The following is a 66,720-nucleotide window of genomic DNA, read 5'->3' on the forward strand; positions in this document are numbered from 1 at the left end:
AGCCACAGCAGCCTCTGCTGGCAGCTCAGGGTATCACCGGGAAGTACCTGGGATCTGGTGGAAGGAAAGACAGGCAGCTTTCACATAACTGAGCTTCAACACACAGCAGGAACCACCTCCCTCTCTACCTGGTCAGCTTAGTTCTTGCCACCACGAAGAGAAAAGAAGCAGTTCAACTAGCAAGTCCACACACCACAGGCCGGCCAGAGTGTCTGTGAAGATGGGTGTCTGAATGCTCATGTGTGACCACCATGTCCCTTATGTCCCTTAGTCACCAGAGTACGGCACCAGGGTCTGCAGCTTTAGAAAGAGGTCAAAGTACCTGTATTTTTAATAATTTCTTGACATGGTAAAAGAATTTTACATTACAATCCAAGGAAGGCGGGGCAGAGGAACAATCAAACAAAAAGGAGAACTGAAACACATGGTGGGAGGGAAGGGGTTCAGCTGGAAGGGATCTAGGGTGGGTAGGTGTACTGCCCAACAAAAATGCGATTGGTTTGTTACTGAGCACGACTCATGGGAAGAGCACACCCCGACTCCTTTTCTATAGAACGCTAGGAGTGAAAGGGATGCATCGAGGTGGAAATAGGATTGGGAATTGGAAGACAGAGAGGAATGAAAGTCAAACAGACACTGAGAGTCATTGGTAGGCTAACTGCAGAGACCAACTCTCACTTAAAAAGCTGGGGGCTGGTGGGGCTAATACAAATGCTGTAACAAGTGAAATCTCTGGAAGATTCAAGAGAGGAGGCAACTCTTCTATGGGTTTGACCTTCGCAGCATATTTATACACACACGAACACACACACATGTGCACGCGTGTATGTGCACACACATATACACATGAATTACTGCTTTCCCTGGAAGCACAATACTATAAATACGAGAAATATTTCCCAAAGGGAAAGCATAGCGAGGAGCAGCAGCCTCTGGACCTGACAGCTGACCACTCCCTAGCCAGCGCACATGCTAGCCTAGGAGAACGGCAAGTGGGGGCCAGAGGACCAGCTTTTGCATAACACCAAAAAGAACCTGAGTCGCAGAGGGAAGGCTTTCATGAGCCCTCTGCTGCTCGGCTCTTGGTTCTCCTTCAACTTACCCTGGCACCAACGGCTACATTATCAGAAGAGGGTGGGCCTGGGACTTCTGCCTGGGCAGATGGACTAAAACAACTATCACCTGCTGAGGTGTTGGATGTGACAGGGGCTTGCGGGGTGGTGGTGCAGGAAATAAGGTATGTTCTATAATGGAGCAGGAAGCATGTATACATGTCCCTATGCGTGTGTACATACGTACACATGTGTATGTGAAAACCCCAGTTATAAAAACATCCAAAGAAGCTGTAGGGATGCAGCTGAAGGCTAAGGTATCCCTCGTCATGGTCAGGCTCAGGGTGGGATGGATGTAGGTGGAAAGCCCTAAGGCGTCACCAGGGCAGGCAGGGAGGACCCAAAGTCCCACAGAACAAGGGACAAGAAGAGATGTCCCTTCCACTCCACTCTCCCTGTTTCTAAAAGATACCTAACACTTTCCCTATAGTTCCTCCAGCTTTTAACCAATTAATCATCAAAAGGAAAAAAAAAACACAAAACCTCAAACAGGGAAAGAGAAAGAGAAGGGAAGAAAAAACAAAAACCCACAATTATTCTTTGTGCCAGTATGTTGCACAAACCTGGAGTTCTCCAGAAATGAGGACAGGCTTGGGGGAGGGGAGGAGGGGTTGGGGGAAGAAGACAGAAGAGTTCCTGAGGCCTGAAAAAAGAGGTAAACACGTCACAGAACTAGATGAGAGTTTCATTAGACTCTAACTAAAACAGAGAGGTGTGATTACTATTTCCAGCCAGTTTCCCCATCACGATAGTCATGTAACAAACCAAGGCAATGTCGGTCTTGAGCCAGACTCACAAAGTCCCCTGGCCCTGGCCCTGGCCTCAGTACAGTGTCTCTGCATTGCTGCTCCGGGGCCGTTTGATCTTCTCAATGTTTTTCAGGATCATGTCGTGGAGAGTCACCTAGGACAGGAAGGATCAGATCACTCATCTGTTCAACCTCTACCTCACCAAGAGAACGAGATGCTCCAAGCAATCACTCACCTTATCCCACTCTCATCACTTGACCCAGCTAGTGGGGAGGGATGCAACACCACCTCCTCTACTCCTAAGCTGGCTCTAAGCATTGACCACACCGAGAAGTACAAGAAGTCCTTTAATATACTGCCTCGCTGATAAAAGTCTGTTTTTTTACTCGGTACTCAAACTCTCCTATTTTAGAAAAAAGCTGAAGTCTGAGCTTAAAACATGATCAAGATCACAGTTTCCAAACCGAAGAGCTGGCTCAACAGCCAGAAGCAAGAGTTCTTACTGCAGAAGAGCACAACTGAGTTCCTAGCACTCATGTCAGACAGCGCTCAACTGTCACTAACTCCAGCTCCAGGAAGTCTGATGTCCTCATCTGTTGATCACAGGTGCCTGCACTCTCAAATGTGCACATACTGACACACACAGACATAATTAAAAACAAAAAATAATTAAACTGGTTATGGTGGCACACGTCTTTTGTCCCGGCACTTGAGAGACAAAGTCAGTAGAACCGTAAGTCTGTCACCAACATAGTGAGCTGCATGCCAGCCAGGGATACATAGCAAGACCTTGTCTAAGAACAACTAGATGAATCAAACAAACAAATCACCCATTGCCTTTGGGTTTTTGTTTTGTTTTGTTTTGTTTTTTTTCTTTGAGACAGGGTTTCTCTGTGTAGCCCTGGCTGTCCTGGACTCACTCTGTAGACCAGGCTGGCCTCAAACTCAGAAATCCACCTGCCTCTGCCTCCCAAGCGCTGGGATTAAAGGTGTGCGCCACCACTGCCCGGCCAAATCACCCATTGCACAAGCACTTTAGTTACAAAGCCATCTCTCTGATTCAAGGCCTATGCTTAAGCATGTGTGGTGTATCACCCCCACCTAGCTAGAACACACACCCAACTAGACTCCCTCAGTGACTCCATGTTCCCTACTCCCAGTTGATGAACAGCTATTTCTGTACCCTGGGCCAGACTCAAATTCTGGATCCTACTGCTTAACCTCCTGAGAAGATGGTATTATAGGCAGACACCACCGAAGTCATTGGATTCATTTTATTCTGATCCCCAGTTCTGTAGAAATTACACAGATCTATGGGAAGCATGGTAACCCTGGGCAGGGACTGACTTTACTCACATACTGATTCCTCAGCTCTGAGATGATGAGCCGGAGGCTGATGTACTCTTTCTCATCAATCTCTGTGACAGTGCGGCGATAGTCCTCCTGTATGGAAAGTAGAGGCTAGTCTTCCAGGGCCCAAATACCCACAGACAGCTCATTCCTAGTATCTTCTCTATTTTGCCACCCCATCTCAGACAACAAAACTCTACTTACCACATGGGGATATTTAGCTATTTTAGAAACCAATTTGGCTCTTGTAATATAATATCTGGAAGGGAAAAAAAGCAGCTGAAGGGGACCCTGAACATGCCTCCCACTTCACCAACCCAAGTTCCTGGGTCCGGCCCAAGCTGCCCTACCTAGAAATCTGGTCCAGATAAGATGCAGCTTCACTCTCGACAGTTCTTAGCTCTGCAACTGTTTCCTCCTGGGGGGATACACAGGTGAGGCAGGTTACTTCCCTATGGCCCTATAGCAGCAACACAGACAGAAGGAAGCAGACAAAGCAGGGAGGAGCTCCCAGTTTGCAGTGTGGGCACACTACCTGAATTGACACCCCGAAGTTGTTCCCATCTTCTATTCTGGGGATCAAGAGCTGAACCCACATTTTGACCTAGAGTATGAGAAGACAAAATATATGTAGAAGGACCTTGGTCTTCCTTAAGCTTTGTAGTACATGATTCTTGCTGGTGGGGACTGATGCCAGGACAAAGGAATCAAGGGCCTTGGCCTGCGAACCCCTCCCATCACTCCATAGTTCTAGAGGCGCTCCTTGGGTCCTGAAGCCCTGCCTCACCGTGTTACATTTCTCGATCAGCAGCCGAATCTCAGGTTTTACTTTCTCAATAATGTCCACAAGTTGCTGGTTGCTCTTCAACATCCCATTGGGCATCACAAACACCTTGGTTCCTGGAAGAGATGTCAGGGTCCCATGTTTAGGGCACTGGGAAAATGCGAGCATCCTTCATCTTATCCCTCTTCCCTAGACCTGGATGTAATAGCCTCCTGTCTGTCGCAATCCTAAGGAAATCTGCCACCCCTGATGTATCAGGTAGAAACTATTATTACAGGGGGAACTGGGGCACAGAATATGGGCCTCTGTGACATATAACTTCTGCCTCTAAGCATCCTCCCTGGTATCCACACAACCAGACCCTCCTGGCATTTCAAGAGAGTAAATAATGACTGGGTCAGGAGGATTTGTTAAGTGTTGACCTGAGAAATTAAATCAGACCTCACTTCCTGCGCTGGTGAAAACCAGATCCATGCTACTTCTCAGGGCTGCTAGTCAGCAGGTGAAGTGAGCTGATTACACAGCAGCCCGTACCTTGGAAGGCCTCTTCACATTCATCCAACCGACGCTTCTTGCAAGTGGGCTAAAGGTATGAAGAAGCAAGAATTAGTCTGCATTCAACACCCACATCCATTACAAGACTCTAGACAACAAGTTTAATTCCTTCCTGGACCCCACAGATCATCATGAATTTCTGCACATATATGCACATACACATAAAGCCTTTAAAAGAGGTTCTTGTCAAAAAGAAACTTACATTCTAGTTGGGAAGGCCAAATTTATGACAAACAGAAGACATTTAAAAAGCAGCCGAAGGGGCCAGCAGGATGGCTCAGCAGGTAGGCTCAGCAGGTAGGGGGCCAACAGCATAGCTCAGCAGGGAGAAGCACCTGCTGCCAAGCCTATTGACCCAAGGTTGATCCTTGGGTCCAATATGGCAGAAGGAAAGAGCTCCCTACCCACACACTAAATAAAGAAGTACTTTTTGAAGTAGTGGAGAAGCAGGGAAAATTCCATTTAAAAAGTAAGAAGAAAGCAATCAAGGCAGATAGGGGATGACTGAGGGAGTGTGTGCAAATCTTTTGGTTCTAAGATAAAGAAATCCATCATTCAGCTAACTCAGAATAGTACCTTCTATATGCTAGAAGTAACATTGGGAGCTAAGGATACAGACTATTGAAGTGTCTCCTGACTTAACTGCAGGTTTATTTTGTTTTAAAGAAACTATCCATGTATGTATCCCATCTAGCCTTCAATATACTATCTACCCGAGGCTGGTCTTGAACACACAAATCTCCTTCTCAGGCAAGTTGAATGCTGAACCACCATACCCAGCTTAATTAATTATAATTAAGAAAGTTCTAAAAGCTAGGAAGATAAATCAGTGGTGCAGCATTTATATAGCAAGCACAAGACCCTAGGCTTGACTTCTAGGACAGAAAAAAACAAAGAACAAACAACAACAAACTACCAAGCCACAGGAATCTAGATGAAACTATAACATCACTGGTGTTATAACACAATGCAGACATGCAACTAATACAGTATCAGTGCTAGCTGGCACGGTGGCTTGTACCTTCTATCCTAGCATTTAGGAGGTAGGGGCAGGCAGATCTTGATGAGTTTGAGGCCAACCTGGTCTAGTCAGCATAAGCAGTTCCAGGCTAGCCAGGGCTACATAGTCAGACGCTGTCTCAAAAACAAAGCAAAGTGCAAGTGCAGTATAGCACCGTTCAGCACAGCAAGTGCAATAAAGACAGAGACTGCAGCTGTGCAGCAAGAACAGCTGCTCTTCCCGTCCGTAAGAACAGCACGCTGAATAGAAAAGTCTCATCCCCAAACATGCAGAAAGCCAGGTAGCTAAAGAAAGCCTGTGGCTAGTTTACAACTAATTAAAACCTGGGCTAACATTGAGAGCAGCACTAACATACTCACCTTATCAAAAATGAAACTAATGGTCCAAAAAGTAGTAGACTGCAGTCACACCTAAAACAGAACCCCGGGTCCCACAGGCAAACCCCACATCCTCCGCACATCCCCAAGCTTACCAAAAAATAAAATACTAAGAACACAAACATAAATGCAAGACACTCACACCATCCAGTCCATCGTGGCTATTGGTGAGGAGAATGGGGTCAGGGACTGGGAGATTCATGTCTGAGTGGATCTGAGTTAGGTCATGGATATTTAGGATTGGTTCCTGAAAGAGAGGCATTCATCCCAAAACAGTATTAGTGTAAGTTTAAAAAAAAAAAAAAAAAACAAAAAAACAAACAAACAAAAAAAAAAAAAAAACAAGGAGAAAGAGAGAAAGAGGATTTCTTGTGAAAACAAAGAAAAAAAGAATGCTTTACAGTACCCAGGAGAACAAAATCAACACACAATCTGCCCTGTCTGTCACAAAGACAAGGACCAAAGAAGTAATTTAAAGAAATAAAAGTGTTCTCTCACCTTCAAAAAACTATCAAGTTCTAGTAACTTCTTTGGGAAAAAATTTGCCACCAAGTCTTCTGCCTAGACAGAGAAAACACACCTGAATAAACGTAGGACAGTCCCCCTCCATGGATATCTTTTGGGGGAAACCCCCAGCTATTAATCAACACCCCCTTTCTCCTTTACAATACTCACCTCACTTGTGATCCGCTCCCTGAAAGAATCAACCTAGAATTAACAAAGAGAGCACCTCAATACCTAGTGATACAAGGGCATGGATGGGGAACCCCAAATCAGCTGCCTCACCCTCACCTTGAAATTATAATTAGAAGGTGAGAGGCCCCCAGACTGCAAATACTTCATTTTTTTAAGGATCCATTTCTCCATCTCGGGAGAGGATGTTGGGGTTGCAGGCCAGCACCTGTCAGTTCTCCCCCTTCCCTCCCTTTCTACCCACCCCACACCTCCCTTTGTCCCTCCCTCCGGTTGTCTGAAACCCTCTCAATTTATAAGCAGACAAAAGCTAGACTGGAAGAAGTGAGCTCATAAACGTGCCAACTCCCACTCAGACCTGGTCTATTATACGCAGTAGGCCAGGCTCCAAGGGCAGGGTCAGTGGCAGCGTCCGGGGACCGGGACGTTGCTGGGTTGGGGGACTTCCACCTGTCACTAGCCTAAAGCATTGAGTCTAACACGTGTCCGCGGAGGAGTCCCTGGTGCGCTCCATCACCAGAAGCAGGACAGAAAGCCACCCTATACCGTCCTCTCCAATGCCGTCTCCAGGCGTGGGGGGCTGGGTTGAGCCAGGCGGAAGCTCAGAGCTGGTGTCCCCAGGGAGACAAAGACGACATGGGGAGTGGGGAGCAGATCCGACTGCTGGGGGTTCGAAGGGAGGGATGAGGAGGCCGGAGCTGTGCCGCTACCTTGAGCTTCACTTCCTGATCCACCTTCAGCAACGAGGCCATGGCCGGGCCGGGCCGTGTCCGCTCCGCTGGGTGCCGGAGGTGCTGTGGGCTCCGGGGAGGGCACCGGAGGGGCCTGAGGAATCTCCGCTGCCCTCGGGACCCGGGCGCCCTCGCTGGCTTGCTCACCGCTTGCTCGCTCCCTCCCTCCGTGCCGGCCGGCCACCCGCCCGCCTGCTGCCTGCTAGCTATCTCGCTCGCCCTCCCGGCTTTCGCCGCTCACGCCGGAAGTTACGTCACAGCCAATCGCCCGGACTCCGGGGAGGATGAGCACGTGCCCTGCGCAGCCGCTCTGGTGCTCAACATTACAGATTCCTGGAAGGGCTATTGGAGCTCCGGGCCTTGTGCCCTGTGGTGGCAAACCTAGGATAGGGTTGCTGAGACCCAAACCTCCCGGGGACTCAAGAGTGATGTGTCTTATTGTCCTGGAACTCGACTTCACCATGGGACCTTATGTGCCGCTGCTTCTGGAAGAGTAGGCGTCGCGCCCTAGTGACGTCGGCTGGAGAAGCCCGCGGCCCGGGTCCTTAGTTTAAGGTTCCGGGCTGTGCTACTGACTCCCGCCTTCCAATACCTTACTCCCTCCTACTAGTATCAAACCGAAGACAAATTTTATTGCACCGGGCTTTCCTGGTACAGTTATAAATGTGTGGACCTCAGATATCAAGTACCTGAGGGACAAATTCACGCCCAAAAAAGGATAGAGGCTTATCTAAGACACAACACATTGTTTCCAATGACCTCACTAGAATGAAATCTTCCCAGTTCTACGGGAAAACGGTTACCATTTTCCTAATGGAAATCCGAGACAGCATCTCTGCTCTCAACAAGTTATTCAGTGTATCTTTTAGTATGAGTTATTCCATGCAATAAAATGGAGTAAGGGTATGTGCTAGGTCCCAGAACAGTGTTCTGGAGAGACTAGAAATGTGTGCATCATGTATGTAGGGTAAAGTCTTCTAGCAGACGCATTTTAAAAAATAAATAACTTTAGCCACTTTTAATCCAATTTCTATTACAATGTAGTCAGCCCTTGTGTCTGGATTTCCAATTCACCAGGTCAACCAACTAAATCGAAAATACTCAGGAAACTTGAGCTATAAGGACCTAAAAGATGGATGACATGGTGGGTATTAAGGCACCACCTCTAAGCCTAACGACTTAAATTCAATCTTTAGACACATACAGAGTGAGAATGAACCCCTGCAAGTTGTCCTTTGAGCTCTGTGCACACATTAGAAAGTAAGTAAGCACACACAGTAAATAATGGTTTTAAATGCCTGAGCTTCAGAGTAAGGCCATATATAAAAAGTAACAAAACAACCAACAACAGAAAGTGGAATACACTGAAGTACTCAGTAGCCATGTACAGCCAGTGACTCCTCTATAGAATGTGACAGCTCTGGGATATAGACAATGAACAATCTGTTTAAAGTTTCTGGTTTTCATTGGTGCTTCATATTGAGGAAAACACCAGAATATAAAGTGACCATAATGCAAATGAGAGCAAAGAAATGGCTGCAGACAATAGCAGGAATCTAAGATAGTCCTCATTTATTCAAATGCAAATACCCCCTCCCACCCACCTTGTCCACTCACTATTACCAGTTCACCTTTCACACTACTTCCTGTTTACAGGAGTCTGTGGGAACTTTCTGTATTATGGGATGCTTAATATCAAAATTCTCTCCCAAGCTAACTTCCTTCTATTGTAAGTGTGCCACTACTCTGTGTGTCTTTCAGAATTCTAGCTTTGAAACTAGTGTTTGTTCTTATTGAAATAATGGCTTCATTCTCCAAAAATTGCTTTGTCTTCAGATACACTGTAAGAAGACAGATATACTTTCCTCCTCCTTTCCCTAATGTTGTATATAGTGATCCATCAACTTACTGAGAAAACAATTATAAATGCCACTCATTCTTTTGTGCTCCAGGATGACTGGCCTTACTTGCAATTCATGTCCATAAATCTCAATCGAATGTATGTTAACTCATGAGCTCTTTCTCTGTGTTCTTGACAAGTTTTCTCATATGCCAAATGACTATCATGCTTTCTCTTTCCCTAAGACCTGCACAATTCCTTCCCTTTAAACTCCAGTTTATGATCTTGGATCATAGTTATTGAAAAGACAGAAATGGGGCTGGGGAGATGGCTCTGTGGTTAAGACCACGGTCTGCTCTTCCAGAGGTCCTGAGTTCAATTCCCAGCAACCACATGATGGCTCACAACCATCTGTAATAAGATCTGATGCCCTCTTCTGGTATGTCTGAAGAGAGCCATGGTGTACTCATATACATAAAGTAAATAAATCTTAAAAAAAAAAATAAATAAAGACTTCCTTGGGGTTGGCTGATGTCCTCTTCTGGTGTGCATGAAGATAGCTACAGTATACTCATATACATAAAATAAATACTTCTTTTTAAAAAAAGTAAGTCAACACAAAGGTAGACTAAGCATAGAGGTGCACACCTTTAGTTCCAGCACTTGGGAGGCAGAGGCAGGCAGATTTCTATGGGTCTGAGGCCAGCTTACTCTACTCTACAGGACAGCCAAGGCTACATAATGAGACCCAGTATCAGAAAAACAAAAATTAAGAAAACCAATCAAGGGCTGGAGAGATGGCTTAGTGGTTAAGAACACTGACTGCCCTTCTAGAGGTCCTGAGTTCAACCAGCAACCACATGGTGGCTCACATCCATCTGTAATGGGATCTGAAGTCCTCTTCTGGGTGTGTCTGAAGGGAGTGACAGTGTACTCATAAATAAAATAAATCTTTATTTTTTTCGAGACTGGATTTCTCTGTATAGAATGGCTGTCCTGGAACTCACTCTGTAGACCAGGCTGGACTTGAACTCAGAAATCCACCTGCCTCTACCTCCCAAGTGCTGGGATTAAAGGCGTGTGCCACCACTGCCTGGCAAAATAAATCTTTAAAAAAAGAAAGGAAGAAAAAATCAAGCAAGCAACAACAAGTAAACCCTGTTTTGATTGGCTAATTTGTGAAGATTTCTCCACTTCCTTCATTAGCTCTGGACACCTCACCCCTCTTCACTTCTTGGTGGCCTGCACTCTGGCTAACACCCCTGACTCCACACTCCTTTATTGTTTTCCCCTAGAAGGTCCTACCCACATTCATAGCTTCAGGTATCTCAGAATCAACATAGCCAAAACAGGATTCTGATTGTCAGTTTCCTGTTGTCCATCTCGATAACTACATACGTCTTTGCTCAAACCAAAAAACCTAATAGGCACCTACCTGATTCTTGTCTTTCTTCATCGTCCTGCATGCCACCTGTCCGTGGGTCCTGTGAGAACTTGCATATCTGTATGATGCCATTCTGTGCTTCCCACTCTATGCTACCATCATCCTTTCCTGTGATATATTTCCTATCTGGCCTCTTGGTTTCCACTGTCATCCTCTACTTTTCTATTTTCTGCTCAGTCTACAAAATTGTGTTTTTGTGGTTGATGTTGTTTTGAGGCAGGGTCTCCTATGCCGTGCAGAGTGGCCTCGCACTTGCTGTGTAACTGAGAATGACCTTGCTTGTCTGATCCTCCTGACGCCACCTCCCAAATGCCAAGATTATAAATTTGTAGCAGCACACCTGTGCTGCATGCTTTGAGGTCAACTAGACACAAGCTAAAGTCATCGGCGAGGAGGGAGCCTCAATTGAGAAAATGCCTCCATAAAATCAGGCTGTAGAGAAGCCTGTATTGCATTTTCTTAACTAATCATTGAATGGGCAAGGTTCTGCCCACTGTTGTTGGGGTCATCCCTAGGCTGGTGGTCCTGAGCTCTATAAGAAAGCAGGCTAAGCAAGCCGTGATGAGCAAGCTAGTAAGCAGCACCCCTCCATGGGCTCTGTATCAGCTCCAGGCCTCCAGTTTCCTGGCCTGGTTGAGTTCTGCCTTCCCTGCTTTTGATTCTGAACTGTTATACAGAACTGTGAGTGAAATAAATTCTTTCCTCCCCAGGTTGCTTTTGATCATGGCATTTCATCATATCAATAGTAACCTTAACTAAGAGAACATCTATATATAAAGTAATCTCTTAATACAATTACCACAGATGTAATTTAAGTGATAAAACTTGGGAGAGGCTGAGACGGGGTGTTGAGGGGGGAGTAAATTCAAGGTCACTCTGAGATACTTAGCAAGTTCCAGGCTATTCTTGGATGTGGCTGTATCTATTCAAGCTAAATATATTATCTGAGGCCCAGAAATCTCTTCTCTAGGAACACTCCCCCCCCCCAAAAATATGCTTACCCAAAGACATAAACAAGAATGTTCATAGCCATGCTATTCACAATAGCCCTAACTGGAAGCTACCAAATGCCCTGCAACATAGGATGGATAAACACATTTGGTGAGGAGAGGAGAAGGTCTTGGTGTAGCTCAGGCTAGCTAGCCTATACCTCATGATCCTCCTGCATTCTCCTCCCAAGTCCCTCTTCGTAGTCTGTCTTTGAGTAAATAGTATTTGTTGTGTTTTTGTTTCTGAGACAAGTCTCATCAGATAGCGCTGGGAAACCTGGAACTTGCCATGTAGCCCAGGCTGGCCTAAAACTTAGAGCACTCCTTCTGCCTTTGCCTCCCAACTGCTGGGATTCTAAGCATGTGCCACTAGGCTCTGCTTGTTTTTTTGTTTGTTTGTTTGTTTGTTTTTGTTTTTGTTTTAAATAAAGACCAGCCAGTCCTATCTCTTTCCTTTGTGTTACTTGGATGGTCTCCCATACAACAGAGCCCTCTTGACTCTGTGGACACAGTTTCATTTGCCCCTGGATTCACTTACTCCCCTTGCCTCATCTTTGATATATGTGGTACCCAGATGGCCTAGAAAGAGAGAAATGTATTATCTTTCTTTTTTTTTTGTTTTTTTTTTTTTTGTTTTTTGTTTTTCAAGACAGGGTTTCTCTGTGTAGCCCTAGTTGGCCTCGAACTCAGAAATCTACCTGCCTCTGCTTCCCAAGTGCTGGGATTAAAGGCGTGCGCCACCACTGCCCGTATCTCACATTTTCGAGGGCCATTAATTTCAAAATGAGGGTCTCAGTGGAATGCATGCTCCCTCTGAAGGTTGAAGGGAAGCATCTATTTGAGACAGTTGCTTAGCTTTGGAGAACTTCTGGTGCTCCTGGGCTTGGAGATGACATTGTGTTTCTCCACATCATCTCCCCTCTGAGTGTATCTGTCTCTGTCATCAGTTTGCCCCCTTTTAATAAGGACACCAGTCATATTGCATTAGGGATTATATTAGTCAGTGATCTATTACTCAGAAGAGACATCATGACCATCATGCCTTGCCTCAGCACATAAATTCAGTTGCCTGAGTCCTTGGAAGAGGCAAGAAACTGCAGCACACCACCAGAAATTTTTTGGTACATTTCTCTCTATTGCATCTAGATAAATGCAGCTCAACTGTGCATTGTAAGGCAGACCAATATACACATGTTGTTAGCAAGAAATCTTTTATCACGTGTCCTTTCATGTGCTTGTTTTAGCAGAACATCTTCTTTCCTGTGTCTACTTCAGTGAAACGTTCCTTCATGCATTAGCCCCAGCCAAACACCATTCAACCAACTTTCCAAAGAACCCTTAAGTTTCAACTTCAGAGAATTATATAATATTTTATTCCACAAGTGAAATTTCAAAACAAGGCCAGAACAGCTAAATGACTTGTTTTAGGTCCCAGGGTTATACAGCAACAAGAGATTTTGAAGCCCTATGTTAGTGCAATTTTAAAAGTAAAATGTTTTTCTATAACCTTGTTAGCTCCTAAATAATTGAGACAGAGACTATTAGACTTTTTTAAAACAAGCTTTAAGTCACAATAACTGAGCAGTTAGCAACCTATTCTAATCCTCTGATCTAATCTGGCTACTTCACAGCTAACATTCCTGAGATACTTGTGTTCTAGTATTGATCTGGCTCTCTCTGCTCCATGTGAGTTCCTATGGTGGCTCCTGATCCCTCACCTCGTGGTGAAAACTCTCTTTCTCCCTCTACCCCTCCCTTGGTTGGCATTGAAATCCAGCCCTATCATCTCCTCTGCTCAGTCATTGGTGATCGATTAGATTTTTATTCACTGATCATTGATAATTGGGGAGCAGCACAGTTTACACAACATTGAAACAGGAGATTCTTAGAACAAGCATTACAATTCCAGGTCTAGATGCAACCAGACTGGGGGGGGGGCACAGAAACCAGCATTTGAATAATTCAAGAATAATCTTTACACAGTGCAGGATAACACTATCCCAAAAGCCCTATGGTGATGCTGAGTCACTTGAGCCCTCACCTGTCTGGAAGCAGTTAATTTTCTAAGCCTTTCTGATGGCAGCCAAGCAGAACGAAAGACACAACCAGCCACACTAGCTCAAATGATTCTGTCTCCTCTAAAAGGGGTGGGTGCCTTCTGCTGAAAGATCCAAGAAAGAAAGAGTTGTATGAAGACTTCCTAGTTAGCTGGAAAAAAGTAAAGGAATTCGACTTATACAGCACTATCACAGGAAGATATACTGAATGTGATGGTGTGCCCCTTTAATTTCCATGCTTAGGAGGCAGAGGCAAGGGTATCTTATCTCAAGTCTACGTAGAGAATTCCAGGCCATTCAGGAGTATACATACTGAGACCTTCCCTCAATCAATTCAGTCAATTAATAGATATATTTGACTTCATAAAAAATTAAAATCTTTTAAACCTGGATGTGGTAGAACACATTTGTAATCTCCAGAACCAGTAACATGACAACTTATAAAAACTTTTTTTCAGATGCTGGAGAGATGGCTCAGTAAGAAAGAGCACTGGCTGCTCCCCCAGAGGATTGATTCTCAGCTCCCATAAGCTGGCTAACAATCTTCTGTGACTCCGGTTCCATAGGACCTGACTTTTCTGACCTCTGTGGACACCAGGCACGCCTGTTGTGTGCATACATGCAAGCAAAACATAAATATAGATAAAGCTACAACTAAATTAGGGCTGGAAAGATGTCTCTGTGGTTAATGCTGCTCTTCCAGAGGTCCTGAGTTCAATTCCCAGCAACCACATAGCAGATCACAAACTTCTGCTATAGGATCTGATGCCCTCTTCTGGCATCTAGGTGTATATGCAGGTAAAGCACTCACATAAAATACAGGAATAAAAATTAAAAACAAAACAAAACATTTTTTCCACTGGGGTGAGGGGGTGTGTGGCACAGCAGTTGGAAGGCAGAGGCAGACCCATCTCTGGAAGTTTGAGGCCAGCCTGATCTACAGAGTATCAGGACATTCAGGCTCCACAGTGAAATCCTGTCTCAAAAAACAAAAACAAAACAAAATTCTATTGTTATGTTAGTTATTTTATTTTTTTGTGTGGCTATTTTGCCTTCATGGATGTATGTGCACCACCTGTGTGCCAAGTGTCCAGAAAAGGTCACCAAATCCCCTGGAACTGGAATTATAGATGGTGGTGGGAATTAAACCTGGGCCCTCTCTCTACAAGAGCAACCATCTTATTATGCTCTTAACTGCTGAGACATCTCTCTAGCCCCAGAGGGCAATTTTGAGAATAGCCTGAGGTACACAAGATCTTGTCTCATAGAACAAATCAAACATGAAAATTTTCTGCACATTTAGAAAATATCTTAGGGGCTGTGGCTGTATCTCGGTTGAGTGTATGAAAGTCTGGGTCATGTAATTGTTAATCCAGCACTCAGAAGGTAGAGAGAGGCAGGAGGATCAGAAGTTCAAGGTCATTCTCAGCTGCCTACTGAGCGTGAAATCATCCTTGGGATCCATGAGACCCCCTTTTTTAAAAAAAAAAAGTATGGGAGGAAGGAAGGAAGGAAAGAAGGAAGGAATGAAGGAAGGAAGGAAGGAAGGAAGATTAGCTAGCTAGACCATTCATGAGAATTTATTTACTCTGTGTGTGTGTGCATGTGTATATGTATGTCTTTGTATGTCTCTCTGTGTGTATCTATGTGTTTGTATGTCTGTATGTCTGTGTGTTTGTGTATGTGTATACATATATGTCTGCATGTCTGTGTGTGTGTCTGTATGTCTGTGGGTGTCTGTGTGACAAAGACTTACCATGCAATCCTCACTGGCCTGGAGCTCACTGTAAGGACTAGGCTGGCCACTGTGAAGATCAGCCTGACATTGTGCAGAGGTTAAAGGCGTGCACCACCACATCTGGCCATAAGAATTTATTTTAAAACCCGAGAAAGACATTTAGGATCCAATAAATAAATACAAATATGTGAACATAATTTGTAAGAAGTACAATGGACACCCACATGCAAACTCTTCAACCTTATCAGTAATCAGTGATATCAATGAAAAGAATGGAGAGCTGCTATTCTCTGATGTTGTTCCTCAAGTATATCTTACCCAATACTGGGCAAGACATCATAAAACAGGCCCTTTAATGGACTACTAGAGGCTGAATACAATAGGAGCGATTGTTTTGAAAACAACTTCCAATGTTAATAAACAGAAGGTTCCAAAGTCTTCAGTGCTTCCAAAGATAAGGCTCTGTCCTAGGAGGAAGTCAAATCTTCATTGTGAAATTATTGTATCCACACAAATTGGAAGCAATGAAAATTGCCATTAATAAAGAAATACACTGTAATCTGTGTAGTTCTGCTGTAATATCTTGCAGCAATGGGAATATTAATTACCAAACCTGGAGCAACATGGAAAATGTTCAATTGGTTTTATTATACTTAGTGGTGGTGGAGGGCTTTCCATACCCTGGAATACTTTTGGAGGTCAAATTTGTAGAATTGATTGTCTCCTCTCACTGCGGTCCTTAGGAATTGACCTTAGGGTCTCGGGTTTGGTGGCACACACTGTTGCAGGTTGAGCCATCTGGACAGCTCACATATGCTAAACTTATTATAAAGCAAGGCTGAACATACAGGTCATTAGTGGAGTACCTGCTTAGTACATGAGAGGCCTTGGATATGATTCCAAATACTACCCACATACTCACAGGATCTCTCTCTCTCTCTCTCTCTCTCTCTCTCTCATGCACACACACACATGCACACACTTCCTGGATATCTGAGCTGGTGCAGGCCACGGCACTTCCTCGGTGTGCTCGCCTCACGTGGGTGAAGCTCTACTTCATTTCACATTAATGTCAAGAAAGAAAGAACCTATCTCTATGTAGTTCATTATTTTATACTTATATACTTTGGATTGGAGAGTTAGTTAGGAGTTAGAAGCACTTGTTGCTCTCCCAGAGGAACCAGATTTTGTTTCCAGCACCCACGTGGTAGCTCACAACCATATGTAATTTCAGTTCCAAGGGATCGTCTGGCCTCCAAAGGCACCATATAGGAATATGGTGTGCATGCATACACTCAAACCAAACACTCATGGAATAAAAATAAATTAAATTAAAAGTTAAAATGCTTAGCCTCTATTTCCTGTATTTAATGTCCTTCTTCCCCACTAGGATAAAACCCTGATGGTGTTGATAGTTGTCTTTTTGTTGCTGCTAAATCTCCAATGCCTACAATATTTCTTGGAACATGACAAGCCCTCGACAACTTTGTTGAATGGATAAATAATATTTCGCACCTAGGTGTTTATTCCATTATCTTTAATAGTTATAGTTTATATTGAATAAGCGATTCTACAATTTAGCTAAACAATCCCATAATTTTTAAATACTTTTTAAAAAGAAATGGAGCTGAGAGTTGGTTCAGTGGCTAAGAGTGCATACTGGTTTCCTAAAGGATCTGAGTTCAGATTCCCAACGCTGGGCAGCTCACAATACCTGCAAGCCCAGCTGAGGGGATCCAGCCTCCTCTCCCAGCCTCCCCAGGCACCTGCACTCACATACACATATCCACACTACTGTTTTGAAATACTAATTTTATTGCATACTAAATCTACCTGTATCCTGTTTTGTGTACTTTAAGTCTGCTCTGGTTTATTACTCATCCCTTCCTGCACTAACATACAAATGAGTGTGAGTGTATCCATTCCTGTAGGTGGTGGGAGGATGGGGATTGAACATGAACCACATCTCGGTTACCTCTAAATTATTTAGCTTTATAATTGTATAAGACTAAGTCTTGACCATTTTCTAGTTAACAATTGAATGTTTAAATAAAATTCACCTAATCTCCAGAAACAGGATGATCAATCACTCATTGGTTTTTTGCCTGCATGTCTATCTGTATGGATGTCAATCCGGGTCGGCGGGAAGGGCAGTCAGTGCTTTTACCACTGAGCCATCTCTCCAGCCCCTACTTTTGTTTATTTACATTTTATTATATTCATAACATACACACACACACACACACACACACACACACACATATATATATATACAGACATACATATAGCGATAAAATTTACCATCCCCCGAATGCACCCTTCAGAAGAAGGGTTTAGACAATTTGAGTCTCCCAAAAATACACTTTATAAACTGACACCTGCCAGAAGGTGATGGTGCACGCCTTAAATCACAGTACTTGGGAGGCTGAGGCAAGTAGATCTCTGTGAATTTGATGCCAGTTTGGTCTACGGGGCGAGTTCCAGGACAGCCAGGGCTACACAGAGAAACCCTGTCTCAAAAAAACCACCAAACAAACGAACATACAACACCCTGACACCTAAGGAATAAAGAAGTGGCTCCACTTGGAAGTAACAAATCTTGAGCGAACCCTCTAAATCAGAACAGAGCGTGGACAGCTTCGGCCCACCTGCCGGCGCATGCTGCGCTTCCCCGCTCAGCCTCTGGATGGCGCCCCGAGCCGAGTAAGCAGGGATCTGGACCAGGGGTCCTTGCGTCAGCTCCCGTCAAATAGTCACTTCCGGTCCCTGGCGGAAGTCTTCTGCTAGCCGACCGGGAAGTAGCTGAAGACCCGGCGATGGCAACTCTGGAGGTGTCGCTCCGGGGTGGACCCGAGGCCACCGTGCCCCCGCGGTAGAAGAGCCTGGGTGGCGGGCTCCGGGGTCCTGAGGTGAAGAGCGTCGGGGCCTGAAGTGAGACCTTAGAAAGAAGCCTAGACTCCCCGGCGGCCACTTCGGTGACCCCTTTCCCCGCCCGGGAGTCCAGACTGACTTAGCAGGGCTCTGCCCCGGAAGCGGGTCCACTTCGTGTCATACCACTCCTAGAGGGAACGGCACGGACCGGGATTTTTCTCGTCACCTCCACCACCAAGGCAGCAGGTAGCCTCGGGCCCAAGGTTCAAAGGAGCCGATTCTTAACATCGTCTTTTCTCCGCTGTCACAGGCATGGAGGGGTCTAAGGCGTCCAGCAGCACCATGCAGGTGAGCTTCGTGTGCCAGCGCTGTAGCCAGCCTCTGAAACTAGACACGAGCTTCAAGATCCTGGACCGGGTCACCATCCAGGAACTCACAGGTCAGCAGGATCCGAGGGAAGAGGGTGGTCAAGAAGGTGGGAAATGGGCAACTTTAGAAACATTGTGGTGGCGATCTCTGGCTTTCGGTTTCCTCATCAGAAATAGAGTTCTGACATTGTCCCCAGAGTGGAGGAGTATCCACATATAACAGAATTTCTTGAGGACTTAACAGTGTACCAGGTATCCAGTAACAGTCCCTGTGGAAACCAGGCTTGGTGGTTCACGTCTATAATTGCAGCACTCAGGAGGCTTCAGAACTGCTTCAGCTTCTAATCCAGCCTGGGCTACAGAACGAGACCCTGTTTCCAAAAACGAGAAGAACAAGGGAAGTGCCATGTTGCACCCTCTTACAAGTGAAGAATTGAGGTTTAGAGAGGTCAGTGAATATACTTACCTGAAGTCCAGTTAAGTGTAGGAGAAGTGAGAGGTAACTAGTGAGTTTAAACAAGTACACAGGCCTGGCATTAGCATGTACACTTCGGCTTTGTTGTTATATCTCCTTAGTCCTTGATTTTATTTTTATTCATTATTAGTATTAATTATGTATATGAGTGTTTTGCTTACATATATGTCCACCACATGAATGCCTGGATACCCAAAGAGGCCAGAAGAGGGAGTCAGATCCCCTGAATTGGAGTGAACAGGTGGTTGTGAGCCACCATGTGAGGGCTGGGAATCGAACCTAGGTCCTTTGCAGGAGTGCTCTAAACTGCTGAATGGTCTGTCCAGTTCTTATTTTTCTTCTTTTTAAAAACATTTATTTTAATTTATTATTCTTGCTATTTGTTTAGACAGAGTCTCACGCTAGCCCTTGGCTGGCCTCAAACTCATGGATTGTCCTGCCTCTGCCTTCAGAGTTCTGGGATTAAAGGTGTGTGCCACCACACCTGGCTTGTTTTCACATTTTAAAAGGTTATTTGTGCGTTGAAAGCACAAAAATGGTAATGACAGGACCCATCCTTCATCTCCCAAGTGTTGGAATAAAGGAGGGGTGTATGCTACCAGGCCCAGCCTTATACATTTTTAAACTTATTTTCATACATTTTAAAAATCTCAGGCATTGCAGGCAGTGGTGGCGCACGCCTTTAATCCCAGCACTTGGGAGGCAGAGGCAGGCAGATTTCTGAGTTCGAGGCCAGCCTGGTCTACAGAGTGAGTTCCAGGACAGCCAGCGCTACACAGAGAAACTCTGTCTCGAAAAACCAAAAAAAAAAAAAAAAAAAAAAAAAAATCCCAGCACTTGGGAGGCAGAGGCAGGTGGATTTCTGAGTTCGAGACCAGCTTGGTCTGCAGAGTGAGTTCCAGGACAGCCAGCTACACAGAGAAACCCTGTCTCGGAAAACAAAAAAAACAAGCAAACAAACAAACAAAATCTTAGGCATTTATAGGGTACCACTTGATGTTTGAATACACATATAACAATGTTCAAATCAGGGTTGGCACATTTGTCTCTTACCCATGGTTACACTGTACATTAGAACACCAGAACTTTTTTCTCCTGTCGTCTGGTGAATATAACCATCATTTTGCTCTCGGTTTAAATGAGATGCACTACATATGAATGAGACCATTCAGGGCTTGCTTTTCTGGGCCTGGATAATTTCACTTAATGTATGTCCTTCAGTCTTAAATGACAGAAGTTCACGCTTTAAAAAAAAATCTGAATAGAGTGTCATTGTATGTATATTAGCTGTGTCTTTGTTAGTGATGTTTTGTTTTTGAGGTAGAGTCTTATTATATAACAGAGGCTAGCTTTAAACACATGATTGAATTTCCTCAGACTCCGAAGTGCTAGGAGTACTACTGTGCCTGGCTCTCCTCTGCCCTCTCCCAATGCCAGGGTTTGAGATGAGGACCTCGCTCAGGCTAGCCAAGCATTCTGTCAGCCACATCTCCAACCCTACATCCTTGATACACGGGTACAGTCAGAGTACAGCTTCCCAGAAAATTCTTTTATTCTTTCCCAGTTATTCTAGGGAAAAGGGATGCTAACTTTTGTGATGGAAAAACTTAAAATATAGGGCTGAAGAGAGGGTCCACTGGTTAAGAGCATTTAGTGCTCTTCCAGAGTAACCAAGTTTAGCTTCCAGTGGGCACATCGGGTCATTCACAACTGCCTGTAACTCCAGCTCCAGGTAATCTGACGCCTTCTTCCTATCCACATGTGAACAGCCCACACCCAGAAATACCACATATACACATACTTTAAAAAAAAAAAAAAGTTCTAAAAAATTTTTAAAAGGTTTTATGTATAAAATGAATCCCTGCATGCCCATCACCTAGTTTCAACAATTACCAACACATGTTCAATCACGCCTGGTCCGGAGACCCATTCCTTGCTCTCTATTCTGAAATACCTTGAAGTAACTGCCTAGGGCATGAAAACTCTTTCTGTATGACTCTTGAAGTCATGGTACCCATTGTACTTTTAGGATTTCAGCATTCTAGTAACAAGAAGAAAACAGATTTTTATTTATGTAAAGAATTTACAAAGGGGGATGGGGCAGGAGTGGTGGCACAAATTGTTAATCCCAGCACTCAGGAGACAGACAGGTGTATATCTGGGAGTTCAAGGCCCATCTGGTCTATCTATTGACTTCCAAGCTAGCCAGGGCTACACAGTGAGACCCTGGAGGTAGAGGTAGATAGACAGACAGACAAGAATTGTGGTAGGGTTGGGGCTGGTAATGAGGCAATTTCTGATTCTTCCCCATGCTTTGCTAAGCCATCCTGCTTTGATGAGACTGTTTCTGACTCAGGATTTTCCTTGCCCTTAGCTCCATTACTTACCACAGCCCAGGCGAAACCAGGAGAGACCCAGGAGGAAGAGGCTAACTCAGGAGAGGTAAAAGAAGTGCCCTCTCCCCATCCTCCTCATAATACCTAAACGGGAGGCTTGATATGAAAACACCAGAATACAGACTGGATCTCTGCAATGTTGGATGCCTCCAGACTTGGGGTTAATAATAAAGAGTGGTTTATAAGAGATATTCTAGCCAGACGCGGTGTTGCCCATCTGTAATCCTAGCCATAGGAGGCAAAAGCCCCGAAGATCACAGATTTGAGGCCAGCCTGGGCTACATGGTGAGTTCTAGACCAGCCTAAGATAAACATATGAAGAAGAAAACAAAAGCAGGGCTAGGGTTGTGGCTCAGTTAGTGCAGTGTTTACTTTTTGATCCCTAGCATCATGTTAAACTGGGCTTGGAGGCTTGGAGGCTTGGAGGCAGGAGGATCAGAAGTTCAAGATCATCTGTACATATGTAGCAGGTTTGATGTTAACCTGTAATACATCAGACTTGACCTCTAAAGACAGACAGCAAACAGGAAGATACTAAGTTGAGGGCTGGGGTTGTAGCTCAGGGTTGGTGCTTGCCCAGCAGGTGCAAGCTCCTAGATTCAATCCCCAGCACCCCAGAAAAAGAAAGAAGAAAGTTGTTTACAGAGTCCACTCAGATCATTGGAGGTACCAAAGTGTACCCCAAGGCACAGAATTGCTGAGTAAAGCATCAAGGAAAGGATGGATGATGAGGCCATTGAGATGGCTCAGTGGGTAAGGTGCTTGCCACGCGTTCTAACCACACACCTATACATAGATAATAGTTTAGAAATGTGTTTAAAGATGTGATTTCAGGCCAGCACAGTGGCTCAGGCCTGGAATTCTAGGTACTTGGAAGGCTGAAAGCAGAAAGATTGTTGTAAGTTTCTCACCAGCCTGGGCTTAAGAGTGTAAGGATCTGAGTTCAAACCCTGGAACTCACACAATGGAAAGACAATGGACTCCTACAGGTTGTCCTTTGCACTTTGGCATGTGCTTGCACACACACATAAATAAATGAATGTAACTTAATAAATGACTAAGGTCAGAGATGAGGTGATCTATGTGTTCAGGTTACTCTGGGCATTCTTGGTTATATCTTTTATTCTCTAGAATACTGCCTCCATTCACAAACATCTTGTTTGGACAGTGGGTTGAATACTTACCACAGACATGAAAGATTAGCAGTGTTAGAATTTGTCATTTTTAAATTCTAGTGCTGTCAGTGATGAGACTGGGGGTGAAGTTCAGAAGTGGGCAAGGCCCTGGGTTCAGTCTCTGTTTGATGCTGCTGCTGCTGCTGCTGCTGCTGCTGCTGATGATGATGATGATGATGATGATAGTAATAGAGATGTTTTCATTACCAAAGATAGATGTTGTAACTTGTTTTTCCTTTGTGGGGAGCAGGTCATTGTTAAGTAGAAGTGACTGATTTTGGGAGAGGACCCCAGGGGACTCTAGTACAAAATAGAGAAGACAGATGGATGGAAAGCAAAGGAAGCCTAGGAGGGAGACAAGGTCATACACCAGTGGAGCGTCGTCCTGTGGAGGGCGCTGGTTTCACTCCTGAGATTTATCTTGCCTGTGTAATAAGGGAGTATTTATCCACCTGGCTGCTGTCATTGGGGAAAGCAAACCTTAAGTGGTTTGGGGCTGCTAATTCTGGCCTTGTGCTCTTCAGACAATCTAGGGTGCAAGGCCAGAGAAAACCTGCAAAGAAGCAAAAGAGGTAGGCAGCTGAAGCCAGTGATGTTACAAAATGTTGAACATAAAAGAAATGTTCTAGAACTATTGATAATAGACATGCAGTTCTGTTACTGACAGGCCCACCGATTTCTTTAAAGAGCATCAAAGAAACATCTTTTTTTTTTTTTTTTTTTTTTACTAAAAATACGTAAGTGGTCTCTTTTGTGCTATGGGCAAGTTTCACTGTGGTCTGTTCTGCCGTTTTCCTTGTCCCACGATTGATTTTAGGGTGTTTGCTTCACTAACTGGTAAGTGTTGAGAAAATGCAAATTGACCCACAGATAAAGTCTGATATCCTTAGGCAATGCTGTTCCCCATCAAAGAAAGCAATCATCAGATGGTTCTAGGGCGTTGTCTGTGCTGTGAGCCCTTTCTTAGGTCATGTGTACAAAGACTGTCTAGGTTGCCGCCTTATGTTTTGAGACAGTCTCTAACTTGGATCTGATCCTGGAGCTTGCAGAGTAGGCTGGCTACTTAAGCTGAGAGGCTCAAAGTCCTCCCAGTTCCATCATGAAAGGTGCACACCCTGATCACCTTTTGTTTTTTGTTTAGTTTATTTTTATTTTATGGGGAGTTTGTTGTTGTTTGGTTTGTTTTGTTGTTGAGACAGGGTTTCTCTCTATAATCCTGGTTCTTATGCTATGTTGACCAGACTGGTGAAAACAAAACAAAACAAAACAAAAAAACCCTCAGAGATATACCTGTCTCTGCCTCCCAGAGTGCTGGGATCAAAGCCATGTCCCACCATGACCCATTTGTTTGTTAAACCATGGGCATCTGAATTCAGGTCCTGTTCCTTGACTAGAAAGAACGTTATCTACTTAGCCATCTCCCAACCCAGAAAACTACCCACTTAAGTTGCTCTGGTTTATCAAGTTTTGTGGTTATCAGTCTAGGCTAAAGCCAAATTGTTCTCAGGCTTTTGGTGAAATTGGCTCTACTCTAAGTTGCCAGAATTCTAACACTCTTTATTTCTTTCTCAGGAGCCATTTATTGAAACTCGCCAGGATGGTGTCTCTCGAAGATTCATCCCCGCAGCCAGGTGCTTACTATCCCTCCGTCCCCCGTTTCTTGCCAGAGGAATTTTAGTTAAACCTAGGAGATAGGACATGGGACCAGGTGATGAATTATCATCTAGCCTTTGGCTCTTTTTAGGAAAACTGTGTTCCTTCTACCTGACTCTTCACCTTTCAGCATTCATTTTTTTCTCTGCAGTCCTTTACACAGTGAGAAGAGCTAAATGCTGAAGAAGTGAGGGCTGCTGAGGGAGGGATTGAGATGGCGTCTTGAGAAGATTTCAGTAGCACTTGTTAGACGTTTAGGTTCTTAGTTCTCATTGATATAGCAGGTAAAAGGTGCTGTCGAGGAGTATAACATTAAAAAATGGCCTTTCTTGATTGTAATTCCTTTTTTGCTGAGATAAACATATCCATTTTTGATGCCCCCTCTCCCTCCTTAGTTCATCCGGGCTAACCTGGTGCTGAATAGTACCCCTGTGAAGACCAGCATGGCCTTCCTTTGGGAGAGAGGGACCCCTGGGAGGTTCACTTGGGATAGGAGTGGGTGTGCACCTTGAGGCCCCTCAGCTGGTGCTTGAGAGTCTCTGCCACTGGTAGCACAGTAGGTGGAGGAGGCCTCTCTGCTCCCTCATGTGGCCCATGGGCGGGGGGCTATCTGCAGGATGATGTCTACAGAAAGTGCTAATAGCTTCACTCTGATCGGGGAGGCATCTGATGGTGGCACCATGGAGAACCTCAGCCGGAGACTCAAGGCAAGTTGGCTTTATTTCACTGTCAAGAATTGCGTGTCGTTGTTACAGGGGTGGCTCGGCAGGTAGCCCAGGAGAGGCCCTATCCTGACTGTCTCATACTTCCAGGTCACTGGAGACCTTTTTGACATCATGTCGGGCCAGACAGATGTAGATCACCCACTGTGTGAGGAATGCACAGATACTCTCTTAGACCAGCTGGACACTCAGCTCAATGTCACTGAAAATGAATGTCAGAACTACAAGTGAGTACCTCCAGGGTCTGGGCCTGGGAGACTGCTTGGCCCTGGGTACTTATGAGCTCTACCTCCCCTCAGGCACGTGGAACAACAGGTGCCCTCTAGTCAGTAGACTGTGTCTGTGCCCTTGGCAGACGCTGTTTGGAGATCCTGGAGCAAATGAATGAGGATGACAGTGAGCAGCTCCAGAGGGAGCTGAAGGAGTTGGCCTTAGAGGAGGAGAGGCTGATCCAGGAGCTGGAAGATGTGGAAAAAAACCGCAAGGTGGTGGCAGAAAACCTGGAGAAGGTCCAGGCTGAGGCGGAGAGACTGGACCAGGAGGAAGCTCAGTGAGTGCTTGCCCTGCGCCTCTGCCTTCTGCCTTTAGCATGGGGAGGAGGAGTGGGTTCCAGCTAAATGTGTCTGATTAGATGGGCTGTCAGTCAGCACAGTGTCTGCTCCAAGTGTGGCTGGTTGTTTCTGGGCCTGTTTCCGAAAGCCTGTTGGGAGGGCTATGGAGGAAGGCTTGCCATGAGAAGTGGAGCAAGGATGTTAGTTGGGTGGTGATGGCACCAGGGCTCTGAAAACTCGCTTGCAGAAAATTTTTTGTCATAGTTCACAAGAGTCCTTTCTTCTATATTTTAAAATTTGGGCATCTGGAATTTGAGACATTTTTTATACTTTGTACTCAAAACATTCTTCTGAGAGGAATCAGTGCCAAAAGTAGAGAGTTTGTGTAATTGATGTGACTACATCACTAGAGTAACTCCTTCAGAAGGCGAGCAGAGACGAGCTGCGGCCTCTACCATCAGCCTTTTCTGGTCCCCTTGACTACTCACAGGTACCAGCGGGAATACAGTGAATTTAAACGGCAGCAGCTGGAGCTGGACGACGAGCTCAAGAGTGTAGAGAACCAGATGCGGTATGCCCAGGTGCAGCTGGACAAGCTCAAGAAAACCAATGTCTTCAATGCGACCTTCCATATCTGGTAATGAGGGTGTCTGTGAAGCACTTCATATCTGGACCTGAGCTGTTAGCAGCACACCAGGGTGGCCACCTCCGCATAGCAGAGGCACTGTAGGTCCTCTTCCCCTATGCCAGGTTTACGACAGGTTCCTCCCATTCTTAATAGGATAGGTATAATGTGGGATGTGTGTGTGCATGAGAGTATGCATGCACACACAAGTGTTTAGTGTTTGCATCTGCCCACCAAATCTTGGTGCCTGATGCTGCGTTTAAATTATTTTATTAGCCAGGCCAAATTGTCCTGAACCCCTCTCCTTTTCTTCCAATCCATATACCTAAGCTCTCCTTGGCATTTTGAATGAATCCCCCAAACCTCCCAAGGCATCATCCTTGCCACCTGCTTCAGTGCCAAAGTGGAAATCTGAGAGTCACTGAGTTCTCTCCTGCTCCTGACAAACAAACAAACATCAAAGTCCCCAAGCCCCACTGAGTCTGCCTCCTGCTACTCTCTTTTAGACTCATGTACGTGAGTGTTGGCCTTCATGTATGAATGTGCACCAACACATACCTACCAGATCTCCTGGAACTGTCGTTATGGATGGTTGTGAGCAACCATGTGCTAAAAATTTGAACAAATCCTTCACAAGAGCAATGAGCACTCTTAACCATGACTGAGCCATCTCTCTAGCACCTTTCTACTTGTCTTAAATCTGTCTACTTCTGCCAGGCAAGTGCTGCACACCTTTAATCCCAGCACTTGGGAGGCAGATCTCTGTGAGTTTCAGGCCAGCCTGATCTACACAGTGAGTTCCAGGTCACCCAAAGTGGTTATACTTAGGAATCTTGTCTCAAAAAAAAAAAAAAAAAAAAAAAAAAAAAAAAAAAAAAACCTCCATCTACTTCCCTGATCTCCAGACTGCTATTCGTTTTCAGTTTGGAGTCCCAGCAGCACACCTCCTTTCCAGAGCATTTCTCACGTGTAAGTAAATCTACCATTCACAAATGCAAATGAACTCATGTCACCTCCCTGTGTAAAATGCTTCAATCATTCCCTCTGCCTGGGATCAATCCCAAATGCCTTAAGAATGGTAACTCTCCAGTTTCATATCCAGCCACTTGCCCCTTACACTCCATTTCTGTCACAATAAGGTCCTTTCAGTTCTTACATCCACCACTCCCTTGCTCCTGTTTCTGTGCACACGATGTTCTCTGCCAGGAACAACTCCTTCTCTGTGGACATCTACTTCACCTCTCAGACACATCAGCCTTCTGTGGGGAATTTTCCATGCATCTCCCCAAACTGGGAAAGAACTCTCCCCTGTTCTCACCCTGGGCCTCTCATTATCACACTGTAACACACCTGCCTATTATGTATGCATTCCTTCTAGATCATAAATAACTAGCAGACTGACTCTGGACTGTTTTCTTGACCCTCCTGGTGGTTAGCATAGTGCCTTCCACACAGCAACACTCAATAGTTACTAGTTCAATAAATACACCAATGAGCCTGGGGTCAATAACTCAGCACCAGGCTGGAGAGGTGGCTCAGCTGTTAGCTCACCAGCTGCTCTTCCAAGGGACCCAAAGTTGATTCCCAAACCCACACTGCAGCTCACACCATTTTCTCTTTCTTTTTTATTTTAAGATTTATTTATTTTTTATTTATATGAGTACACTGCAGCTGTCTTCAGACACATACTAGAAGAGGGCATCAGATCCCATTGCAGATGGTTGTGAACCACCATGTGGTTGCTGGGAATTGAACTCAGGACCTCTGGCAGAGCAGTCAGTACTCTTAACTGCTGAGCCATCTCACCAGCCCCTAGCTGACAACTTTCCATTACTGCAATCCCAAGGGGTCTGACTTCCTCATCTGACCTCTGTGGGCACTAGGCATGCATGTAGTGCACATTCATACATGAAGGCCAACACTCACGCACATGAGTCTAAAAGAGTAGCAGGAGGCAGACTCAGTGGGGCTTGGGGACTTTGATGTTTGTTTGTTTGTTTGTTTGTTTGTCAGGAGCAGGAGAGAACTCAGTGACTCTCAGATTTCCACTTTGGCACTGAAGCAGGTGGCAAAGATGATGCCTTGGGAGGTTTGGGGGATTCATTCAAAATGCCAAGGAGAGCTTAGGTATATGGATTGGTAGAAAAGGAGAGGGGTTCAGGGTAGGCATGGGTGAAAGTGGGAAATCTCGAGTTTTATAATGTTTTTCTCTCCCCTGACCTTTTCTGCCTTTTCCTCTGTAGGCACAGTGGACAATTTGGCACAATCAATAACTTCAGACTGGGTCGCCTGCCCAGTGTTCCTGTGGAATGGAATGAAATCAATGCTGCCTGGGGCCAGACAGTGCTGCTGCTCCATGCTTTGGCCAATAAGATGGGTCTGAAATTTCAGAGGTGAGAAAGTGCAGCTCTTCCATAGCATCCTGGGTGAGGTGTGTCTGTGACTTAGTCCGTCTGTACAGCTGGGACTGCTCCACTGTGGCAAGAAGCCTTGCCGCCAGGAGACAGGCTTTCCTGTGGGGGAAGGGCCTGTGGTTTCCCTTCATCACAGGGCTCTTGCCTGTGATACCATGCAGTAGTCATCAACCGGTATGACTCTAGCAGTGGTTTCCAACAGTCCCCAGAACCCAATTTTTCCCTAAAAAAGTTTCAGGTTTTGTTCTTAAAACTCTACTCTCCAACCTTTTGATATTGTGGTCTACAAATGTGTTCAGCCTCATTCACAGCTATCCTGGGACAAAGGCATCCTACAGGCCAAAAGTTATATTCACCTTCTAAACCAAAAATACCAGGCATGGCATCAAATGGAGAAGCTAAGACAGGAGGATCAAAAGTTCAAAGTCAGCTGGCCTACATAGGGAGACTGTCGTTTGAAAAATAAAGCAAAAGTAAGCTACAACATACATTAATTGAGGAACTCCTCCCCTGCTGTTGTATAATAGATGGAATCATTTAAGACTTTAAACATGGATTCTATAGGAGTTGGGAGTGAATAGTAAAGTCTTTGGGTAAGATGTATATGTAGATTGAAAATTAATGGGTTGCAGCCAAGTGGTGGTTGCTCACATCTTTATCCCAGCACTTGGGAGGCAGAAGGCAGGTGGATCTGAGTTCAAGGCCAGCCTGGTCTACAGAACAAGTTCCAGAACAGCCAGGGCTACACAGAGAAACCTTGTCTTAAAAAAAGACTGGGTTGCAACTTTGCAATGATAGCTGTAGGAAGAGTCTTGTATCCATCTCTCTGCATCCCCACTTTAGGTACCGACTTGTTCCCTATGGAAATCATTCGTACCTGGAGTCTCTGACAGACAAATCTAAGGTATTCTGGGAGGTCTTAATTGCACTGGCTTAGAGAGTTCATGCTTATCCTAACAAGATGGGTTCACTGGCGCCTAGGGATGAGGCTTGGAGATAAGAGTGCTTGCCTAAAATACAAAGGGCCTTGTGACTTTAAAAAGGCATAATTTTTATATCTTCTGACACTTTCATTGTCTTTCTCAGACTATAGCCAACATCTTGTTCAGACTTAGCTCTTTGGGGGTTACAGAAAAAAATTTGTCTTTTATATCCTGTTGAAAGAGAGTCTGTCAGATCAGAGGAAATCATGGACTCAAGGGTGGGGAATATACAGAAGTTCAGTACATTTCCATTGGTACGGAAGCTGCCAAGAGCTGGTGTTTGCCTGTTGCTTTTGGAGTTGTTGAGGGCTGTTGAAGTCATTGGTCAACTATAATACATGTTCTGGTGGGCGCAGACAAAGCTTGGGTGCTTGGAGGCCAGGGGACAACTGGGGACATGGCCACAGCCAGTTCTTTCTTCTTGGGCAGGAGTTGCCGTTATACTGTTCTGGGGGATTGCGTTTTTTCTGGGACAACAAGTTTGACCATGCAATGGTAGCTTTTCTGGACTGTGTGCAGCAGTTCAAAGAAGAGGTGGAAAAAGGAGAGACTCGATTTTGTCTTCCATACAGGTAAGTATTTGCCCTGTATCCCCTGAGGGACCAGTTGAATTAAAGGGCCAGTGAATGAAAACAGACAGTAAAAACGGCAAAAAGGAAGAGTCCGCAATTACGTGACATTAATGGGTAGGGACTGAGGTGGTACTGCAAGCAGAACAGTGCAGCCCCCTGGTCCCGAGTAAAGAATATTGTTTTAGGTGCTGATGAGGATTTCCTTGGCTTGAGTTTGCAGTCTCATTTCAGAAAGGCTTTCCCTGCAGCCTTTGGAAATAGACAAGAATGCTTCTCGCAGGCAGTGTAGCCCCCCAGCATAGAGACTAACTAGTTCAGGATCCTAAGTTCAGAAGCCAGGTGAGATGTGGCACACCTATAACCCCAGCACTCTGGGCTGAGGCAGGGAGAATGTGGGATTTTAAATAGCATATGTTTTATAGTGAGGAAAGAGAGGGGGGAAAGTTGAATTTTCTCACACCCGAATACAGTTTATTCTGCCTCACCCTCTGCTCCTTGAATTTGGGTATCCCTAGGCAGACAGTGAAAAGTACTGTAACCTTCACTCCCTCCTGTGTGGGTGTGTCTCCTGTCCTGTACTCTGCCATGACAATGAGGCTCTTGTGACAGCCTCTGATTTTAGGCTTTCAAGCAAATCCAAAATACACTAGTGGTAATGCTTTGCCAGGCATTCTTTATTAGATAAGGTGACGTGAATGGTCTCATGATCAAGTCCCTGCCCATTTATTTGCCTGAACTGACTTTAAGTTGGCTCTGTTACTAACAAGGTCTGCTATGTCCACCTGCAGGATGGATGTGGAGAAAGGCAAGATTGAAGACACTGGAGGCAGTGGCGGCTCCTATTCCATCAAAACCCAGTTCAACTCCGAGGAGCAGTGGACAAAAGCACTCAAGTTCATGCTCACGAATCTGAAGTGGGGTCTTGCTTGGGTGTCCTCACAGTTTTATAACAAGTGACTTGTTCCTTAGGGGATAACCTTGCCTTTAAGGTTTTACACTTTGGTTTGGAAGATGCTTTAAATTAAATTTGGGTAATATTAAACCACATGTTTACAATATCAAAATTCACAAAAGCTACTTTATTTTCAAATATGACAGAGAGTTTCCAGAGTACACGCCATGGATAGCAAAGAGCCCTGCCATAGTTTTGACTCAACCCCATGCCGTCCTTTCCCTCTTTCCTGAAACAACTAATTTAAATTTGCTTTGTTTTCTTTTTTAAGTTGAATTGACATTAATGTGTTTTCACTGGATTTTATCTCTCTCAACTTCCTGCACTTACGATATGAAACAGAAGTTTTGAGATGAGACGCTGTGGCAGGCACAGTTGGGTAATGTGGGGAAAGGACACCAGGTCAGAAGTTAGCAGTTTAACTGTGTCCTCACTTCTAGTGCTGGACACCTACTGTGCTGTCTAGTGGGATTACAGAATGCTGTCTGAGACGTGGAGAGATTAATTATTTGTAATAAAGGATTTGCTATGGTCTGTTAATTACCAAGTGGTATGCCAGTATGTTTTTCCTTAAAATTGAGTATTTTGTGTTGTGGAAGAATTGAGTTTCAGTCAGTTTGGTAGAAATCCTGTTAAAACATGCCTTAGTTTAAAAAGGAGATAAAGAACCAGAATGACGGTGTTTAGCTCCAGCACTCAGGAGACGAGGCAAGTGAGCCTCTGAATTCCAGCCTGTCTGGTGTGTAGTGAGCTGCAAGGCAGCTAGGGCTGAAGAGTGAGACCCTGTCTCAAGAAACAAAACAAACGAAAAACCAGTTGTAGCAGGAGCAAGGGAAGAAAGGCTACTTCAGAGAGATTCAGTCAAGGTCAAGTGTTTTAGATCCTCTGCCTCTACCTGACATTACCTCTTAGATTAAATTAGAAACAATTAAAAGTCTTATCAAACAAAAATGAACCAATTTCACAATCTTAACTCCATCCAATTCTTTGGTGTATTTTAGCCTGCCATGACACAACAGATAAGTTTGTCTCCCATCACTATCTCTGATGTGGAAAAAAAAATAACATGCCTGAAATTGGAATACAAAACACTGTTCAAAGGAAACTTGGAATTTTTGTACCCTGAGTTTGAAAGTAAACAAGGAAAGGGGGTCCAGTGACAGAAGGCGGTGTAGGTCAGCCAGCCTCACGTGTTAGAGGAAGCAGCAGTCCTCAGCGCTCTGGCTGCCTTGTGGGGAACAGGCTGCTCGGGAGTGTTCGCTCCCACGCTGTGAGTCAGGATTGCATAAGAGAACTCAGCAATGCTTTCCAAGCCAATGCCAGTGATACTCTGCAGATGCCCTAGAACCTTCAGAAAGACACATGTCTTCTTACTAAGTAATCTCAACATATTTTAGTGCACAAACACTCGTGCACACACACATACACAAACATAAATACTTGCTTGAAATGTTCTCTCAAGCCTCACAAGCTTTTCATTTTTCTGAATGCAGAGGGAAGATTCAATCCAGATTCCTACGTTGATTGCCAAGTGTTACTTCCCTGATAGCGTTACCGTGTACCCTTTCTGCTGTTACTTGTTTCCCCCATAAAGGATAGAACAGTGGGTCATAACTATAAATGGAAATGGAACATGGGCCTCTATTGCCAATTTCATAAAACGGAAACATTTGCATCCTACTCTGGTTTTCCAACCCTCCCGCCTTGATTATCATCCAGTCCCTGGGTCCTGGCACCTCTGTAATGCACACTGTCTCCGTGTTCCTTTAACTGATGGGGGAATGCTTTCTATTAAATTCTCACTGGGCTGATCGTGCTCAGTGGTGCATACCTGACTCCAGCATTCATGGTTTTGGATGAAGGCGCTCGCTGCAATGATTCCAACTGCCAACAGCATAAAGTCTTCCTTCACAGAGATAAACTTTTCCCTGAATAATTAAAACCATATTAATTTTGGAACGAGTATGAAATGTCCTAAATTCTAAGGTCATGGAGCTTCAGCTATGAGTTGTTCATGTTAATCATGTACTTTTAAACACAGGGAAAAAAGGGGGGTTCAGATAATAGCTGATCTGCTGTCCGATGTCCCCCCAGCTCACCTGGGATTAAACATGTATCTTGTGTCCTGAGTGGCTGATAGGCCTTTTGTTGTTCCATCTGCCTTCCTAACAAATGTAACTGTGAGGCTTTGGCCAGTCTGACTTTACAGTAATCAAATACTTTTGACCAACTTGCAGCCATGTGACAGGCTTTTCTTTCCCCCACTCAGGTGACTATAAAAGCAACCTAGCAGTCTCAATTTGTAAGTAGTTGCAAAGGAAGAACTAGAAAAGAATGTTAATTATTTGAAGTAATTTAATAGTAAAAACCTTTAGAGTTTCCTGGGTTAACTCATCTGCATCTAAACCACAAAATGGAAGTTAATAAAAACCAATTAACCTGTGTTGGTTCTCAGTGCTGGGCACTGGGTTTACTAGACAGGTACTCCACCACTGAGCTCCAAACCCCAGATTCCTATCCGTGTGGTCTGTCCCCTACTGTGCATCCCCAGAAGGAGCCTACTTAAGAACAGTTTCTTACCCCTGCAGCTGACTGGGTGTAGAATTCTCAATTGAAGCTCTCAACAGGCTCTCATAGATGGGTTCATGCAGAAGATAGACCAGGTCAAGGAGGGTCAGACAAGTTGCATGTAGTTGTGTGGCAGGGACCAAACAGCCATTGTACCCTATGTGGAGTATGTGGATGGAAGGGAACATGAGTCTTGCTCTCTGATCATAATCTTAGGACATAAAGCTGTTTAGTTGCTAATGTTCTTCCTGATCGTTATGCTCAACAATGAAAAATCTGTTAGCAGAAGGTCAGGGCTTTTTTTGTTTTTGTTTTGTTGTTGCTGAGGCAGGATCTCACCTTGTAGCCCTTGCTGACCTGGAACTTTGTGTAGACCAGGCTAGCCTCTGCCTCCCAACTGTTGGGATTAAAGGCATGTGCCTGGCCAGAAGGTTAATTTAAAAGGATAGATCTTCATCTGAAATACATACATACAATTACAGTACCATTGTTTTGTCTTATGCTTCTCCATAAACCCTTGGATCCTGCAATAAGAAAATGCCTAATGACTGAGGTGTGTAATGCACACCTTTAATCCCAGCACTTGGGAGGCCAGCCTGGTCTACAAATTGAGTTCCCAAACAGCCAGGGCTGTTACACAGAAGAAAAAAAAGTGTCTAATGAATCCAAATAGAAACCAGGTGCTAGACCTCTGAGCTACCTCCCCTGACTAGTGCTAGAGGGACATTGTCGGTCATCCAGAAACACAGGCTTCCTTCCCGCTGCTCCTCATTGGTAGGTTGTGTCTCCTGTTCCCAAATCCCTAGGCACATTTGTTTTTTTGCCTGCTTTGGAAGTCTCCAACCCACATCTGACATATTTAATAAAGTACCTAGAACTTCAAGCAGCATCTCCACATACGCCAGAGGAGTGGGCAGATTTATTTGGAAGTTCAGGGACTTCAAAATATCAAGCTCTGACTCCAGCAGTTCTTCTTTGGTGTATACATATCCAAGAGCCTGGAGGAAATTCAGGACTGTAATGTTGCTGACAATCTGAGCAAAGAAAGCAAAGGCAGCGGAGAGCCGTCAGGACGCAGGTCATATGCCCTCACAGCAAAGCCCTTCAAGCCCACTACGTTATGCAAGCAGGATTACTTGCAGTTAAGCCCAAGTTCTCCCTTCAAGTCATAGAGCATGCTGGATTCCCTGCCCTTCTGTCTGGTCCTTCCCCTCTGCCCTCCCTAATTTTGTTCTGATTTTCTTTGTAGCCACCAGATACCACCTACCAGTTCCAATCATTCACTTTCTTTAAAAAAAAAAAAAATCCCTTGACTCAGCAAGGCCGTCGAGACCCACTCTTAGCCCTGGGTTTACACTATGTTTTATTTTATTGACTTTCTGGCCTGTTTACCCCTATGCCTTTTCCCACGAGGTAAGGGGTCCCTGGAGACAGACAATGTTTCTTACTGTGGTGGCCATGACATGGTATCTACTGAAGCACTGGGCCATAGAAGAGACTCAATCACTATTTGCTGAATGAGTGATTACACTATACAGGCACTGGACAGTGGTGTGGGAACATTTTATCCTTTTTAGGTGTAACCATGGGCCTTTAATGCTGATAGGCATGTTGGTAGTTCAGGTACCTTATGTAAACTGTCCTTAAGTCCAAGGGGAGGGAAGGTGACCTGTATGAATGATGGCACCCGTCCAGCAGTTATACTTTGGGAACAGAACTCCAGGCTATTTAATAACTGCCACTGTGTGACTGTGCGTGTATTCAGGAGGCACGATTAGGAAGCATAATTACACTCTGGAATTTCCACATGAGTAGTGTCACCTAGCTTAGCAGTGGGTTTCTCACAGGCACCTTCAATGAGCTGCTTTCCCGCTGACACCCAGGTGCCCACGAGCAACCCAGCTCCTTACTTTGTAGTGGAAGGACAGTTTGCTGGCCAGCTGAACACACGACACCAAACGGAGGATGAACTTGTTGCAAAGCTGCTCTCTCAGAGTCCTCCAGCTCTGCAACTCAGTCTCGTTACTTCTCAGCTGGAGTGTGGCTTGCCGACAGATGCTCTCTGCCTGCTTCACCATGAACCTGTAAGGGGGAAATCAAAAGAAGAGGGTAACTCCCAGTGACACCGACTACAGGGACTCTGTGTGGTAGACATGCTATATCTTATCCTGCTGGGTATCAAATACTGGCGAGGAGAACTACATTTGCAAGTAAAAAGGAGGGTGCAACCCAGCCAGACTCTACATAAAGGGGTGACCAGGGCTGTGTGATGATCCAGGGACCCAGCCATTCTGAGGGGCACCAGCACAAAGGTCTCATGCAAGAGTTTTACCTTTCTAGGATTTCTACAGCCTGGTAGCTCACCGATTTCTCCAGACACCATTGTTCAGACAGGAGAAAAACAAACTCTGCCAAGACAGGAAAGAAGAGCTTAATTCACAAGGTGCAACCCAAGCCACTCTGTGAACTCTTGGCATCGTGTAAAAGCCATGATGGAGCTGAGAGAGGAGGGTCAAGAGGTGAGAAAGATGAGCCGGGGACAAGCAAAGCTGAGCCTAGTTGCCTTTGCTGCCAATAGGCAGATCAGAGGCATGGAAAGGAGCCTGACTCTGCGCCAAAGTCAAGGGATCACCAAGCCCCTCAGTGACCCTTGAGCCTTCCTTTGAGTCTCGGCTGACAAAGGTTTGGTCAGTTACACACAAACATACCAGCTGGCCTAGTTGGTCTCGACCTCCTGCTGGTAACCCCTAGCTCCATGAGGATTCTTGGATAAAAACCCTAACCCCTATATTCTGTCTTCAGTGGAATGTTGGCAGGAACAGAAAGGTCCCTCTGGGAGCGTCCACAGTCTTTATGACACTGTTTGCTTAGTAACCTCCCTCTGCAGAACTCCCATTGCTTTACAAACACAATTCACCTTGCAGCTGGTCACCAGCTCTCCACCACCAGTCTGTTGGGTAAATCTCTAGTGTTACTGTGGACTGACTTGTTTTGAAGAAACACCCCCAACTCAAAGGACACAGCCCGGTTTAGAGGGAAAGAATCCTTAGGAGGTGGGGAGTGTAAGATACCTTGGCAAGAGTTTATCCCGCTTCTGTTTCCTTTTGAAAGAACAGCCCTAGATAAAATTTTATTTAGCTTGCAATATCATTAGAGGGTGGAAACGAGGGTAAATGTCAGTTTTCAGTAAAGAAAACTGAAGACCTAAGAACCTTTATCATTAATCAGCAAAGAGTTACAGAGTGGGGAATCCTTTACCCCAGCCTGTATGCACATAATCAAATTGTCATATGTCTTCCGAGAAAAAAAAAAAAAACTGGACTTTCTTAGAAGAAAAACAAATGATTGGACATGCCTATAACTGGCAATGCCCATGATTTCAGCAGGTAGAGGCAGGAGGATCAGGAGTTCAAGGACATCTTCACAGGGAAACTGAAGGTCAGCTTGAGCTACATGAGACCCAGTCTAAAAAAAATAAATAAATAAGTCTACAAAAAAACTAAAATCAAGCTATCACAAGACACTTTAGCAATACACAAATTACAAATAGCTTTATACACAAAGCCTTCTTACAAAGACCACAGCCCTGGCTGATAAGTTCCATCCAGGAAGAGAATTAAACACAACTCTACGTTTATGGGCCAGACCCTTGACCTTTTATTTGTTGGACCTTAGGCTTTATTTCCTAGTCCAGGGGATGCATGCTCCCAGATCTGTGACTTTGTTTTGGATTTGTTAAGACTTACTTAGTTTCTCGAGGAACCTGACTTTGGGTTAGGCAGAAGGGATTATGGTCACACCCTGCTCTCGGCTTCTCCTCTGCTACTGCATGCTCTCCTGCATACAAAAGTGGACTACTGCATTCAAAATTGGACTACTGCATACAAGATCTTGTAGCCTCTGAGATACAGCACCCCGACCTCATCGCTGCTGAATTTAACACAGGCTGTCCTGCTTGCTCCTTCCATTTCACCTTTCTCCCTTGTTGCCACAGTTTGCTTTCTGCTGCTCCCAGTTTGCTAAAACAATTACATCAAAAGCCAGAGACTGTTCCTGACTATGAACTAACAGGGTCCTCTTCCAAGGTTTCACATCTGTGGATACCCTGGAAGCATCAGAAACTGCTGACCAAGGTCTTTTCAAAACTCTCTTGTTGCCTTCAAAAATGTCTCCCCAACTACTATTTGTTGGTGAAGTTTTGTTGGTGATGGGGTTTTGTTTATTATTTAACTTTTAAAAAATATTTTAAAAATTGTATATGTGTGTATGTGAGTGCATCGCTTTTGGTAGCTGTTGGAGCCCCTGGAACTGGAGTTAGAGGCAGTCATGAGCTGCCTCCTGTGGGCGCAGGGAACGGAACTTGGGTCCCCTGGGAGAGCATCACAAACTCTCAACTACTGAGCTTTCTCTCCAGGCCCTGTGGGGGAGAGAGAGAGAGACAGAGAGAGAGAGAGAGAGAGAGAGAGAGAGAGAGAGAGAGAGAGAGAGAGAGAGAATACCCTACATTCTTGCAAAGAGCACACGTTGGGTCCCCTGGAACTAGACTTACAGGTGATCGTGAGCCTGCCTGTGTGGATGCTGGAAACTAAACCTGGGTCCTCTGAAAAAGTAGCAAGTGGATTTAAGTGCCAAGTCATCTCTCCAGTCCTGAGATTACTGCATGAGCCACCACATGCAGCTCATCTTATTAACTCTTCCTTGTTCCAATTCCCTGAGCACAAAATGTTTCCCAAGGAACTGTCATTGACCTGCTTCTCTTCTCTCCCATCTAGAAGTATCATGGGACTAATTTTAAAACCTTTTTTTCTGGCTCTGAGCCTTTAAAACAGTCTGCTATTAACCTTCCTCTGAATGTTCTTCCAAGATCTTAAACTCGCTAGATCCAAGTCAAAACAACTGCCTCCCAAACAAACATCACGACTCCTTACTTTTGCATTGTGTGTATGTTGCTCCGAATGGCACCACTGGGCTGCCAGTCTCTGAGGCTCAGCCCTTTGACAGTCATCTTTCCCATCTTCATCTCTTAAATGAAAAACTCGAGTTTCTAGATTTTGCCTCTGAGCTGTTTTAAATCCACTCTTGCCATTGTCTGTTATCACTCTGACTACACACAGGCTCCCCCCTCCTCTATTCAACTCCATCCTTTAGACCACATACAAAATAATTTTTACCAGGGTGAAAATTACAGCCACACTGCTTCCTCATTTAAATTTCAGCGTCTTCTTCGCTCTACAGAGATGGCTTAGCAGTTAAGAGCACTGGCTGCTCTTCCAGAAGACCTGGATTCAATTCCCATCATCCACATCAGGTGGCTAACAACTGCCTATAATTCCAGTTTTGGGAGATCTGACACTGTCTTCTGGTTGCTCCTAGCACCAACTACATGTGGTACATACACATACATTCAGACAAAATACACATACACATCCAAAATAGTTCAATAAAAAATAACAAACTTTAGTATCTTCTTATTTTCCTGCTAAACCAAGTATAAAGTCTTCCTCGCCCCACAACAGACATTCAAACTTCTGCTTGGAATGTCTCCAAACTACTTTCCTGGTCTTAATTTCTATGGTTTTTCCGTATGCTCTGGCCAACCTGGGCTACAACTGTACCCTCCACTTCCTTCCTCCTTCCTGCCTTCCAAAGCTTTATTCATGGTATCATTCGATCCCTGGACCTCATCTTAGCACTCCTTTAAATTCTCATAATAGCTTGTATTCTGTGTCAATTATTCTCATATCATATTTGTGCCTACTTGTTCATATGTTAACTATTCCCACCCAAAGGCTACACGGTCTGAGAGCAATGGCTAGATTGTAGTTCCCTCTTTCTATACCAGGCAAGGGAAATGATAAGCACTCTAAACACGTTTACAAAAAAAAAAAAAAAAAAAAAGAGTAAGGAGGCTGGAGAGATGACTCAAGAGATGGCTCAAGCAGTTAGGAGCACTGGCTGCTCTTCCAGAGGACCAGGGTTCAATTCCCAGCACCCACATGGCAGCTCACAGCTGTCTATAATCTCAGTTCCAGGTGACTGGACACCCTCACACAGACATACATGCTGGCAAAACAGCAATAAACATAGGAGGGCGCAACTCCCCATGATGCCATGCGCTTCTAATCCCAGCATTTGGGAGCCAGAGGCAACCGTATCTCTGAGTTCCAGGCCAGTCTAGCAGTCTAGGCTACAGAGTGTTCCAGGCCAGGGCTCCACAGTGAGACTTTGTCTAAAATAAATAAATAAATAAATAAATAAATAAATAAATAAATAAATAAATAAAAAAGCAGGGGTGGGGGCAGGGAAGAGGAGGAAAGAAATTAAGAGTAAGAGTTCTGGTAAGCCTCGTTCATCACTTATAAGGCCCACGACCTAGCATAACAAGAGTACTAACAAAATATTTGAGTGAAAAACAAAGGTCATGGCTCCCACGACTCCTGTAAACCCGACATCCCACTCTGTATCCACACCCACGATCCGGGTCTCCCTGAAGCTCCCCTTCCGTCCCGCAGCCTCCTTCACGGCTTGCTCATTCTGCTGGGCCAAGTGAAGCAGAGCATTTTCGATGGTCTCTGTGGCAACCACTCCAAACTGAAAGTCACTGCAGTTAACCAGTCTTGGCCTCAAGGGTCCTTCCATATTCAGAAGTCTTTTGGAGCACCTGTACAGTTCACGGGATCCACAAACTGGCTTCCTTAGCTTATTTCCAGAATCTTCTGCCACACCTTGGATTCTTCCTTTCCTTTCTATATGTTTGTCCTTGCCTCGAATCTGAGGAAAACGTAATGTCCACCAGGGCCTCGAACTGTCAACAGCTTTTCGCGCCCCAACTGCCACGGAGAGCTCAGCCAATCAGAAAACAGGCCGCTTCTCACCTGTCCTGTCTCTCCTCTAGGGCGGAGAGACCCTGCCTCTACCCAGAAAACTCCACGTGGACTACATCTCCCAGAATCCCTTGTGGAAGTCAAAGACTACAATTCCCGGCGAGTTCCGGGATCGACGACTTAGGGCGGAGCAGCAACATGGCGGCCCCTGGAGCTGGTGACCCTCTGGATGCTAAGAATGGAAATGCTCCGTTCGCTCAGCGCATCGACCCGTCGCGGGAGAAATTGACCCCTGCGCAGTTGCAGTTTATGCGGCAAGTGCAACTTGCCCAGTGGCAGAAAACACTGCCACAGCGGCGGACCCGGAACGTCGTGACCGGCTTGGGCATCGGGGCCCTGGTGTTAGCTATTTGTATCCGTCCTGGCTATACCTCATATGGGGTTAGGGAAAAGGGAACAAGAAAGACCTGTAGCTTTTAATGTGCTGGCAAAATGGGGTTCACAGCTAATCTTACTATATCTACGCTGCGCTTAGTGGCTTAGTAATAAGTTGGTTAAGGGTTCAAAGAGAGCAAAAGGGTGGCACTCCAAAATCATTCATTTGGGAAAATAACAGGGGTGGTAGAAGCAAGGAATGCCCATATGCTTTGTGGTTTCCTGAACCCACCCCGCCAGATGGTTACACCTTCTACTCAGTGGCCCAGGAGCGTTTCCTTGATGAGCTCGAAGATGAGGCCAAAGCTGCCCGAGCCCGCGCTCTTGAGAGAGAGAGAGCGTCAGGACCCTAACTGTCCGGACCATCTTCAAACTGCTGGAGCCCCTGTACATGTTGAATGCTGCCCGGTGGTCTCACAGCATCGCTGGCATACTAACGTCGGACTATGGTTGAGCCCAAGAAGCCAGAGACTATGCATTTGGCCACTGCCGAGAGGGGATTGCTCACTTCACATGCAGTTTGTACAGTTACTCAGCCCTTTTTATTTCCTTGTTTGAGAGGTATGCGACCTTGCCTTTCCCCAAACTTTGTGGTTTACCCCTTCACCTGCCAGGGGCCCAACTGTTAAGGGGGAGGGGAGGGTGTGGCCTAACTGCAGAATTGGAACCTAAAGTGGGAAAGGTAGGGTCAAGTAAAGAGTAATAAAATGAGTCAACTCTCCCGAAGCCAAGCTAGTGTGTGGGGGCCGAGAGACACACGGCACTTCACACTGGAAAGCTCCCTGGCAGCAGCTGCAGCAGTGGCATTGCCCCAGGGAGCTGTAAATGTTTAACTCGAATTACTTTTTCCGTGAGATCTTTCCACCTGATTTAAGGGAGAGATTACTGGACTGTTTGAGACTGAACCAGGTCTTAAGGGGAAGGTCACTCTTCTGCTCTCTGCCTTCAAGAACAGACTCTTAGTGTCATGGCCTTTTCCTGTCTCTAGATTGGCAGGTGAAGGATGAGCAACAAGAAAATTTCGTTCTTTTAACATTTATTGGCACCTGCCTATACAGGCCTAGGGGTGGTGTCTGGAGGGGATCATAGCTTGGCCATTGGATCATTGGTCATGGAGTTTCCTCATGACCCGGTGGCAAAACGCCAGAAAGCTGGGCCACTTCCATCCTGCCTCCCATTGTGAGAGGAGAATGGCTCTGAGTTCCTCACCCTCTTGCCTGACTCACAAGTCTTTGCCCCCTGCCACCCCCACCCCCCATGACATGGCAGATACAGACCCACAGTCTTTCTCCTTAGTATTTTTATTGGTTGCTGTTAATTTTGGTGACATGAGCACAGGCCCTACATTCTCCCAGCTGGAAGCTGCTGGCCTACAAGCATCTGGACTTGGATTGCTTAGTGGTCGGCCTGGGGGGGAGCAGAGGATGCGGGTGGGGTAGGCTACAGAAATGAGATTTCCACACAGCAAAGAGAACCCGCACGTTTTGACTCTTCAGGATAACACAACGCACTCTCCATGCCCACAGGCCTTCTATACCCCCTCAGTGCTGGGGTGTTCTTTGCTGAGTTGAGTTGGTCACAAAACCATCAGATTCTGAGAGGCCACGGGCCATGGTGGGGCCCTGGTGTTGGGGAAGACATAGGACTTCTGGTCTGAATTCACTGGAGGGGAAAAGAAAAATGCTGAAGAAATGTCCAAAAAAGAGGAAGGCAGAGCTGCTATCAGCCACCATTCCCTTGGCTCTCCCTCCCTTGGGCCCGCCCCTCACCATCCTGCCAACATCCCCGGCGAATGTCACCCCCTTGCTTGCCCGCTGCTCTTGGGAGCCGGTGCTGCTGCCACTCAGAGAGTTCCTTCGCATGATGCCTGGGAGCGGGATGGGGATGGGGGGAGGGGAGGAAGAGCACTAAGTGGAGGGAGGGGCAGCGAAAAGGGGGGCTAGTCCCCCAGAACCAAGAGTAGACCACCAGGGCCTAGAAGAAGACCGTGCCAATGGGGAAGGAGTCTCAAGGGAAAGATGAAAGCTGGGTGGCTGCCATCTCACCGGGGCCAGGGAGATCAGAGCGCTGCAGGCTGTTGCGGCGGGAGGTGGGAAAGCTGCCCTTGGAGAGGCGGCGCTGGCGGCAGGACAGCATAGCAGCTGGAGCTACAATACCAGGTGGGGGCTGCTTCCCGAGCCGGCTGTACAAGTCCTCGATTTCCTTCTTCTGTAGCGTCTGTAGTGCCTCCACTTCCGACAAGTGCCTGAGGATGCACGGAGAGCAGGAAAAGGCTAGTCAGACACTCTGTTCTCCCAGGTTTGCCTCTAGCTCTGCCATCTTCCCCAGACTCACTTCTGCCGAAGGTTCTGCAGCTCAGCCCAGAACTCCTCGTCTTCCCCGCTGCTCTCTGACTCCTCACTGCTCAGACACAGACTGCTGTAGGAGTAGTTCATCCACACTGGGCTGGGGTGGCTCAAGATCGGGGAACTGCCCCCAAGTTGGGGTTCCTTCCCTTCATCCTTTTCCTCATCGATCGAAACCCCCAGGCCCTCAGCTGCGCGGTCACTCTCTGCCAGAGCCTCCCTGGTCTCTGGTCCCCCTGCAGCACTGTCCTCTGTGTCTGAGCTCTCTGAGGTCAGCTGAGGGCTTGGAAGCTTTAGGGATCTGGAGAGAGTTGGGGATGCTGGTCGCAGGGGAGGCTCTGCTGGTTCCTTGGATGAAGTCACTTGGAAACGGCCAACAAGCTGGGGCTTCCCCTCTGGGGGAAGATGAGGAAGGTGAAGAGGACAGAAGCCTAGCAGAATATAAAGCTCTGGGGCTAACAGGCAGGGGAAGGCCAGGGTTTCGAGGCCTCACCTTCAGATATGGGTGCCAGTCTAGCATCACCCAGTAGTGGCTGAGCAGGACTTCGGGAAGCCTACAAAGTGTGGTACCATGAGGAAGGGAAAGATCCGGAAGCCCGGCCTTGTTATCCTATCCCTCTTCCTACCCCACTCACCTCATTCTCTGTCTCAGCTGTTGGGGCTGAAAGGCTCTCCTGGTCACAAGAAGCAAGGGGGAGGGGCAGGCTAGGCAGAGGACCTGGAGGGGCTGGAGGAGACTGAGAAAGAAGCCCAGGAGAGGGGGACAGCAGGGACTGGGCCACAGTCATCACAGCCAGAGAGAAGGCACTGGCCAGAGAGAGGAGAGGGGCTGCTGTGGTGGAGGGGAGAGGGGGAGGAGAGGTGCAGATGGGAAGAGAAGGGGGGCTAAGAGGGCCTTGGGAATAACTAGGAGAGAATGGGAGCGGGGAGCTGATGGGAAGAGAAGAGGATGGGAGTGGAACCTGAGAAGCACCTGAGGAGGAGGGAAGTAGGGAGCTGGGGGCCTGTGGACAGGGGTTTGAAGAGACCTGGGAGAACGGGCAGGGATGGCATGAGGGTGAAGTGATGGGAAAGATGGGGCATGGGAAGACAGGAGGGGTTCCAGGGGAAAAGGGGGTTCCAGGGGACAAGGGGGTTCCAGGAGAAGATGGAGAGGTGGAGAAGGCTGCCCAGCTTCTCTGTTCTGGGGAGATGCTTCTCTGGAGCTCTGATGAAGAGGAAGGGTTGAGATTCGAGACCACTGAACCCTACACCCCCCACCCTCCACAAGATCAAACCCAGAGGTTGGGGTGAGCAGATACAGACACAGAACCTACCATTGGATGGGCCTGGGAGGGCAGGCAGGGCTGCTGGCTCTTCCTGAGGGGGAAAAGGGGCCCTGAGTCACAGTGGGGAAAGCGGAGTCACAGATGGGAAGCTGCAGACTTGCGGTTCTTAGCTACAATCTATAAGCCTCTAGGAACCAAGATACGAGCTTCTTGGGATTCAAAAGTATATGTGCTAAATAAAATATCTGGAGATAGAGGCATGAGATCTGCCAACATGGTCTCAAGTGGGTCAAAAGGACATAATGTATAATACAGAGGAAGGATGGGAAAGTTAGTTTAAAAAAATATTAGCAACAAACAAATCTGGGCTAAGGGCATCTAGAAATGTGCTCTACAGTTCCTGTAACTTCTGTCTGTGAGTCTGCACTTGTTTTTTTTTGTTTGTTTGTTTGTTTGTTTGTTTGGTTTTTTGGTTTTTTGAGACAGGGTTTCTCTCTGTAGCCCTGGCTGTCCTGGAACTCACTCTGTAGACCAGGCTGGCCTCAAACTCAGAAATCCGCTTGCCTCTGCCTCCCAAGTGCTGGGATTAAAGGCGTGCACCACCACCGCCCGGCTTGCACTTGTTGAAAAAATCTTTATTCACAGTTTTCTAGGACAAGTCTGTGGCTTTCATCATACTCGAAAACAAAAGTAAGAGACATCTCTAAGGTCCTCAAACTCAAGAGAAGTTAGTCCAAGTAGAACTCTGAGGGCAGAATCTGGTCCTGTTGAAGATGTCTAGAGGCCTGACCTGAGGGCTCAGGGCATCTTCAGCAGCCTCGGGGGGACCAGCATCTCTCTTCAGCAGGGTCTCCACTCTCTGGATAATCTCCCGGATCCGGCTCAGGAATCCATCTCGCTCCGAAGGCAGGATGAACTCATTATATACCTGGCAGGGGTTATGGGATGGGAGGAGGGTGTCATCTCACCATTACTGCCCTCCTCCCGATGTTTAAACCCAAATGGTGACACCACTGCATCAATTGCTAAGTGTGTGTCTTGGGCCAGGCACTTGTGGTTCACTAGAAATGTAGTCCAGGAGGAAGGGAGTTAACATTCTTAGGATGCATGTGCTGTATACACCAATGCTTTCATGTATCATCACGTTTAACACCAACAACTGGCTGTTGTCTATTAATATCCTCCCTTTGCAGTGAAGATAACCAATGCTCAGGTGAAGGTCAGATGCCCCAGAGCTGGAGGGATGGCTCAGCAGTTAAGAGCAGCGGCTGCTCTTCCAGAGGACCTGAGTTCAATTCCCAGTACCCACATGGCAGCTCACAACTGTTCATAACTCCAGTTCCAAAGGACCTGACATCCTCACACAGACATGCATGCAGACAAAAACAGTAATGCACATAAAATAAATAAATCATTGAAAAATGTCATTTGAAGAAGTTCAACTGACCCAATGCCACACTATTTGAACTCAGGTAGGTACACTGAAAGAGCCTGAGTACTTTCCACAGTTGCATGCTTTTGAACACAATTTCTGCACTCACATAAAGATTATAAAACACACCACATGGGATCCCATCCATACCTGGCAAGGTTAAGTAAATCAAGAATCTATGGTAAATGTCACTTTCCACTCCACAAACATTGAGTACCTGAGGTTTGGAGCCAGGGTCTCACTATGTCACCCAGGGTGGCTTCGAACTGGTGGCAATCATCCTACCTCATCATCCTCAGGGCTGGGACTACAAGTATATGCCACTATGCTCCACTTACTATGGGTTTGGATTCTTTTATTTTTAACCACAATTTAGCCAGGCATGGTGTTGCATGCCTTTAATCCCAGCCCCACGGGAGACAGAAGCAGGCAGATCTCTGTGAGTTGGAGTCCAGCAAGGTCTACCAAGTAAGTTCTAGGACAGCCAGAATTACACAATGAGACCCTGTCTTGAAAATCACTAAAACAAAGCAAAACAAAACAAACAAAACACCACCACCAACAACAGAAAACTCCACAATTTAAAAAGTGCTAATAATCTGTAATTGGGGCAGCAAGATGAGAAGAGCTGCTTATCACCAAGCTCAACCATATGAGCTCAGTCATGTGGCCATACGGTGACAGGGGAAAAATGACTCTTACTGGTTGTCTTATGCACTCCAGACACAAATAAATGAATGTAATAAAAGTCTCCAATTCCCCCTCCCCAGTGCTATTCCAATGAGGAAACAGGTCATGCACCTCTGGGGAATGGGAGAATCTGGGATGGTATCACACCATGAACATTTGACGCAGAACTTTACAAATGTGGAGTAAGAAAAGCAACCCTTCACTGAGTGTCTATGGCCACTTCCATGCATCACCATATTAGATCACGTAGTAATCAACGAACAGCTGAGGTTCCAAGAAGTAAAGAAACTTGCCCAAGAGGCTAGGGCTGTATCCCAGTGAGACTGCACTTGCCACAAGACGTTAGGTTTGATCTCCAACACAACTGAAGGAGGAGAAGGAAGGGAAGAGGAGGAAATAGAAGAGAGATGGAACCTGGCCACATTCACCAAATTTCAACACACGAAACTTGAACTTAGGTGTTACAGAAAAGTCCAGTGACAACCTTCAGGTCTGGACCCCTTCAAGGTCATATATCAGATATCCTCTATAGCAGATATTGACTTTTTGTTTTGTTTTGTTTTGTTTCAAGACAGGGTTTCTCTGTGTAGTCCTGGCTGTCCTGGACTCACTCTGTAGACCAGGCTGTGTCCAGGCTGTAGACCAGGAACTACTCAGAAATTTGTGTAGCCTAATAAAGACTCTGGAAGAGTCAGGAGACTTGACTGAAGATGACAAGCCTTAGGTGCCAGATGACACTTTTCTTTGTTCTGGAGACTAGGTGAATGGCATCAAGGAAGCTTCAGGCTAGAATTCCTAAAGGCAGGTGTTTCCCCATCATTTGGCCCCAGCCACCCTGCTCTGTTAAAACTGGCTTCTAACAAAAGCCAGTGTGGTCCTGCCTCAGGATTCCCTCTGTACCAACTGCATGGAACTCATTCTGTTCTCACTAATCTCCCTCTGTTTCTTTGGCTCCAACTTCCTGTCTTTCAGGACCTTGTCTCTGGCTTCTTGTTCTAGAACGGGAAGTTTTCAAGAGACACCCTCAAAGCTTCCAGGTCTCTCACCTTGCAGGTTTATTTTTACCCTCAGCCCTGGACTGAGGACTCCCAAAACCATCCCTCTCTGTCTCTGCCTGGCCACTTCCTGTTGCCATGGAGAACCTTGACTCAGCTCTTGCTCAAGCTCACCATGACTCTTTTTTTTTTTTTTGGTTTTTGAAGACAGGGTTTCTCTGTGTAGCCCTGGCTGTCCTGGAACTCACTCTGTAGACCAGGCTGGCCTCGAACTCAGAAATCTGCCTGCCTCTGCCTCCCAAGTGCTGGGATTAAAGGCGTGGGCCACCACCGCCCAGCTCACCATGACTCTTAAAAAAAAAAAAAAAAAAAAAAAACCTGCTCTCATTTTCAACTTCTCTCTTTGAGTGGCCTGCTCCTCTTTGGTCCTCTGACACAGGCTGTCCTTGATATCCCTTCCCCCTGTTTCCCTAGCATATCAACTCAGCAAATATTTATTGGGTATCCACTACCCACACAGTACGGCATCAAGAGCTTAGTGAACTACACAGCGATTTTCCTGAAACAACCTTTAGCTTCAGTCTTTCTTCCCTTCCCATATTTCATTTCTCCTTCCAGCCTGTCCAGCTTCTTGTGCCCTCCTCCCGATCAGAGTTTTTGCTCCTAATACCCTTCCCTATCCCACGGCAAACAGCTCTGCGATTAAGAACACTGGCTGCTCTTCTAGAGGTCCTGAGTTCAATTCCCAGCAACTACATGATGGCCTCATAACCATCTATAGAGGGATCTGATGCCCTATTCTGGCATGCAGCAGAACACTCATACATTAAATAAAATACATTTTTAATCTAAAAAAAAATGAACAAACAAAAAAAGAACCTATTCTCATCATGTCCCGCGCTGCCTAACTTCCTTTGTTTGCTTCACAAAGTCTCATGTAGCCTGGGTTGGCCCTGAACTGCTGTGCAGCCAAGGATGACGCCAATCATTGATCTTTCTGCTACGGCCTACAGATTACAGAGCTCAGATTACAGGCATGCACTATCTACAGCCTTCCTTCAGCTCTTGAGAAGTGTGTTGAATCCACTTCCTAGGACACTCCTGTAGGATCCCTTTTCTCCAGTGACAGTGGTCTCCTCACTAACTCCTCCCGGCACTCAGCACTAATGGTGTTGCTCATGCCATGCTTCCAAAAGGACATGCCCTTTCCCCACTCCCTGGCCATTGCTACTCATCTGCCAGGGCCTGGGTAAATCCCACTCCTTCCCACGATGCTCCCTCCAGTCCGTCCTTTACTTCTAGTCGCCTGTGGCACCTCCAGCAGGAACTCACATCACTCTTATCTCCCCAGTCCATAGTGGTAGCAAAGTGCCCTGAATGGATACACAGAAATCTCCCCGCACAAAGGCCAGAGCATCTTGAGAGTCGCCCTGCCAACCAGTGTATATATATATACTCTTGTGGCAGGGTCAGGCTATAAATGTCAGCATCAGTGGATAGAGGGAGGGAAGAGCTTACATAGAATCCAGACACTCTATCCTCATCTCTCACCATGGCAGCTGCGATTTCTTCTGGGCTGTCCCCATCCAGGTCAAATCGGAATGTCACCATCTTGCTGTTGTGAGTCTGTAGCTGACACTCGACAACTCTGTCGCTCTGGTCTGAGACCTTCAGATTCAAAGTCAGCAGAAGGGAAGAAATCAATGCCTCTGCTGTGGCCATGTGTTTCCACCCTGCTATAGCCGATGCACGCTGGCCAGAGTGGACATTGGGAATAGATTCTATGCCCAGAGTCTGGCATTGAAATGAGACGAGATGCCAAAAAGCATCAGCAGTCACAAAGGACAACTCCACTTTTCTGCCCCGCCCCTGCCCCCCCACCCCCCACTGTTCCGGGCAGTTTCCTACAGGTCCTGTAGGTTATTCTCCAGCTCCGGGGCCCTCCTTACACTAGTGACCCGGAGCCGTGACCGGGGTCTCCGTCGAAGATTCTTCACTGGATTTTTCCTCATTTGCCCTCCTTCTCCCATGTCACTGAGGCCTGATGCTGCATCTGAGGTGTAGCTGGACAGGGGAAGGGAGACGGGAGGGTTTAAGTAGACAATGGGAACTCAGAATATTCTGTGTCTATACCCTGCTACTCCAACTTCAACCAGAACATACCTGTCCCCAGGAGAAAAGTCACTGCCAGGGCCAGACCGTGGAATGGACAAAGCAAAACCCTGAAAGATGATAGAATTCATGAGGTCAGGGGATAATAGCTGCCAGTGATTGTGGAGACCCGGGGAAATGGTGTCAGGATGTAGGGAGAATACTAGGGAAACAGAACTGGGGACATACAGACAAGGATAGTGTGTTTCAGGAACCCAGGAAATGGGTTAGGGGTTGGGACTCATGGGCTTTGAATAACTGGAAGGCTCCCGGGTAATCCCCTCTCACCGAGGGTAAGCAGAGATGGGACTCAGCGGGGCTGGATGGCACCCCCCCAGGGGGTTGAAGGGCAGGGTCTGAGGCATCCAGGAAGCCGGAAGAGCTGAGGTAGCCATCAGTCTCGCAATCAGCTGGTAAGGGGAGGGAGTGGATCAAAAAATAAGAAGGAGAAGAATAAAGGACTGTGGTGGTAGGGGAGAGCCAGGAGGGAATTGTGGGAGTGTTTGTCCCCAATGGAAGGTTCATGGCTATAGAGTTGGAAAGCTGGGTTGAGCTGGACTTCTGGGACCTAGAACTCAAAGTCGGGGTGACTTACATGTAGTAGATGAATAGCTGGCATGGCGGAAGAGGAAGGACTGGTGCTGATCAGCCTCTGGCTCCTCGGGTTCTGGGGGGAAGGCACTGGGGGGACAAGGAGCTATAGACACAGTTGTTGGAGGAGGTCCTGAGTCTGCTGCAAGAAGCTCCAGTTCCCTAGCCTTCCGAAGCTTCTCCCGCTTCCGCTGGATGGCAGCAACCCGTTCTCGAACTGCGCGGGCCACTGGCTGGTAGTCAGCTTCACAGACTAAGCCCAAGGCAACCTGGAGTCAGGATAGGAAGGGAGACAGTTTCAGATTCCCCCAAAGACCAAGCAGGGACTGGGGAGCTACCTAAGTTAGTAAAATGTTTGCTGCAGTCAGCATAAAGCATGGGTCTAATTCTCAATGCTCGTATAACGCTTCAGGTATGTACGCCTGAAATCCCACTGCTGGGGAGACAGGAAGCAGAGCCCTGGAGCTTGCTGGCCAGTCAGTGTAGTCTAATTAGCAAGTCCCATGTCCAGTAAGAAACCCTGTCTGGCCATTAGCACTCTGGAGGCACAGGCAGGCAATCTCTGAGTTCAAGGCCAGCCTGGTCTCCAGAGTGAGTTCCAGGACAGCCAGGGCTACACAGAGAAACCCTGTCTCAAAAAACAAGGTTGTTGGTTCCTGAGACATGACACCCGAAGTTAACTTCTGGCATCCACATGCATACACATACACATCTCTGTACATGCCAAGAGAGGGGGGAGGGAAAGAGAGAGGGGAGAGAGAGGGGGATGAATAGATCCATCAGGACACCTTTAAACTGACTTTTCAAATATGCACATACATATCTGGACGTGGGGGTAGTCTATCAGGACACCTTTCTGAAGTCTCTAGGAATAAGGAGGGAACTATTTATTGATTAATGACCATGTGTGTTAACTGAATTCATCATCCTTGAGTCTTCTCAACAACATTATGGGGTAAATTTTGCCATTCTTCTTTTGGACATAATACTGCAATTATAAAGACCTGAATTCCAGTACCCATGTAAAAGCATGTGCACACATGCAGACATGTATATACCCACACTTACAAAAAGTACATCAAACACACAGGAATCCCTTGCTCCCTCACAGATCATAGATCAAGATTTGATCTTGAGGACGGGCAAAATGTCTCTGTGTATAAAGGTACCTACTGTCAAGCCTGACAGCCTGAGTCTGATCCTCAGGACCCACATGATGGAAGGAGCGGACTGACCACAAGTTGTCCTCTGACCTCTACATGCATGCCGTGCACAGTCACACACAAAATAAACAAGATGCCAGTCTTAAAAGACTGAGTCAAGCTGGGCAGTGCTTTGGAGATTGCTTTTGTGCCAAATGGCCTCACTGTGACATATCCCTGGCTGGCCTGGAGCTCACTGGCTGGATTCATAAGAGATTCATCTACCTCTGCCTCCTGGGTTCTGGGATTAAAACAAAACAAAAACAAACAAACAAAAACACGTGCCTCAGGGCTGGAGAGATGGCTCAGCGGTTAAGAGCACTGACTGCTCTTCCAGAGGTCCTGAGTTCAATTCCCAGCAACCACAGGGTGGCTCACAACCATCTGTAATGGGATCTGATGCCCTCTTCTGGTGTGTCTGAAGAGAGTGACGGTGTACACACACACATAAAATAAATAATTCTTTTTTTTTTTTTTAAAAGATATGCTCCAGTAAGGCAGCATGATCTCAGCATTTTGACCCATCACAGATGACCCTTCACCCCAAAACTGCCATTCCTCTATTGAGAATCCCATACTCTCACTCCTCCATCCAATCAGGTTCCCCTCAACAAGCTTTCAAGGTTCTGCTCTGGCATCCTCTATCTCCACTGGTACTTTCTCTTCCACTAATCTCTGCCCATCACCTCCTTTCTCCCTTTCAATCAATTTAAGAAGTGTGGTAGGGTCACCTGATTTCAAATCTGAACAGTTTGAGATTACATCCTGCTTTGTCATTTGTTTTCTTGGGACTCTAGACAAGACAGTTCATCTCTCTGAGCTGAGCGTGCATTCCATAGCCGTCCAAAGACGGTCACGTGAAAATGTTTTCTTTCTTTAAGCCACACATAATATTAAGGAGCACCCACTATTGCCAAGCAGTAAAGGACTGAGGAAAAACAACTCAGTAAAATATTATCTGGCCACGGAGAGTTTCTACTCTAGCAGAGGAGAGAGAATGGAAATGTATTCAGGCATGAAACAAAGCCCAAGGTGTGCCGTTGTATAGCGATGCCCCGACCCCTCACCCCCACCCACGGATTTGAAAAGAAGCATTTAGCTTTTACACTGGAGGGGTGACCATCCTGAAACTGATGATGCTAAGCATAGAGGGGGAGACAAAAGAAGGTGGAGAGGGAAACATAAACAAATAAATTGCTAAGAAGGGCATTCTATGATAAAAAGAATCCGCAAGGTAAAGAAGTGAGGTTAGGGTTTCCAGGATTTGTTCTGGGAAAAAAAGAACTCTGGTGTGAGGAGGTGGATTAGGGCAGAAGGGGTGGGGAGACCCCTGTAGGAGCTGCATCTCTGAGTAGGGGTCTCCCCTTGCTACTCTAGCACTGCGCCCTGACCCCTCTAGCACTGCGCCCTGACTTAAGGCAGGTTGGCCCTTTACACACTTAACCAAAGCAGGATCTATCTACACTCTCCTCACCATCTCCTGAGCCACCTCCTCTGCAGCATCCCGGCCGAGCTGAAACAGGAACTCAATGGCCTGGTTATCCCGTGGACGCCCCCCGCGCCGCGCGTCCTCCATGCGCAGCCAGAGCTTGAGGCCCGGCTTCTCTCCATCATCTTCCTCTGCCAGCTCCACGTGCACACCTCGTTCCTCGCGGAAGAACGCGTGGGCCAAGAGATCCTGGATGGTGAACCTGAGGACCGCGGGACAGTGAGCGAAGACCGCTGCCACTGTCCCATGGTCTCCAACCCGTCTCTGTCCCGGACCTCACCTCTCATTCTTATCCGTGCGGATACAGCCTTCAATGATCTCCTTCACCTCTGGCATCTTCACCTTGTAGAAGCTGTTGGGCTTTGTGCCCTGAGAGAGGGGATCTCATGAGGACTCAGGTTGCCTGCGACCCCCTCTCAGCAAATCTGCAGTGCGGGTGGGCGGGCAGGCAGGCGCCAAGGCTCGGGTTGAGGGAGGATGCTAGTACTGAGAGACTTGATTTCAGATCCCATTCCCTCCACATGTTGTTGGTGTGAACTTGCCCAAGACTGCCTGCCAGCTGTTTGTTCTCTCATTTGTATAGAGCGTGGGGTAGAAAGTTTGCCAGGGCTCACCCAGCGGAGCAACTAGAAAGATCTACTGAGATTGGATGTGAAGTTGTCTTTAAACTCTTCAGATTACACATATTCTTACCAGCTTGTGTGAAGGGCTTATGTGCATACAATACATTTCTGTTTCTCCAGGGCATCTTTCTGGCCTGGCTTTATCTTTATTAAAGATATATATGTGTGTGTGTGTGTGTGTGTGTGTGTGTGTGTGTGTGTATACACACACATATATGTATACACACACATATATCCCATATATATGTCCTTTATATATATATGTATGTATATGTCATATATATATATCCTTTATGTGTGTATATACACACATATATATTTAATATATATAATACATAATACTCCTAATGTGCATGTTAATATATTATATGCTAATATATGCCAATGTTATATATTAATATATGAATAGATAAAGGGTACTAGCTACATGCAGGCTAGAGGTTAGAAGAGTGGGAGGGCCACTGGGGATCCTTCTTCCCCAAACCCCACCCTTCTCACCGAAGTGACCTTGCGGTAGATTTGTGCTGCGTTCTGACACTCCGAGTAGGGATACTCAGACGTAGCCATCTCCAGCATGCACATGCCAAAGGCATACACATCCACAGCCTCGTCGTACTTCTCCTCATACATCTCAGGAGCCATGAATTCCGGGGTCCCTATTGGACCCACAGAAAAGATCAGGCTTCTTCCTCCTGGTCTCCTCCCTCCACACGGGGTTGGGGGAGCCAGAGCAACCCCAGGAGTTCTGGAGTGCTGGTGACCAACTCTTGCCCAAGGCCTGTGCTGAGGGCAGGAAAAATGGGTGGCCCTAGAGTGGTAGTTCCAAAGCCCGGGTGGAGCAGAGTGAGGGGACCCATGCTCTCTTCTGATGCAAGGGAGCTAGCAATGGCAAGGGACGCACCAATGACGCTCTTGGCAAAGGAGGCACGCTTGAGCGTGGCCAGTCCGAGATCTCCGATTTTGACAGAGCCTGAAGGGCCAGTAATGAAGACGTTGTCACACTTGAGATCTCGATGTAGGATGGGGGGCACTCGGGAATGTAGGAAATGAAGTCCCCGTAGGATCTGGCGACTCCAGCGCTGAAGGACTCGTGGCTTCATTTCGCGGAACCGCCTCAGGTACCTGGGAGAGGGTGTATAACCGTGGTCAGGGCGGGGATATCTATGCCAGGCTGGAAAATTCCTTCTTAACTCATCCTTGCCACCATTTCTGCATCCCCTGCAAGCATTATTTTAATTTAGACCCATCTGGGCTGGAAAGAAACTGAGTCAATAAGTGCGGTAAACAGGTTACAAAATGATTCTGATGGTAAATTCGTAGATAGGGCCGTAGCCAAGGACCATGCCGTGGGAGCGCCGGAAGGAATGACTAACCATCCCAAACTGGGAAAGGACTAACTTTTGTCTTGAAGGAGTATAAGTTCAAGGGTGAAAACGGGGAGGGATGGAGACTTTCCAGGCTGGAGAGTCACAGGAGTGACAGTTCAGAAAGGAAGAAATCACTGAAAATTGGATTTGTCTATAACTTCCGTTCAGGAGGAGGCTGTGTCTGAGGGACTGAACGGACTTTACCCCCCAGGGCAGTGGGAAATCTTTTTTAGAGGTTTCAAAGGGTCAGGTTTCCCCTGGGTTGCAGGAAGATAACTTGAAGGTAGGGCAGATTGGGAAAGGCCCTTTAGGAGAGCTGCTGGGAGTTGGGAGGGTGACAGTGGTGGATCAGCAAGGTTGGGGCAAAGATGGGCGGGAGAAACCCATTGGGGGGGGGGGTTTAAACAAGGACTTAAGAGACCCCACTGTTGAGAATGGGGGTAAAGGGAAGACACCTAAAATTTTGACTGGTATGCTCGATGCATACTGACATTCACACAGGCTGGTAAGCGGGAGAGAGTCTGGTTTCAAGTGCGGAAGTTTGAAGTGACTGGGAGAAGTTCCCAGAATCTCGGGAGTGACGGTCCATCTTCCCTCCCCTCCCACCCAGGCCAGAGCTCACGTCTTGAGCGTGCCCGAGGTCATGAGTTCTGTGACCAGCACGATGCAAACCTGGCCCCTCAGCACCGACTTCCAGGAGTCATAGAAGCGGACGATGTTGGGGTGCTGCAGCCCCTTGAGCATTTCAACTTCCTCGGAGAAACGCTGCCGTTCGGCCCGAGAGAGTTTCCGAGTCTGTGGGATGGGGTGACGGGGGTCACATCAGATCCAGACAGCCCCCACCCCCCAAGACGAGCATGGGACATCTGGGGTAGAGCTGGGGGAAGAAATGAGGGCGGGAACATATTGCTGGGGTATGGTTGGTGAGACCGATAGCCTGAAGGGCTGCAGACCCCCAACTTTTGGTTGATCCCTTCTTATTGCTCCAAAACACACCCACCCTGGGCCTGGGGCAGCACTCCGGACCCCCTGCTGGACACAAGCGCCTTTATGCAACCTGGTCTGGAAGCTATGCACTCAATAGCGCCTTTGTGGCCACTAGAGCCGACTGTGGAAGGGGCGGGGTGGGGTGAGGGGGTGCGGGGGGGGGGGGGGTGGCGGCCGGCAGACCACGAGCAGGGAATTGGGGCCGTCAAGAGGTTGGCCTTAAAAACTAGGAACAGCAGAATCTAGACAGAGTCAGAGGAAGGTACCAAGAAAGAAAAGATCCAGGGCCAGGAGACCGCCCCCCCCCCCATGGCTGGAGCTACCCCACCCCTCTTTTCTCCCTCTCCCTCCCCCTCCCCTGAGTCTGGCTGATTCTCCTGGCCTGGTTTAGAGCACTAGCCGTCACTAGGGGAGAGTCCTACGCCAGGGCCAAAGTGGAAGGACCCTTCCTGGTTTTGTACCCTAAAAATTTCCGGGACCACTCACACTTAGAGTGGGAGCCACGGGAGGAAGAAACTGCCAATCCACATCCTCCTGAAGTCCAAAAGTTGCAAGGGCTCAGCTCCTTTGGCAATGGAAAGGGAGACCCCAGGTATGCATAGGGATGAGAAACTGGACTCCAGCTAGAACGAGAGCTTCCTGTCCCATTTCTTAAAGCTGTTGAGAAGTCTGTAAAGCTGACAGCTCCAGACAGGGCCTGGAGAACCCCCTTCTGCCACAACTACCCTAAATCTTTTGAAGGTGGAGAGGACCTTGTCCTCAGCTCCTGGACTCCCACATACAGTCTCTAACTTTGTAAAGAGGGGGAGAGGAGGAGAAGGAGGAGAAGGAGGAAGGAGGAGGAGGAGGAGGAGGAGGAGGAGGAGGAGGAGGAGGAGGAGGAGGAGGAGGAGGAGGAGGAGGAGAAAAACCAGAGTCACTGCGGAAAGTCTCAGGATTTGGAGGAGCAAAAGAGGAAGGAGCGGTGGTACCCAGGGTGGGAAACTGGAGGGCTACCCACTGCCCACCCAGTCTTCCAACCCTCAGATTTGTAAAGAGGTTTGAAAGTCAAATTGTCTATAATAATTGGCAGCCACTGTATACCACCACCTGCCTCAGTTTCTCCTGAAACCACCCAGAGTCAGTAAAATGCCGGCAAGGAAAGCAAAAGGTGTCCAGGACACCTGGACACCTGACAAGAAAAGATGATCCTTCCTCTGATGTTGTCCTCCTGTTTCCCCAACCTAAGACCCTCAAAGGGCTCCATCCCAGCCGGGCAGTGGAAGCGCACGCCTTTAATCCCAGCACTTGGGAGGCAGAGGCAGGCAGATTTCTGAGTTTGAGGCTAGCCTGGTCTACAGAGTAAGTCCAGGACAGCCAGGGCTACACAGAGAAACCCTGTCTGGAAAAAAACAAAACAAACAAACAAACAAAACAAAAAAGGGCCCCATCCCGAGGTACCGCCGAGGGGGTGCCCAGCCACACCTGCAGCTCACACCAGGCCACCTCTACCGTGGTGTCCGTGTCTAGCCCTCGATACACGGTCTTGAAGGAACCTCTTCCAATCTCAATGTCAAACTTGAGGTATCGGCCGTCCGGAGACGTTGCCACAGCCTGGGTCTCTGTGTCCTCTTTTTCTTCCTGCTCCCGCCGCCGTTCCCGTGCTGCAGCATCAGGAACCCTTGGTGGCTCCCGGGACCCCGGACCTCCTGAAGATCCCGTAAACTCAGGACATGTAGAGTCTGCAGCCTTCACGGGGGCTGCCCCAGTCCATGTGCCCTTGGGGGATTCTTTAGAGCTTGAAGGTGGGCTCCTCGTGGGGCCAGCGGAGTCCGGAGGATCCGGGGGTTCTGGAAGGAGTGAGGCTGGTTGAGACCAGGAGCTCAGCAGTCCCAAATCGACTGAGCTGCGGCGGTTCGGTCTCGAAGAGCGCGGCCGGGGCTCAGCCTTCCCAGAGAAGCGGCGCACTCGGCGAGGAGGTGGCCCTAGGCGGGTCGTCGGCCCCGTGGAGGTGAGAGACGGAGATGGCCGCAGAGCCAGGTCAGCCTCAGTTTGGGACATGGGGACCCCGGTCTCCGTATTACGAGGCGCTGGCATGGGAAGGGCCGAGCGCCGCAGAACAGAAAGCCAGGCGGCTGGAAGCGGCAGCCTGACAGGCGGACCGGCTGGGTAGGCAGCGCTCCGGCTGAGTTGCTGGGGCCCCAGCCCCCGGCTGGCCTGCCCGGCGACCCGCCCCTGGCTCCGCCCCAGGACCCGCCCCCGGCCGAGACCGGTCCTCACCCCCCAGGGTCCTCACCCCCCAGGGCCACCCCTTGTGAGCCTAGTTAGTTGCTGTCTGGAGCTGGGGTACTGCCCTCCATCTCGACCGCCGCTTAGCCCCCCGCTGCTCGCCCTGCTTTCCAGAGTCCCCGCCTTTAAACCTTCTTCCAGGCGAGAGCTGACTGAGTGGGAGGCAGCAGCGGGTATGCTCCTGCACAAGGAGAGGGCAAACATGTTTGGGGTGGGGGAGTTGGAGAACACTGGAACAGGAGATGAAAAGTGGCCGCGGCTCCTATGCCTCAGTGAGGGGGAGGGGCACCAGCAGCCTGCGCACCCTTGATAAGGCAGCACTACCCGGTCCTAATCAGGAGTAACCCCCGGCCTAACACCAGTGTTGGAAAGGTAAGATTTTCCTGACTCAGCTAGCCTCCTGATCTGCACAAGGATGGGTTGTGTATACTCCAGTCAAGCCCCTCCCCACCACCCGGCCCCAACCAAGAGATGGTCACCCATCAGCTCCACCCCACTTTGGCCTGAGCCTGGCCCTGGCCAGAAAGGCTGTTTTTACTGTGGGCTCTCTTTCCTCCCCTTGTGTTTGCCAAAGTCTTCAATAAACCAAAGTCCACATCCGGTTTACCCCCCCAACTCCCCTAGGCCACAACTACCCCACCCAGACCATCATGGATGGAGGGAGGGGCTTCAGAATAGTTCAGGACTTCTATGGGGGAGCAATTAAGTAACTCCAGTTTAGAGAGCAAGCAGTCTGTCCCCAAGCTGTGTTCCACCCACACTTCTCCATACAACCCACCCAGCACATTGGCAAACCACAGGCTCACTTGACACCCCCCCCCCCCCCAAGGCCCAGAGGCCCTTCTCCTGTACAAAGGCCAAAGGATTCTTCTCTTCCTTGGCTGGGACTCAGTCAGGTGGAACTCTGAACCGCCTTCCCTAGTTCCAGTCCAGCAGTAGTAACAGGCGGACAGTGGGAGGAGAGATTTTAATACCATAAATCAGAGTGGGCCTGCCTCTCACTGCCAGGCCCCTTCTGGGGCTTCCTATCTTCATATTGCCTGGAAGGCTGCCTGCAGCCAGGGCTCCCCCATCCCTAGGAAGGATCCAGCACCAGCCTGAGAGGGAGGCAACAGCAGCTAAAGGAGTGGGAGGAGGAGAAAGAAGCTTGTGCAGGCGCATGTAGGTGGGTGTGTACTTATGTGTGAGAACACATGTAAAGTGTCAGGTTTATAGGCTCTGGCTCAGGGACAGTACAGGATGGGAAAGGAGGTAGGGCAAGAAACACATCCTTTCTCCGTGGCACTGTGGGCTTACCCTACCTATCCCAGGGACAGAAATAATGGGTTCCATGGGAAACATCCCTAAGTCTGAGCTTTAAGGACTTGAGCCCTTTGAGTTTGGTGGAGTGACAGATCCAGTCTGTGGGGACACTAGGTCTGTCTCCTGTTGAAAGCCCTGGAAAGGTGGGAGGTAAGAAGTAAAGGAGACAGGTCTCTGCTAGAAGAATTTGACTCCTCGGCCATCGCTGACAGTGATGATCTCAGCCTTGTGCTCATGCTGCAGGGCCTGCAGAGCGCGCAGCAGGGTCGCCTCATCCAGCCCATGGAACTCTAGACAGGAAGAGATGATCAGTCAGGGACATTCCGTTCTCACCATGGTTGAGCTAGAAGCTGAGACCTTCCAAAGCCAGGATATTCTATTTGTATACTATCTGCACTGCTGCAGCTGTACCTCACAATTCCTGGGCATTCCTGGGGAGTTTGGAGTAGAAGGCAGCCTGGGTCAGCATTGAAATGAATCAGGCTCCTTTCACAGGAAGCTGCCTCAATTCTGAAGGACCTGCTCCTGAGTTCTCTTTCCCTCTGCTCCCGTCAAATATCTGATGTGCCAGGAACACCTTTGCCTTTAGGACCACAAAGCAACCCTGATAATCAGACCTAAGCCAGTGCCCATCACTGGACAGGGACCCTATCCAAACAAAGTTGCACAAACCAGGAGGATCTGCCTTAATACACAAGTGTAGTTGGCATCCCCTAGCCAGGAGACTGCTCAAGTTCAGAGCTAAGTTCAGAGTTAGGTAAGCCTAACTGTAAGAGCACCAAAAGCCAGCGATCAGAGATACCGGGATGATACTCTTGAGAGATGTGAGAGGCAGCAGACAAGCCTTGACAGGCTTGCTCACCTCACCCCCTGAGGGAGCCCAGCTCAAGTCAGAGAGTGAGCTTTCTGGGGAAGCCTCCAGCTTTGCACAGGCTGAGTGGTGGGCTGGGCCAGGCAATAGTGCTGAACTCATGGGGTGCTTGCCCATGAGTGGGCAACAGCAAGCAGAGGCCTGCAGGGGAGGGGAGACAGCCAAGAGGTGTAAAGTGCTGGAGCAGAATCACAGCCTGGCAGAAATCCCCATCCCCCTTACCCTGGCAAAGGCTGAAACCTTTGGTGATCCTGGGGATCAGAATAAAGAGTCACAGAAAAAAGGAGCTAAGAAGGTGTTTACTCTATGAAAAAAATCAAAGACCATACAAATCCTTGCCTGGCACAAACCCAAAGTTTTTAAATGGGTTGGGGGTGGGGCTGGGGGTGTTGGCCCAATACCTTCAGCTGACACCCACAAATCTTGAGCTCTCTGAGAAGGAACAGTGAAAGAGAGCTTGAGTCAGCAGGGAATGAGATTCCAAGCTTAATCCCCACGCTGGTTCCTCAACTGGCTTCTACAGTAACAATTCTCAACATTCCCCTGAAAAATCTTATAAGATATACAAACTTCCACACCAACAAAGAGTTGTTCTCTTTGTGAATTCAAATGGTATGAAATGTTTAGATGAGAGTTTAAAAGTTTTGTACTGGGCTGGAGAAACAGCTCAGTGGTTAAGAATACTCTCTGCTCTTATGGAGGTAAAGGGTTTGGTTCTCAGCACCTACATGACAGCTCATGACAGTTCTAAGGGATCAATCCAATGACCCCCTTCTGGTCCCTATGGGCACCAGGCACATATGTGGTGCATATACAAACATTTAAGTAAACACTCACACACATAACATAAAAAAATCTTAAAAACAAAACAAAACAAAAAAAAACCTTAGAACTTTTGCATCATGGGAATTCAGAGACAGAGAAATGGTTAGTCTGATGATGCAGTAAACCAATCCTGGTCAGAAGCGGGTGGCGCACGCCTTTCATCCCAGAACTTGGGAGGCAGAGGAGGCAGATCTCTTAGTTCAAGGCCAGCCTGATCTACACAGCAAGTTTCAGAGAGCCAGGGCTACACAGAGAAATCCTGCCTTTAAAAACAAAACACTGGAGAAAAGACGACTGTGATCAGAGAACTGGAAGAAGAAAAAGGTATTACCTTCATCCTCTGTGTCTTCCCCACTGGTCAGTTCATACAGGGTAAACACAGAGTTATTCTGGCCACTCCTGGAAACCTGAGGGCACAAAAAATAAGGGCTGAGCAGGGACCCAGAGTCTCCTGGGACAGGGTGAACTTTAGCTCTACCTTTCTTTCCTCCAGGAATGGTACCTATACCCAAATCAGGACTATTACCTCTGCAATGTCCTAAGCCTGTAAACCCTACAGGTGCTATATTTGTATGTGTGTACACACATTCGGAACCACTAAACCACAGCCTTTCACGTGTCTCAAAAGTGACCTCTCATTCTGGTTATTTTCTGTTCAGGAGTGGGTGGTGTGTATTTGTTATATTTAGGCCGTTGATGCTTCCTCCCCTCCTCCTCTCTTGGGAATGTCTGGAGCTGGTGGTAAGTAGGAATTTGAAGGACAGAGTATTCTGTCATCACACCCACACTGGTTCAGAAGGTCTCATTCATGTGGACTACACCATGAACGCACAGTGGGAGAGGGAACCCAGGGTTTTTTTTTTTTTTTTTTTTTTTCCTCCCTTCCTTTCCCCATTTATCTCCTGTGGCCAGAGGCTCCAGCCAACAATAGCACTCCTGGTTCCCAGGGCTGCATTCTCCAAACATGGCCTCACGTAGCCTCTGGCCTCCTACAGTCAAAGACAGAGAGATTTTGTGCAGGAGAGACATTGCGTCACCGAAGGATGGGTGCCAGCAAGGCCCATGCTGCCTCTTGCCCACTCCCCACTTTGCCAGGTCTGCATCTAACAACACCAGCTATCTGTCGGGCACAGGCAGCCATTCTTCTTTCCCATGGGTCATTGCTTAGTGCTTAGCAGGGCAGCCTCACCCATTGATAAATGAGTTTCCCCCATTCTTCTGGCCTCCGCCACATGATCAGGAAGCTAGACTTATTCTTATCCAACCACTCGAGGTTCCCTGTAAAACAGATACCCATGAAAGCATCATGCTCTAAAATAGGCACAAAAGCAAATACCAACATCGGCAAGACTCTGCTATCAGAACAAGAGATACAGTATTTATTTTACTATTCTTATTTATAAGGTACCCTGTTCTCCTTAGTCTATCTCTTCTTAGGTCAGAGAGGGATTTTAATTTTGTATACTAACAGGGGAGGAGAAAGAACTGGGCTATCTCAGAATACTTGGGGCCTCAAGCTGGGGAAAACAAACAAAAAAAAGTCACTAAAAGGAAAAGAGTTGCCCTGCTGTGCCCTCAGAAAAAAACCCAAGTCAGAGGACCCCGCTTCAATTCCCAGCACTCACATAGCAGCTTACAACTGTCTGTAACTCTAGTTCCAGGGGATCTGACACCCTCAGACATATATGAAGGCAAATATCACTGCACACTTTAAAAACACTAGTTTGTTTTGTTTTTTTCGAGACTGGGTTTCTCTGTGTAGCCCTGGCTGTCCTGGAACTCACTCTGTAGACCAGGCTGGCCTCGAACTCAGAAATCCGCCTGCCTCTGCCTCCCAAGTGCTGGGATTAAAGGCGTGCGCCACCACTGCCAGGCAAAAAACGCTGTTAAAACAAACAAACAAACAACAAAAAAACCAAAAACAAAAAACAGGTATCTGAGGAACTGAACCCACCTTTCTTCCTCAATTCTTCTAATACAATCTGAATTGATTCCACAGGAAGTTTCCCTGGTTTAAGGTTAAGGGGATGGCCTACATGTGAATTGTGAATTGGGTTAAATAAAAAAATTTTTGGAATTGGGCCCATGATGAAGAGTCAACTAGCCCCCTACTTTCCCTGCTTATACATACATGCAATTTTTGAAGAAGATATAAGTTTGCATTTCCTCAATATTCTGGAAAGGAAGGTAAAAAGAACTTCCAGTTCTAGCAAAATGTGGTGGCACAGGTCTGTAATACCAGCTCTTATGGGAAGGATACCGGAGAATCACCAGTCCAAGGATGGGGCTGGGCTATAGAGATCAGGTCTCAAAAAAAAGGCAAAAGTTTTACAAAATAAAAGGGTGTTACCCCTTCCTTCATTCTCTGCCCTCTTCTCCACAAATTTTACCTATGAATCAGACAGCAAAAATAAATGACCCTCACTTCCTGGGAGAGGTGGGGTAAGTACAGAAAATTATTATAGATGGTTGGGGATTTGAGCCTCACAGAAAGGAGATTCAAATAGTTTTAAAGGGTCCAGTTTGTAAAGCTTGAGACTTATAGACCCCAGCACTCATTAACTAAGGTAAGAGGAGCTTGCACTGCCTGCAAGAGTGCATATAATGATTGTCTGCCATGTATGTTAGCTGTTTCCCAAGTCCAGTTGGAATAGAAACCTGCCTACTGTGGGTAAAGACAGGCGGGGAGATGTAGTCTGGGCATGTAGAAAAGTGTAGGAGTGCGTGTGTGTGGCTATGGAAGAGCCTGAGGGAGGATACGCTGTAGCTTGACGTTGTTGAAGAGCGGGCTCTCCTGGGCTTCCATCACCGTCATGCTGGACTGTTTGTGCAGGCGGCAGAAGGACAGAACCAGAGAGCACCAGGCGGCCAGCTGCTTCTGCCGGGTGTCCACGTTCGGCTGTAACCTGCCGGGTGAAGGGAGTGGGACGCAGAATTAGAGACTGTAAGAGGGCGGAAGCAGCACCAGCCCAGCAGCACATTAGGGGAGAAGTGATGGGCTGGCTGGACGGAAGGCGGCCGGTGGCTCCTTTCTCCCCCGGAACCCTAAGTGAATCATCAGGGCTAAGCCCTGGGCCCCGGGGACGGGAGGGAGCTACACTGGGCTTCTCAGGGTCTGAGCCTCACGTAAAGAAGGGCGGGAAGCGGTACTGCCACGGCCACTCGAAACTCATCGCCATCGTAGTAGCCCAGAAAACCCGGAACCGACAAGGGCTTCCGGTCTCCGCCTCAGCACGTCCGGGCCGACACCACCGCAGAAAGGTTCCGGAATCCTCTCTGGAGGCGCGTAGTGGGATGGGAGCGGTCCTTGTCACCAATCAATTTGCTGCTGTGTAAAGGAAAACTTCAACATGAAGCGCAGAAAGAGCGCTGGAGTCTTCTCGTTTAAACAGAGGAAAACGTAGTGACTTCTACAAACTGCGAGGTCAGCCGAACACAAGTAGAATCGACATCTGGAGGCTTCTTTACCTTCGTGTCGATTACCAATCAGTTTAAACTCATGATTCCGAAATTTCCTGCATTCCCACCCAGGTTGACTTCACTCTTACATTTCCTTTAGAACCAAAGGAGCATATTGTGTGGTTTGCATCACTCTACGTGATTTTCAAAGAATCAAAGCTCTTTGCTTTTTTTCAAAGAATCAAAACTAACATTTAGCTCTTAACCTCTTCCCACAACCTCACCTTTGTAGACCCCAGACTTGGAATCCCTTTGGCTTCATCTGACTCATAACCAGCCTACACTAGTCAGGTCTGTCCCTTTGCCTGCCTAAACTACCTGTCAGTTCCCAAACCAGAATTACTGTTTCCATTCTCCCAACACTACTCCCACTGCTGAGCTATGGAAAATTGCTGAAGACCAGAACATGTTTACTGAGTCCGAGGCTCGCTGACTAATCTCACGACTGGACTCTCAGGGGAGCCTTGTTAGATCTAGAAATACAAGTTTGAGAGTCTTCTGACCTGACATGCAATATAAGCCCATTTGAGGGATGAGAGCACTAAACAAAAGGTGTATTGAAAAGAAGGCTGACCTTGGGCTGCTAGGAAATTCTCACCTTTAAAAAGTTGAGGGGAAGCTGGGCTGTTTTCATTGATTCCCTGTTATCCTTATTCAAGATAGCCTGCCTGTGTCTATCTCTCTGCTCCCTGCAGAATGATTATGAGAGTCCCTTAATCTCTCTCTTGTCACTATGTTCTTAGCTCTAAAGCTCCTCCCCATTTCCTTCGGTTTCAGTAAGTGTCATTCTCTCTTTACAAGACTTTGCGCCGGGTGGTGGTGGCAGCGCAAGCCTTTAATCCCAGCACTTGGGAGGCAGAGGCAGGTGGATTTCTGAGTTCGAGGCCAGCCTGGTCTACAGAGTGAGTTCCAGGACAGCCAGGACTACACAGAGAAACTCTGTCTCGAAAAACCAAAAAAAAAAAAAAAAAAACCAAGACTTTGTAACATATTGCCATCACTCTTGCCTCTCTTTTTCAATTTCCTTCAGGATATCACTGTCACCATGTCTCTCTCCCTTTCTCTGTAGCTCAGTTTATTCCTATTTTAAAAGTAATGTTAACTGAGCATGCCTTTAATCCCAGAGCTCAACCTTTAATCCTACTGCCTCGACCTTCTGAGAAGTACGATTATATCTGTGTGTGATGTCTATGGTCTGTTTTTGTTTTTTTTTTAAAACATGGGGGCCTATTGAGTGGTCAGACAGGTCTTGAATTCTCATGCCCATCTCAACTTTCCCAGTCATGGGTTTACAAGTGTGTTCCACCACACCTAGCTTTCTCTCATTCTTTTGTTTTGCCTTGTTTTGATTTTCAAGACAGCGTTTCTTTGTGTCACCCTGGCTGTCCTGGAACTCTCTCTGTAGACCAGGTTAGCAGTGAACTCCAGGATCTGCCTGTCTCTGCCTCCTGAATGCTGGAATTAAAGGGGTGAGCCACTACTGCCTGGATCTCTCTCATTCTTTAAAGGTAAGCATTTCCCTAAAGTCAAACCTCAACTATCTTCAATATACTGTTAAAGCTCCTATACTTTCTATGGACTCATATTGTAGTTCAGGGCAGAGATAACCCCCAAATGATATTCTACACCCACCTTCTCTCCCTTCTCCCACCCCTTGATTCTCTATGGGGCATAATAACTCATCTCATCATAGCTTCCTGCTATGCATCTCTTTCTATCCTTTCTTCTTTCTTTCTTTTTAAACTTGAGACAGGGTCTCATGTATCCCAAACTCATCTGGAATTCTCCATGTAGCCAAAGATGATGATGTTGAACTTCTGATCCTCCTGCC

The 66,720-nt window shown here is 47.0% G+C and overlaps 7 protein-coding genes across 18 annotated transcripts in view; 2 read left to right on the forward strand and 5 right to left on the reverse strand.

Annotated features, from left to right (window-relative positions):
* Positions 1-142, reverse strand: part of Aoc2 (amine oxidase copper containing 2) — a 6,551-nt gene extending 6,409 nt beyond the window's left edge. For both annotated transcript variants that reach the window (XM_034508072.2, XM_076935766.1), the window contains exon 1: positions 1-142. This exon is cut by the window's left edge and continues 2,878 nt beyond it. The gene's annotated coding sequence lies outside the window, so the exon portion shown is untranslated.
* A 153-nt stretch (positions 143-295) lies between these two features.
* On the reverse strand, positions 296-7,619 carry Psme3 (proteasome activator subunit 3). 2 transcript variants are annotated; one of them, XM_034506189.2, is made up of 11 exons: positions 7,352-7,619; positions 6,624-6,656; positions 6,447-6,509; positions 6,091-6,195; positions 4,530-4,578; positions 3,999-4,111; positions 3,747-3,815; positions 3,562-3,629; positions 3,416-3,470; positions 3,218-3,304; positions 296-2,015 (listed from the first exon to the last, which is right to left on the reverse strand). In XM_034506189.2, exons 1-11 carry the CDS (start codon positions 7,391-7,393, stop codon positions 1,935-1,937), a joined length of 765 nt encoding a protein of 254 aa, XP_034362080.1. In that variant the 5' UTR covers positions 7,394-7,619; the 3' UTR covers positions 296-1,934. The 2 variants fall into 2 exon arrangements, with proteins under 2 accessions (XP_034362080.1, XP_034362081.1); XM_034506190.2 differs by having other exon boundaries at positions 7,000-7,619.
* A 10,571-nt stretch (positions 7,620-18,190) lies between these two features.
* Positions 18,191-31,740, forward strand: Becn1 (beclin 1). 3 transcript variants are annotated; one of them, XM_034506890.2, is made up of 12 exons: positions 18,191-18,349; positions 18,622-18,750; positions 21,529-21,596; positions 24,298-24,356; positions 24,995-25,085; positions 25,191-25,327; positions 25,456-25,650; positions 26,142-26,288; positions 28,520-28,669; positions 29,534-29,594; positions 30,103-30,245; positions 31,034-31,740. In XM_034506890.2, exons 2-12 carry the CDS (start codon positions 18,624-18,626, stop codon positions 31,200-31,202), a joined length of 1,347 nt encoding a protein of 448 aa, XP_034362781.1. In that variant the 5' UTR covers positions 18,191-18,349; positions 18,622-18,623; the 3' UTR covers positions 31,203-31,740. The 3 variants fall into 3 exon arrangements, with proteins under 3 accessions (XP_034362781.1, XP_034362782.1, XP_034362783.1); XM_034506891.2 differs by lacking the exon at positions 21,529-21,596 and having other exon boundaries at positions 18,211-18,349; XM_034506892.2 differs by lacking the exons at positions 18,191-18,349; positions 18,622-18,750; positions 21,529-21,596; positions 24,298-24,356; positions 24,995-25,085 and having other exon boundaries at positions 25,456-25,654.
* Positions 31,310-40,687, reverse strand: Cntd1 (cyclin N-terminal domain containing 1). Of its 4 annotated transcripts, none has more exons than XM_034506894.2 (7): positions 40,236-40,687; positions 36,098-36,173; positions 35,676-35,847; positions 34,637-34,763; positions 33,778-33,922; positions 33,029-33,125; positions 31,310-32,545 (listed from the first exon to the last, which is right to left on the reverse strand). In XM_034506894.2, the coding sequence occupies exons 1-7, from the start codon at positions 40,402-40,404 to the stop codon at positions 32,384-32,386; spliced, it is 948 nt and encodes a 315-aa protein (XP_034362785.1). In that variant the 5' UTR covers positions 40,405-40,687; the 3' UTR covers positions 31,310-32,383. The 4 variants fall into 4 exon arrangements, with proteins under 4 accessions (XP_034362785.1, XP_076791887.1, XP_034362784.1 ...); XM_076935772.1 differs by having other exon boundaries at positions 34,637-34,799; positions 40,641-40,663; XM_034506893.2 differs by having other exon boundaries at positions 34,637-34,799; positions 40,236-40,590.
* Positions 40,688-40,744: 57 nt separating this feature from the next.
* On the forward strand, positions 40,745-41,750 carry Coa3 (cytochrome c oxidase assembly factor 3). The gene is made up of 2 exons (XM_034506898.2): positions 40,745-41,001; positions 41,265-41,750. Exons 1-2 carry the CDS (start codon positions 40,788-40,790, stop codon positions 41,375-41,377), a joined length of 327 nt encoding a protein of 108 aa, XP_034362789.1. The 5' UTR covers positions 40,745-40,787; the 3' UTR covers positions 41,378-41,750.
* A 556-nt stretch (positions 41,751-42,306) lies between these two features.
* Positions 42,307-58,349, reverse strand: Wnk4 (WNK lysine deficient protein kinase 4). Of its 5 annotated transcripts, XM_076935768.1 has the most exons (20): positions 57,629-57,769; positions 56,651-56,729; positions 55,800-55,972; positions 54,712-54,932; positions 54,309-54,466; positions 53,468-53,556; positions 53,173-53,389; positions 50,501-50,765; positions 50,194-50,315; positions 49,918-49,976; positions 49,704-49,818; positions 49,306-49,422; positions 45,428-45,565; positions 44,686-44,728; positions 44,005-44,576; positions 43,863-43,923; positions 43,359-43,764; positions 43,070-43,269; positions 42,794-42,891; positions 42,307-42,686 (listed from the first exon to the last, which is right to left on the reverse strand). In XM_076935768.1, exons 3-20 carry the CDS (start codon positions 55,919-55,921, stop codon positions 42,684-42,686), a joined length of 3,006 nt encoding a protein of 1,001 aa, XP_076791883.1. In that variant the 5' UTR covers positions 55,922-55,972; positions 56,651-56,729; positions 57,629-57,769; the 3' UTR covers positions 42,307-42,683. The 5 variants fall into 5 exon arrangements, with proteins under 5 accessions (XP_076791883.1, XP_034362778.1, XP_076791882.1 ...); XM_034506887.2 differs by lacking the exon at positions 56,651-56,729 and having other exon boundaries at positions 57,629-58,349; XM_076935767.1 differs by lacking the exons at positions 42,794-42,891; positions 56,651-56,729 and having other exon boundaries at positions 57,629-58,348.
* Positions 58,350-59,380: 1,031 nt separating this feature from the next.
* Positions 59,381-64,718, reverse strand: Vps25 (vacuolar protein sorting 25 homolog). The gene is made up of 6 exons (XM_034508027.2): positions 64,557-64,718; positions 64,191-64,336; positions 63,385-63,438; positions 62,620-62,708; positions 61,762-61,837; positions 59,381-60,024 (listed from the first exon to the last, which is right to left on the reverse strand). Exons 1-6 carry the CDS (start codon positions 64,607-64,609, stop codon positions 59,912-59,914), a joined length of 531 nt encoding a protein of 176 aa, XP_034363918.1. The 5' UTR covers positions 64,610-64,718; the 3' UTR covers positions 59,381-59,911.
* Positions 64,719-66,720: the final 2,002 nt, after the last annotated feature.

Source organism: Arvicanthis niloticus, chromosome 6, assembly GCF_011762505.2.
Source record: "Arvicanthis niloticus isolate mArvNil1 chromosome 6, mArvNil1.pat.X, whole genome shotgun sequence".
Lineage (NCBI taxonomy): Eukaryota > Metazoa > Chordata > Mammalia > Rodentia > Muridae > Arvicanthis > Arvicanthis niloticus.

Excerpts from the sequence above, each read along its gene's own strand:
- Psme3 (XM_034506189.2), bottom strand. The coding sequence starts at position 7,393 with ATGGCCTCGTTGCTGAAGGTGGATCAGGAAGTGAAGCTCAAG. Across the intron at positions 4,579-6,090 it reads GCCACGATGGACTGGATGGT|CCCACTTGCAAGAAGCGTCG; the intron begins GTGAGTGTCTTG and ends TCATACCTTTAG. Across the intron at positions 3,305-3,415 it reads TAGCTAAATATCCCCATGTG|GAGGACTATCGCCGCACTGT; the intron begins GTAAGTAGAGTT and ends CTTTCCATACAG.
- Becn1 (XM_034506890.2), top strand. The coding sequence starts at position 18,624 with ATGGAGGGGTCTAAGGCGTCCAGCAGCACCATGCAGGTGAGCTTCGTG. Across the intron at positions 25,086-25,190 it reads ACCTCAGCCGGAGACTCAAG|GTCACTGGAGACCTTTTTGA; the intron begins GCAAGTTGGCTT and ends TCATACTTCCAG. Across the intron at positions 25,651-26,141 it reads CTGGACCAGGAGGAAGCTCA|GTACCAGCGGGAATACAGTG; the intron begins GTGAGTGCTTGC and ends GACTACTCACAG.
- Cntd1 (XM_034506893.2), bottom strand. The coding sequence starts at position 40,404 with ATGGAAGGACCCTTGAGGCCAAGACTGGTTAACTGCAGTGACTTTCAG. Across the intron at positions 33,126-33,777 it reads ACACCCAGTCAGCTGCAGGG|GGAAAAGTTTATCTCTGTGA; the intron begins GTAAGAAACTGT and ends TTAATTATTCAG. Across the intron at positions 32,546-33,028 it reads ACCATGAATGCTGGAGTCAG|GTTCTAGGGCATCTGCAGAG; the intron begins GTATGCACCACT and ends GTCTTTCTGAAG.
- Coa3 (XM_034506898.2), top strand. The coding sequence starts at position 40,788 with ATGGCGGCCCCTGGAGCTGGTGACCCTCTGGATGCTAAGAATGGAAAT. Across the intron at positions 41,002-41,264 it reads GGCCCTGGTGTTAGCTATTT|ATGGTTACACCTTCTACTCA; the intron begins GTATCCGTCCTG and ends CCACCCCGCCAG.
- Wnk4 (XM_034506887.2), bottom strand. The coding sequence starts at position 58,240 with ATGCCAGCGCCTCGTAATACGGAGACCGGGGTCCCCATGTCCCAAACT. Across the intron at positions 55,973-57,628 it reads TGGCCTGGTGTGAGCTGCAG|ACTCGGAAACTCTCTCGGGC; the intron begins GTGTGGCTGGGC and ends CCCATCCCACAG. Across the intron at positions 54,467-54,711 it reads CTTTGCCAAGAGCGTCATTG|GGACCCCGGAATTCATGGCT; the intron begins GTGCGTCCCTTG and ends TGGGTCCAATAG.
- Vps25 (XM_034508027.2), bottom strand. The coding sequence starts at position 64,609 with ATGGCGATGAGTTTCGAGTGGCCGTGGCAGTACCGCTTCCCGCCCTTC. Across the intron at positions 63,439-64,190 it reads CAACAACGTCAAGCTACAGC|GGAAACTTCCTGTGGAATCA; the intron begins GTATCCTCCCTC and ends ACCTTAAACCAG. Across the intron at positions 62,709-63,384 it reads AGAAGAATTGAGGAAGAAAG|GGAACCTCGAGTGGTTGGAT; the intron begins GTGGGTTCAGTT and ends TCTGTTTTACAG.